The sequence below is a fragment of the Vigna angularis genome, chromosome 1, assembly GCF_016808095.1.
Source record: "Vigna angularis cultivar LongXiaoDou No.4 chromosome 1, ASM1680809v1, whole genome shotgun sequence".
NCBI lineage: Eukaryota > Viridiplantae > Streptophyta > Magnoliopsida > Fabales > Fabaceae > Vigna > Vigna angularis.
In genome coordinates, this window is record NC_068970.1 from 35,861,819 (window position 1) to 35,933,907 (window position 72,089).

The following is a 72,089-nucleotide window of genomic DNA, read 5'->3' on the forward strand; positions in this document are numbered from 1 at the left end:
TGCACCTCCCCTCACACCCTTCTTCACTCACAAGTCAGAACCCTTTCCTTTTCTCCCTTTTCCGATTTTTCCTAAAAATCTGTTTTTCGTTTTTTTAGTGTGTTGTTTTTTTTTTCCTGAAATTAATTCATACCCAGATTGATAATTGCTTTGGAATTTGTTTCAAAGAACCATTTGTCTGGTGGGTAGCTTCTGGCTTGTTAAAATTTCCTTTTCTGTATGTTGTGGTAGAAATGAAGAAATCGATCTGAGATATCTACTAAGGATATCGTTTTTGCAATTTTGTAAATAAAGTTTCTTGGGTGTTTAGAAACCCTTGATTTTCCTTTCTCTTGTTTTGTTTTGGGATTTTTAAAGACTTTAATGATCGTATTCCGACTTCGTCGTTCACTTTGCGAGCGAAATGGTTTTTTCTTTTAACTCATTGATGCATGCCCTTAGGACTGTCTTATGAGTTCAGATAAACTCATGGTATTAGGTTGTTCAATTTTGATTTCATTTTGAAAATTCTGGATTTTACTAATAAAGCATCAGTAGCTTTGTAATTGGTAACTTCTGAGAATGTAAGTTTAGCTTTAGCGTTCTCCTTGTTTGCATTTTCTGAACCCTTGATGTTTTCCTTTTACCGAAATTTTATTAAATATTGTGTTTTTCTATCTTGTTCACTCACTCACTCTCCCTTTCTTTCTCTCAATTTGTTTTTTACCTCTGTATATGAACATGTCAATGGCTGATTGCTATTGTCTGAATTGTGTTTGATTGAGATATAGGTGAAGATGTCGACACCGGCGAGGAAGAGACTGATGAGGGATTTTAAACGATTGCAGCAAGATCCTCCTGCTGGCATCAGTGGGGCGCCCCAAGACAATAATATTATGCTTTGGAATGCTGTTATCTTTGGGTGTGTAGTAGATTACTAATCCTGATTTTTTTTTCTTGACTGTGTTTCTCTTTACTTTGTGGTTTTGGATGATTTAATGTATAGTAAATATCTAATTGTGCTCTTCTGTTACTTTTATTTTCAGACCAGATGACACCCCTTGGGATGGAGGTACAGTCATCTTCTACCATATATATATATATATATATATATATATATATATATATATATATATATATATATATATATATATATATATATATATATATATATATATATATATATATAACTGAGATTCTGTATCTTATTTGAATGTTTCCACATGTTATAATAATTGTGTCTGAGTTTCTAGTCTGTCTTTTAACTGTTTGGAGATAGCATCTGTCCTGCTAAGATTAGTTATGACCAACATTAAATGCAGAGGATCAACCGGCTTTCATTAAAAAAATATACAGTCGTGTATGATCAGCAAAACATATGCATATGCATTAAAAAGTAGTTGATAGAGATTAAAGTTGAAGTATCGAACTGCACATCCAATTCTATTATGTATATGTATATGTTTTGTTGCTTCAATACTATTTAATCAAATTGTTTATTCTTCTTGACTTTAATGTTTTTTTTAGAAATGAAAGTTGAAGTATTGAACTGCACATCCAGTTGTCTATGGTGTATATGTATGTTTTGTTGCTGCAATGTTATTTAATCAAGAAAGTTTGTTCTTCTTGATTTTAAAGAGTGTCTGCTTTGTGTGCAATTTGGTTTCAGAAACTAGAAAGTAGAATAATTCAAATTACAATTGAAAGTGCCTGATATGATTTTACTCTTTTATTTGACTCATACAAACACAATTTCAACTTGTTCACATGTCACACAAGGCTTAGCTTTTGATCTATTTTAGGTGTATAAAGATAATGGTTTAAATTGCCATGTGTAATGGTAACTTAGTTGTGCCTAGGTACAGAGTCTTCTTATTTCTGGATGTTTGTATGACTGACATCCTTGTCTTTCAGGTACGTTTAAGTTGACACTTCAGTTTACAGAGGATTATCCTAATAAGCCACCAACTGTGCGCTTTGTTTCTAGAATGTTTCATCCAAACAGTGAGTAGAAAACTACCCTGCAATTTCATTTTAGTGTTAGAAACTTATAATGACTTATGAAATATTTGTACAATGAATGCAGTAGTGTTATTGTTAAACTAAAAGCTTCAGACAGAAGTGGGAAGTATTTTTTTTTTTTAAATCAACATCATTCACGTGCTTTTGGAAGTGATTGTTGAAACAGCTTCTGTGGTGATTTTATCTACCTGGAAGCTGTTTCAAAAAATATGCCTAAAATATAAGGTATCAATTATTTTATACTTCAGTTCAGGTTTGACACTTTCTTTCTTTGAAGGACAGTGAATGTATTTTCCCCCTTTAATATAGTTTGTTGTTTCGGTTATGGCATCCTGTGTTGTCCCTATTGCTGATTGAAAAGAAAACATAAATTTTTCTTTAGAGGCTGAAGCTGTTTTCTCATATATCTGTCTCTTTCATGCACAAACTGGTTTTGGTATAGAAATGATCAAAATATAAATCTTGAAAATTCTTACGTATGTATTAATTTGTCTGGATATTCTGAATTCCCTCTGTAAGGATTTTATATCGTGCAATGTTATCAAATGGAAGTTATGGCAGTGCCATAAAGGTATGATATGGAGGTTTTGCCCCCTCATCGTCATCTGCCATCTGCTATTTTGAACCTGCTACCTGATGACCTAAATCTTGAAATCAAGCAGTTTTTTTTTTTGTCTTGTTCCTTGTATTTTTTCTTTCTTCCTTTTTTCTCTCCTCTTTTCACATGTTCTTTTTCATCTAGTTTCTGCTCTGTTTTATAGTTCTCTGTTTTTGTTTTTCAAAATTTCAGAATCAATTATTTGTTTATTGTTCTTGTGTTTGCTTAGAGAACATTGTTCCCGAGTTTTTCCACTTATAAGATAATGTCAAGTGTCCAAAACCTAAGCAATGCATCCTAAAACTACTAAATGAAATAGTAGTGTTTTTATAAGTTATGTTTAAGACATTATCTGATGATAATCATGAGAATTTTATAAATGTTACGAAATTAGTTTTTGATTATGCTATTTTTAATATATTGTCATTTTTTGTAGTTTTTGTTGTGTGGATATTTATATAAGAATTTGTCTGTCATGAATTTCCACCATATGCTGCTGCGCCATCTGCCATATTTGTATGGTAATTTTTTTTCTTACTGTCATAGCCCATTATCTGTTATTGCCAACATTGATGTTGTATAATAACTCCATATACATATTTTTGCCAGTGATCTAAACATTGAATTGTATCTTGTTAACAATTTAACATGTTGATCTTACGGATCAAATTTATGATTAATTTCAACGATTGCAGAAATGTGATAAGTGGTGAATATTTCATTTGTTTTTAAAACATTTTCTATTTTAAGTTAAATTGGATCAGAACACCAATTTTATCTTTGCACGATAATAACTTCCAATATACTTCTAAGCCCATCTTAATTGGCAATTTTAGTTTATGCGGATGGAAGTATATGCTTGGACATTTTGCAAAATCAGTGGAGTCCTATCTATGATGTAGCTGCAATTCTTACCTCAATCCAGGTAATCGCGATTCACTTAATATTTCAGACTTGCGTTGAGTTGAGACCATACATGCCAAAACTGATTTGATTGCACCTTTTCTGTGATTTATTTAAAATACATTTGATATTAGTGTGTAGGAGGAGAAGCGTTGTGTTCTGCCTCTGTAGCCAATATGAAACTTTTTGAAACCTCAAACATGTATCAATCATGAAGCATTGTGTGTGCTAATGCTTGCCCATTATTTGGATAATGACAGTGTTAAATGAGCTAGAGTCACTACATTGGCTCCCAAATGAGCTAGGGTTCTCATTTTTTTTCTTGACAAATGTGGGTATTTTAAATATTTGTACTTGGACAGGAAAGTATTTTGAGGTAATACTCACAATGATTTGAAACTTGCCCATTATTTGGAAGTAATGCACTGTGTTACTGAAATACAGTGTCACATGAGCTAGAGTGAGTCATTATATTGGCTCCCAAATGTAGTGTTAACTGAGCAAGGGTCCTCACATTTTTCTTGACAAATATTGGGGTATTTGAATGTAGTAGGCACCATCATTTGAAAAAAAATTAACATCATGTGTCTTTAAGAAAGCAAATGGTTTTTTGAAGAGCCAAGGATCTAGATAGGAAGATAAAGGATAGAAAGAAGTGTGGTATTATTGGGTAGAATTAAAAAAAGAATTTGGTGGGTGTAAAAAAGTTTGGCAAAAGAATCTCTGAATCTACTCTTTAAAATTAATGGAGATATAACAAACTATCAATATCATTAAATTTTATGCTCCACAAATAGGGATCAGAAGTGCCTGTGTAAGAAAAGTTTTGGGTAAGGTTGCTTCAAGGCTCCTCCACAAATAGGGATCAGAAGTGCTTGCGTAAGAAATGGTACTCATAGGAAGAGATCTAAATGGACATGTTGGGTTGTAGATATTAACTTTAGAATCAAAGCCCTTTCGCTTGAATTGGTGCAAGAAACTGCAATTTTAACAAGGAAAGACGAAAATGCTTTGGAGGTAAAATGAGAGATCCCGGTATCACAAGTTTCGAAATTTAAGCATTTGGAATGAATGAATTGATGGGAAAACTAATAAAGATGTTGAACATAGGATACAATTTGAGTGGTTAAAATAAAGGAAGGCTTTCGGGGTTATTTGTGATCATAAAATATGTAATGAGTTCAAAGGAAAGTGTTATTGTGCTGTTATACAACCAACTATACATCGTTGTAAATGTTGGATTTAAAGGAACCAAACCAAAAATAAGTGCAGGTAGCAAAAATGAGAATGTTAAAATGGCTGTCCCCAAAAGAAAAGGCATGATACAGATGCATATGAGGAGATATGTGTGTGGCATCTATGAAAAAATGATTAAAACTTTTTAAGTTTAAGGTGGTTTAGACATCTGCAAATAAGGCAGTAGAGGCACTAGTGAGGAGAGTAGAAGGCCTAGTTTCTAGCCATGTGAAAAGGGATAGAGGTAGACATTGGAGGGAAATACCAAAGGAACCTGCATTTGCAAGATCTATCGCAATAGTACTCCATGTACTTGAACAACATCTTCTTATCAGTATAGCCACGTGAATTTCATTTCTTATTTGGTATTGGGAAAATCCTAAGTCACACATTGATTGGAGATATGACCAAATAGGATGTATAAAGTGGGATGGGGGCAAAGCCAATTTTGTGGAGTTTTAAGACTTAAATCCAAATGCTAAGAGGTATGGGAAAAATAAAAATTATATACATTAGCCAGCATTGTCGTTGTTAATGTCAGCCATTTCAATGATCCCCATATTTATAATCTTTTTTAGTAAGGGGTATATAGCAATCACCACTTGCATAGTAGGTTCAAAACTCTTGTAGGTGAGGGGGGCATACCAGTGGTGAATATACTTGCAAATAAACTACCAATTAAAAACAATTACTAATTATCAAAGGTAAGCCCCACTTTATTGATACTTTTTGGTCCTACAATGTTAAATAATTGAGATAAAGTAAAAAACAAAACAAACTAATTAAGAACATTAAAGAATTTGTATGTATCTTGATGGGAGAGAAATTTTAGTTTCTAAAACTCCTCTTACCGGGTGAAATTCATGTAGATCCCCACTAAATGTGCCAGGTCGAATTCCCTAATCGGTGGGATTCATATATAAATTTCATATAGTGGGAGAAAGAAGTTAAAAGAGTGTTACTTTCGAACCCAGATACATTGTGTTAGATTATTTGTGTATTGCTCTCGATTCTTGGTATTTTCCACTAAAGGGGTTTTGTTGTTGCAGTCATTGCTATGTGATCCGAATGCTAGTTCTCCTGCGAATTCTGAAGCTGCCCGGATGTTCAGTGAGAACAAGCGTGAATACAACAGAAGAGTCCGTGAGATTGTTGAGCAGAGTTGGACTGCCGATTAAATCATCATATATAAAGATAGGGCCTATGTGGCAATCAAAAGGTTGTCAAAAAGGATATGGTTGAATAACCAAGACTTAAAGGATCATTATGATTTTCCAGTCGTTGACTATGTGTTTGCTCAAACTATGAGTTAATATTCCACCTTATTTACTCCATTCTGTGGTTCATTTATGTCTTTGGTGACAACTTTATCATTATAGAATAGGATGGCGGATCTACCATGCGATTTCCATACCAATAAGCATAATGGTCTTTACCCTTTGAACACCCAAGGAACCATCTGTACGTCCCGTTAAAAGTATGGTGGAAAGTCGATTATTTGAGGACCACTATTTTGTAGGGATGAATTTCTTTAAGTTATTCTATTTGTTAGAAAAATACTTGGTAATGAATCGTTTTATAAGGCAAATAATTTGCATGACGTATATGAGCAACATTCATAACATATGACCTCTATTTAGATGGATTAATACTGTGAAGATTCCTTTTTGATCGAGTTATGTGTCTTCATAACTAAAAAGTTTAGAGGAAATATGAAAGTTCGATGAAAGTTTAAAATTGACCACTTAAGCTGATTAAGTGTAGAAGGCATAAAATAAGGAATTATTACAAGGCAGTGTAAATAAAAGTGGTTAAAAGGATTAATGGCGCAATTTTCTGAAAAATTAGTAATGGTTTTGTGTGATATATCATTAAGTAGTGACATTTAAGTGATTTTAATCGGAGTATCTATTGTTTTTCAACAAGTGGTAAGTTGTTTTTGAATTTGTTACTATTAAGACAGAAAAGGTCAATTATTGGGGTGTATATGTAAGGATCTGGTTTCTATCACAGTTGTACTCGCGATGTAAATGCTATCGAAGTCAAAGGAGCAAGGAAACGATATTTTGATATGGACATAGTTCAGATTTGTAAGAAATTCAGTAACAATACAAATAAGGAAAAATGCAGGCCAAACTGTGTTTTTGGGCCTTAGTTCACATATGTACATTACCATTTATTCCTTATGATAATGAACTTATGAAATGTAAGCAAACATTTTTATTAACAAGAGGTTTACAACTTTGTGCTGAGGTTTCCACTGCTGGTCCATGACTCTTGAACTTGCATTGAGTATTGTAAATTCCAAAGAACATCCTCTATTGAAGGACGCTGGCTAGAGACCTTGGAGAGACAGTTGATGGTAATATGAATTGCAGTCTTCATTGATTCATAAGCATAAGTTCCTCGCAGTGAAGGATCAATTACACTTTTAAGTACTGATGTTGCTTCTGATGAACCATTCTCCAGCTGAGCGTAATATAGACCCAATTAAAAATAAGAAAAATAATAGTATACTTGATTTGGTTACCATAAACTTTTGGTATTCGGTGGGGTTTGGAACAAACTTTGTGGGTTGTGAGCATTCTATTTGTCGTTAGGATTACATCAATTTCAACGACAAAGTTACCTTATTAACTATATTGTATAGTTACACCTACACATCTATTATTAGTACATCATTTTCTCGAGGATATTATTGAAAAAAGTAATCAGTAGATTCTTCATATTACAGTGACATAATTTGAGGCAAAAAAACATTCCAAAAGTGACAAATAAAACGATAGGCAAAAAGTTTTAATGGATACCTCATCCTTCATCTCCTCTATTTCACTAGGGGAAGCAATTTCTTTGCCAGTGATAACTTCAAGAAGAATAACGCCCAGCTGATAGATGTCTTCCTTTTCTGCATTATTTGTGCTGCATATGGGTTTAACAACAACTTATAATTGGCATATAACAGTGGAATAGAAGAGAAGATTTTTCTTTTTAAAATGAGAAATACCTGCCCATATGATTGGTGGCAATGTGTTCATTATGTGCACTCTGAAAATTGATCGATGCAAGTTAGATTTATAGATTCAATTCTATTGTACAAATATTAATGAGAAAGTGATCAAATTATTTAGTCTGTCCAAACCTTGGATGGCAATGGAATACTGTATCTACTAACTTTTGCATTGAGACTATCATCCAACAGAATGTTCTCAATCTTTAAATTGTTGCCATATATGCCAGGAGCAACTCCTGTGTGTAAGAACTGGACTCCTCTTGCAATGCCTATGCTCATTGCCATTCTTTGTGGCCATTTCAGCATTTCCCTCTTTCTCCCATCTGTTGAATGAGGACTCAAGTTATGCTACACTTTTTAGGAATTCCTCTATTTTCATTAGCATTTCATTCTATTGAATGTTTACCTGCAAGTTGATCCCTTAACGACACATTTGAGATGTGCTCAAATACGATGAAGACTGTGCTTGTTGTTTGGGGATGTTCCTGTTCAGTAATGATACAGTGTCCTAGAACACTCACCATGTGCCTGTGCCTCAAATTGGGTAATACCTCTATTTGCTGCATGATGCTGTGGGGGAGACCTTTCTGCCTTATTTTAACACAATTAACTAGGACCACTGAACCATCTCTAAGCCAACCTTTATATAGCTGTATGAATATGATAGTAAATGCTTGTCACTAACCCTTGTACTTGTGGGTTCCATCTCATTATAAAACGCAAGTTACGAATCCATAAACATTATAGAAAAATATTTTACCTGTCCTTGTGATCCCTCTTCTATTAAATTTGATGGGTCAAAGTTATTTGTTGCATCTTCAATTTCCTCTGATGTGAAAATACGGTATGGTGGAAGTCCAAGTGCAGCTTGCTTCATGGCCTGAGGAATATGTCCTACTCCCGCAGGAGAAACCAGATTAATGCACACTTAAAAGAAGGAAATGAACTTTAAAGAAGATTTGAGATTTTTATCATATCATATAGAATCAATTAACAGTGATAGAAAAGAATATAATAGTGGCCTTACTTGTACCGTTTGGTCCAGGAGATGCACTGGCAGAATATTTATTAGCAACAGATTTGTCCATTTTATGATGTGATCTTTCTCCATTGGTCTTTCTAAAGATGAACACAATGAGAAAAACCAGAAGTCCAGCAATTACTACAGCTCCTCCAATTATTCCAATCACTACGCCTAGTTTGGCACCCGAATTTGAATCATTCCGCGGCTTTTTAGCTGGAGGCTTAACAGCTAAAGCTCCCTCTCTCTTGCAAAAAGAAGATGGATGCTGATTATTTAAGCTTTTGGTTGAGAAACAATTTCCAGAATATAGTACTGTGGCCTTTGAAGACATTGAACCAAGGCACGCAGGCAATTTTCCAACCAGAAGGTTGTGTGAGATATCCACAAATGTTAGTGAAGAACTACATGCCTTATTCACTGAGAGGTTACCACTTAGATGGTTTGCAGCCAAGTTTAGGGAATGAAGGGAAGGCATAGACATAAGAAAGGACGGGATGTTTCCAAAAACATCATTGGAAGATACATCAAATACCTGAAGTTTGTCGAAGTGTTCAATCTCTGGAGGAATACGAGATCTCAGTGAATTATTTCTCAAGATTATAGTGACAAGATTCTTTCCCACTAAAGGGAATTCAGGACCCAGTTTGTTACCTCCCAAGTTGAGCTCTTCAAGAGAAGTTAATCTCTGGAGATCAGGGACACTTCCATTGAAGAGATTATTAACCAAAACGAGACTCCTTAGATTCATCATTGAGGATATGGATGGTGGAATTTCCCCATAAATGAAATTTGAGCTAATGTTTAGCACTTCCAGGGACCAAAACCTGTTGATTTTGGATGGTAAAGGACCCCACAAACCCAAGGACACTAAGGACAACACCTTCAAATTTGAAAGCTTTGTCATGACAGTGAAGAAAGAATCGATGGAGAATTTTCCTGAAAGTGTTTGAAGGGAAGTCCAGGAACCTGCCTGGGGATTGTGTGAAGATGGGGAGGTCTTGTTTCCAATGATAGTTAGTTCTGTCAAATGACCATTTGAGCAAACTATCTTGAGGGAAGAAGAGGGAGGGAGGAAGCACAAGTTGGTCCATCTTGTCCACCCTTGAAGAGCTTGAGGATATTCAAGAAGCTTCTGAACTTGGAATAGAATTCTATTCTCACTTGTTGATAGCTGTGCAACCGAGGAAGGAGTAAGCAGAACAAGAACGATTGCAAGAAAAAAGTAAGTGAAACAAACCCTCAGGTTCTTCATGTTATGAGGCTAAAGTATTTGTACTAAGATAGAGTCTTGTTAGTCACACACAGCATACTCAACTGCAGAGTTCAGAGTTGAAAATATTGGATTAACATACAACAGTGGAATTGCTCAAAAGATGGTATTGGCATGAATTTCCATGAGTAGAGAGCTACACAAAGCAGAACAATCCATGGTCTTTCATGGCTTTGTGTCTTTAGTTTTTTCTCACTTTCCAGCTGTGCAGAATCTAATAATTTGCAAAGAAAGACTTTTAAGCAGAAAAGCTATTTGTCATGGGATAATGATTGCAGGAAAAAAGATTTTTTGATGGGAATTATGGGAATAAAGAATTTCAGTAATGTGGAGCAGGTGGTAGGACAATGGGGGAGGACTGAAGTTTGTGAAATGGATCTGAGTTGAGATCTGAAAAGAAAGAGATTTCAAAAATTGTGAGTGAAGCCACCAAGAAAGTACCACTAGTTTAGTTTAGTAAAGGAGCTTTTATGAGAGATGTCACATGGAAGTGTGCAAAGACATTAAAACGGAATTCTGATTAGAGGGTGTTCAAAGCATTCTAGCATTAAATAGCCACTTGGTTTGCTAGCTGCTACATGCCCCAAGAAATCCAACCTCTCAACTCAAAGTCAACACAATGCTGCTCAAATCAATGCTGCAAAGTGCAGAAGCTTTAGTGCTGACCATTTTATTATGAACCTGCATGTACCTTAGCACTACTTTCCTCTAGTCAAGAATTATTCATGTAATAAACCACGCGCCATGGCACGTGATCGCACTGAAGGGTAGATAGGCTCTTTTATTTCATCCAATTAACTAAAAGCTTCTGCATTATCCAATTATGAACTGTAAAGTACAAGAAAATTGTTGGCTACTTTAACATAATTTAGTTAGATTTTCTGAATAGTATGCAAGTACACTATGTAATATGTCTAACCATTACGGGAACTCATCAATCATATAATATTACATGAGATTATCTGTAATTAAGTTTAATATTTACACGAACAATATTGTCTTCAAAAGTGTTTTTCAAAAACATGATTCTCTCAGTATAGAATACTCACATTCTCCCTTAGAAGTTATCTTGTTATTTCTTTTTTGTAATATCTGAAAATTTTATTTTACATCTATAGGTATATGTTTCCAGATCAGTTAAAGCAATATTAAGTCGTTTCATTTCGTTATAAGTGAGAACGTAAAAAGTTGATGTTGAATAATGGATGATGATTAAGCTCTTTTTATCCACAATAATTTAGCTTTCATTGTCCATAATAATGCCATAACTGCTCAATGGTTGGGTGAGGTGAGCTTTGGAATTTGGAGCTTTGTGGTGGTGGGGGTCTCCGTCGGTGAGATGTTTCCACTGAAGTGAGAGCGAAGTGAAGACAGAAGACCGAGGTTGCCACACATTCTCGGTAAAATGCGTGACAACAAGACATATACTTTAATATACATTCTGCACAAAATCTTTGTTAATTTTTACTCTCAAAACTTGTTCAGTGAATACAGTGATATTATCACAATTAATTAATCTACTAAATTAGAAGTAACCAGTTGCAAGAATTATTTTCACCTAATCTTTTTCTTGTTTATTATATATTATCATAGGTGTTTGGTGCACATAAAAAAGTGGTGGACAACCTGTCATGAAAAAGAAAATGGAAGTAAAGACAAGATCTGAAGAAGAGTTTTAGCATCGGTTTCTCTTGTATGCATGTTGCTGGTATTGAGCCAGGGATTAGAAAAGTAGTATGCAGCATTTGGATTGTCGTTTTTGTCACGATTTGATCATTATAATAATTCTGGTAAATCAAAAGTATAATCACTATTTTAGTTTGTGTGTGTATGGTGATGGAGAAGTCAATTTTACTCCTAATAATGAAGAGAAGAGTTTTGACTTTGAAGTATTGGGTTGATATTTTATTGAAACCGAGAATGGAAGAGTTTGCATGGAGATGGATGAATATTAATAGATAATGCATGTGTTCAGATTTTGAAAAATCTTGCAATTTATTTTACTAAGTTTGGTACTCATTACCAAAGAAGGTCTTGAAAAAGCGACGGAAGTGTTCAGATTGTAGTAATCTTGTGAAAATGCTTGATTGTCATTGATAAAGATGACGTGTTAGAGGAATCTTAGAAGGTGTCTATGTTGAAATTACGTCAATTAAAAAAAAAAATACAAAACGACAAAGCTATAAATATTTACAAATTTGTTACGAAATTGCATAATATCATAAATATTTAAAACTTAAAATATTTAAAAGTGGTGTCAATTGTCCTTTCATATCACTCGTATATATATATATACCTAATGCACCTCTTTTATGAAATATAAAATAAATTCAGAAAGACTATTCGTTATAGTGATCACTTAGATAGTTATAATAAAAAATACAACAAAAAAAAATACAATATATATTTGAAGGGAAAAATAACATATGAAAAAGATTTACCTTTGAAAATAAATTATTGAAAATAACCTAAGTATAAATTTTACATAAGGTAGAAATGACAAAATTATATACCATATAAAATGAAAGATTCATAAACTTCTTGCCTTAAATCATAAATATAAAGAAGACCAGATAAGTTAAATAATCATTTTACTTTTGTACAAATTAAATATAACAATATAATCAAATCTATAAAACAATTTTACATGAAATAAACTCAAATTCAAAAGTGAACCTTATTATAAAATTTCATTTTATTAAACTTCAAATAAGAAACTAAAGAGTTCATTGATGAATTCAATATAAAAAAAAACTACAATCATAAATATAAAAGACCAAATAAGTTAAATAATCAACTTACTTTTGTACAAATTAAATATAACCATATAATCAAATCTATGAAGCAATTTTACATTAAATAAAACTCAAATTCAAACAGGAACCTCATTATAAAATTTAGCACAGATTCAAACTCTTTTACTATTGAGGATTGTTATTGAGACTACACTGTTATGGATCTTACTCTAAGCTATGTACTTCACTTATAAATTTAGGATTTAGGGTTGCAAAATTAGAGTTGAAAGTTGTGTGTGACATGGAACCATAGCACACATAAGAATTTGATTTTTAATCTAAATATCTTATTGTAGTTTTCTTTTATATTGAATTCATCAATGAACTCTTTAGTTTATTGTTTGAAGTTTAATAAAATGATTAATGATTTTGAATTGTAAGACAAGTTAGAATATTTATTTCTTGTTTATTAGATTTATTATATATACTTTAAGTCTCATTTTCAAAATTTTATGAAATTTCGGTATATATATATATATACGCATCTCATTTTATTTTTGTGTTCATACTTGATTATATGATGAATTTAATTTGTTTGTTTTCATGTTGTATATTTAAATATAAATGCTAAAAGGTTACTGAAGTTTTTGTGAAAAATGATGAATGAAACTTTTTTTTAATGTGTATAGATATAATTTTTCCTTTTTGCGGAAAAGAAAAGGTGACCATTTTTTTTAAACAATTCATGATATAAGATAAGATGCCTTTCAATAGAGTATTTGAAAAATAATTTATAGTTGGATAAATTCAAGTAGCGGGTCTGAAAAGTACCAAGAGGAAGTTGAACACTTTTGGAATTTACATAAAAAAAAATCCATGTAATAACAATGACAGATTTCATTGCCATTGCATTAATGGTGTGAATAACCAATAGGTACAATATAATAAGTGTACTTAAAGAGGTATCTTATAAATACTGCTATGTTCACGAATTACTTTTATCTAGTCTTTGTCTATTAATTCTCTCTTATCTTTCCAATATTCGTTTTCTACATAAAAAACTAATGTTATGTTTATAGAAGATTTTATAACATTCACATCAGTTCTCAAGATTGAAGAAGTCAAAATGATAGTTAATACAAAAAGTAGTAAAAACTTGATTATGGTTGTATTTATAAAAATATTTTAATAATTGTGCATCCTTACTTGAATGGGTTTCGATATGAAACTATTGGTATTACCATTTTATCTATGATGATATATAGTCAGTTTTGGTTAAGTTACGTTGTTCATCAATATCTTTGATAAGTGTAGTTAAATGTCGGTAGGCATTATCAGATTCTAATCGGTAACACTTAACCCATGACTTAAGGCGACATATATCAACAGATGACGCTTAGCCTTTGATTTGGGATACTTAGTATTCGACATCCGACACTTAGCGTCCAACATTCGATACTCAACATGTAATATATTGTATTTACTTTTTTTAATGGATTGATGAATAATTTTTTATTTTTGATAGACAACTATAACCTTTATAAAATAACCAATATCCGATAATCAAGATATTATTATTGACAAATTCGAAGAAATACAATATAATAACATTTACTTGAAACAAATTCTTAAAAAATATACCAAAAGTGAAATGTTTGATAATCCAAAGGTATGAGAAGGAAATATATGTATGAAAGATCAAATAGAGGAATTGTTGGGTTAAAAGGGTTTTCGCAAAAGCACATGCTCTCATATATGGAAGATTGTAGATTGATTAAAAGACACTTTTTTTTACCTTGGATGCACAAGTTTCACAAGGTTATCATTTGTTTTAAGTTGCGAATTTGAACCAGAAGAATAATGGAATGATTTTCATTAAATCATTAGAAGTTTTGAAAGAGAATAACGCATTGTAAAATCATATATATATATATATATATATATATATTGTATAAAAGAAAATGAAAACGCTTCTTTAACAACGTTTTTCTAACACAGTTTTGACAACGTCACGTGGCGGTTGTCCATTGGCTTAATTTGAAAAAAGAAATTTAATATTCAATTAATCAGGGGAGGGTATTATGGGAAGGGAAAAATACAAAATTTCTTTTTACACTTTCCCTATTCTTCTTTCATTCGCGGTTTGGCTCTTTCGTTCTCTCATCTCTCTCATCTTTCTGTTGAACCCTAAAGCCTTGGCCCACCTTCGTCTCCACTATTCGTCTTGGTCGGTCTCTCACCTCTGTTATACTCTTTGTTTTTAGCGCGACCCAGCACCTTGTTGTGTAACATTGAAGTCGTCTTGGACGTCCCTGTTCACCATTGGTATTGTGCCTTCTCGGTGTCGTGTTGTTTTGTGGTTTTCGTGTGTTGCGCGAACCCTAACCATCTTCTCGAGCATTGGCATTTTCGTGTTGGACGAACCCTAACCTTCGTGTCCACCATTTTTCCATTGTGCCTTTTTGTTGCAAGCCACCCAGGATTGAAGTTTTATCCAAGGTTGGTAGCATTATTGAGAGTGGATCTTGGACAACAAGAACATTAGAAGAATGGAAGCGCTAGCGGAATATGGATTGTTACAGGATTAGTTTCATTTGTAGAGATTTTTTTTGTATTTAGACGAAGATGGATTTTTTGCTTTATAACAAACAATGATATTTATGTACAAATTGTTATTGCAAATAAGGTGATAACTTTCATGATTACTTAATGTGTAATGTCATTTAATTTACGTTGTGTGTGTTTTGATGACAAAGTAACGCCCAATATTAATAAGTTTTTGACATTAATCCAATGATTTAAAATTGATTTTGGTGTTTAGGTGTGAGTAGAGTGTGAGAAGTCATGTTTTGGAACTCCATCATGAAGGAAAGAAACAATGTTTGTGAGATTACCAACTTAGGTGAAGTCCTGAAACTTGTGGAAGCCGAAAACACACTGGTAATCAATTACAACTGGCTCGTAAACGATTACACGTGGAAAATCTTGGTTTTGTACAGAAACTTGTACTACAGGAGCCAACTGTGGTAACCTGGGTGACCATGGTCAATATTTATAACTTTTTGACATAAATTCAATGTTTTTCACGTGATCTTGATGTTTAAGTGTGAGTAGAGGCTGAGAAGTGATGTTTGGGCACTCCATCATGGACGAAAGAAACAATGTCTCTGATATTACCAACTTAGGTAAGTTGTGCAGCAAAAAATACACAGGTAATCAATTACAACAGACTCGTAAATGATTACACGAGTAAATTATGGGTTGATAGTAATTTAAAAGTTCTTTGGGTCCATATTCCAACAAAACAAGAATCAACTCATTTGGAGTTCGGTGAAGAAAGTTATGAGAAAAACAACTAGCAAAGGTCAAAGGTGGTAGGAATGTGTAAAACGTTAACTTTAAGGAATTAATTGCACCTACTCAGATGTCCAAAAATCACAAATTAGTAGTCCTCGGAAAGATTTTTGAGTCTATTTTATAATAAAAAAAGAATCACATCATTTGGAGGTCTGTGGGAAAAGTTATGATTAAAATAGTCAGCAAAAGTCAAAGTTGACAACATATTATCTCACTCAAATTGCTTGAGTCTTTCCTCCACCATGCGTTGTCCAAACCTCAGCTTTCAGGCTCTTCTCACACTTAAACACTAAAAAGAAGTCTCATCCATTAAAAAAGAATGAAAAAATTACATAAAATGTCTTTGGTTACTTATGTGCCCACAATTGGCTCCTGCAGCACAACTTTTTGTACAAAATCAGATTTTTTTTTTCGTGTAATCGTTTACAGGGTCCTTGTAATCGATTACAATGGCCAAAATGGCCTGCACTGGATTACCAAGGCATAACTTGGGCAAAAATGGTCATAGACTTCACCTACCTTGGTTCAAAAACATATACGGGCTTTGACGTTTGCTGACTATTTTAATCATAACTTTTTTCACAGACCTCCAAATGATGTGATTCTTTTTTTATTAGGAAATAGACTCAAAAAGCTTTCCAATGACTACTAATTTGTAATTTTTTGACATTTGAGTAGGTACAGTTAATTCCTTAAAGTTACCATTTTATATATTCCTACCACCTCTAACCTTTGCTGGTTGTTTTGCTTTTAACTTTCTCCATCGAACTCCAAATGATTTGATTACTTTTTTATTAGAAATAGACTCAAAAAGCTTTCCAATTAATACTAATTTGTAATTTTCCCATCTAAAATAAGAAACATGAAACAATAACTTGAAAGTAAACTCCTTTAGGAAGCTTAGAAAAACGTTGTTTTTGGGAAATTAACTGCATCTACTACAATGGTCTAAAAATTATGGGTTGGTAGTCATTTTAAAGATATTTGAGTCTAGATTTCAACAAAACAAGAATCAAAGCATGTTAAGTTCGGTGAAGAAAGTTATGAGTAAAACAACTAGCAAAGGTCAAAGGTGGTAGGAATGTGTAAACCGTTAACTTTAAGGAATTAACTGCACCTACTCAGATGTCCAAAAATCACAAATTAGTAGTCCTTGGAAATATTTTTGAGTCTATTTTATAATAAAAAAAGAATCACATCATTTGGAGGTCTGTGGGAAAAGTTATGATTAAAATAGTCATCAAAGGTCAAAGTTGACAGCATGTTATCTCACTCAAATTGTCTTTGGCTACTTATGTGCCCACAACTGACTCCTGCAGTACAAGTTTCTGTACAAATCTCACTTTTTGTTCGTGTAATCGTTTACCAAGGAGTTGTAACTTATTACAAATGTTTTTCTTGGTGCAGAAGTTGCAGGATTTCACCTAACTTGTTCAACTCAACAAAATTGTTTCTTATGTCCAACATGGGGTGCTCAAACATGACTTCCCACACTAACAATTTGAATAGTGGTTTGAATATACTATATTTGGGGCGTCAGTCGACGTATACTATATTTCAAGGTAGTCTACGTATGGAACACAATAGTGATTTTAAATTCCTATGGAGCTCAAAAGTTGTTGTGAAGGTGCAAATAACATAGTTAAACAACACAATCAATTATAAGCACTCCGAGTTTTGATAATCTCAAAACATCCCATTTGTTATGGAATCCTTAATATTACTACCAAACCTATAATCTTCTTCACGAACTTGAGATGATGTTGTGTGGTCTTCCCTTTCATTCAATTCATTATCAACCTCATCAAGTAATGAGTCATCGTTATCTACGCCACGAAGGAAGTTGTGTAGGATATAACAAGCTAATATAATTACTATCGTATCAAACCCATAATGTGGTTCAGTGCAACAAGCTATGATAGGAAACCTTTTTTTCAACACACCAAATGTATTTTCAATGACATTTCTCAAGGATGAATGACCATGGTTAAAGAGTTCGCATAGATTCTGTGGTCCTCTGCATGTAAATTATTTAAGGTGAAATTTGACGCCACTATATGGAGTAATAACTATTTTTTTCAACATAAATCCAACATCGCCAAGATAATACTTTCCTATTGTATAGATAGTGGTATTTAGTCACTAATAATAACAAAAAATTAAGACCGCAATGAACACTAACCTTCGCGGATAACCAACAGATCATCTCGAACAAAAACATCCTTTAAAATTCTTGAATTAGATGATGTGTTTTCCCAATCAGCTAGAATGAATGTGAATTTCATACTGAACTCACACGCAACAAACACATATTGGCCAATCTTTTCTTCCTTGATATTTGGGAGCATTTGATTTTGGAACCCTTACTTAAACATGAGTTCCATCTATGGTCCCTAAACGATCCTAAACATAAAAATAAGAACTCATGAAAAAACTAAAAAACATTAGTGGACTTTGATAAAATTACATCTTAATAAGTGTTGAAATCATGAGCTTAAAGTACGGGTAAAATGGATTGTTGTTTAGGACAAATGGATGAAACTCATTTCTTGAGGACTGAATTAAAAATTCAGATTCTAGACTTAAAATAGCATCCAACACATTGCGAAAATTTTTTGCTAACGGTTGACCCAAATCGATGGAGTTAAAATGCCACACTTATATTCTTAACGTTATGGCCAATTATATGAAGAAATTGAGCTACTGGTTCCTGCATGTTAAAAAATGAGTACTTCGTTTCTCACACCAAGAAGGGGGGGGGGGGGGGTCAATTGGTGTTACGTAAAAAATGATTACTTTCAAAAACTTTTTTGCAAAATATGATGTCTTTAGACTTTTCCTGAATCACAAGTAAAATGGTATGTAATGCAGCAATTCACTTAATCGAATACAACAACAGGTTAATCGACTGTAATAAAGAGTGTAGGGATCCGAGAAATCAAACACTGATTTTTATACTGGTTCGGCCAACCTGCCTACATTCAGTGTCCTTCCAACCACAGGAAGCAAAAGCACTATAAAGATCTACGTTTTTACACCAAGGCTTGTACAACGACCTCAAGTTAAAATGTAAAACACCTCTCTAACCCACTAATCTAATATACGCAATACAACAAACAAGACAAGCAACAAGAACACCCTCTTCTACTGTCAAACCCTTTGAGACATTCTCAAAGTCAAGAACACAGTTCTTCTTCCTGTAATCACCACAGGGAATACCAGCCAATCTTCACGATTGCGGAGTTCCTGATCAAGCAAAATACACCTCGTTGTGCAGAGAGATCAAACGTTCAAACACAGTAAACCTTGTTGCTCAAGAAACCTTCAAGACTATAAATCACCATGGTAGATCTTTGGTTCTTGGAGCTTTTCTTTTCCCTGTAAGATATCACAACATTTTCTGAAAGATGAGAAAGTGTAAAATCGTTATTCTTTTTTAGGATTTCAAATCATACGTCTATATATAGTGTAAAGCAGTTCAGACGCTTTTTAATCGATTTGACTATTAATGTAGTCAAATACATTTGACAGTTGTAACAGAATGATAACAATCAAATGCATTAATTGAATTCACATTTAATATAATCGATTCATAACAAATGTGTGGTCAACATATTTAAAAATATGACCGTTGTGATAGTTATGTCAAGCATTTAATCAGTTTTCAAATCAATAACAAACTTAGTAGAATACAATTTTCATGCAATCGATTAAGTAGAAACACTTAGCACATTTTTGAAAACTTTTCTTCTCAAAATATCTCACAGCACACTTGAAAAGTATTTGTGCAAACATACGTGTTTTAATCGATTTCACCAATAATGTAATCGACTTAAAATTGTTGTTTTGCCACACTTTAAAGTTCAACCATACTGCTTGTGGTTTTTCATTTTCGAAAACATACATTATGCATCCATAGATAAAATCACATATTAAACACAATGGTATGTTATAATCAACACAATAATGTTCACATATATGCTTTTATAGATATAACAAAGTCACATAAGCATATGATATGTATAACACAATACACACATGTGTTATTATTAATTATTTGTTGTCATCATCAAAAACATATGTTATCACTAAGATTGTGGGTTCAGCTAAACCAGTGCTGCCACTATTAACAATTTCCCCCTTTTTTGATGATGCACAACCATGATTAATAAAACCATGTTGAACAACCACAATCATAGATTATCCACAATTACAAACAATTACACCAAATTCTCCCCCTTTGGGCATTATCAAAAAAGGTATAGAGAGTATATTGTAATTGAAACACATATAATCAATTATATAGAGATGCATTAAGATAACATAATTAATTTGATGCTCCCCCTATCAATGATATTCACATGGTCTTAATATTTTCTCCCCCTTAATGGAAACATGTGAACAACTTAGCAATATGCAATGCTCCCCCTGTTATTATGCATGTTTCAACTTCAAATCATAGATGCACAATGCAATAATATCATAGTATGTATCAGAACATATAAGAGCATATTCAAGCAATGTATCAGAGCAAGATTAGAACAGTAATGTCAGAACATAAGTGATACATTTTGAATCACCAAAACAGTTTAAAACACTTAATATCTCAAAACATATTCACAGTGGATAAACACAGAGATATAAGATACATAAACATTTAACAGATAGTTAGTCAAGGTTAGAAGATATCAGGTAATAGAAGTTTGGAATCTTCAAACCTAGTTACGAAGACCAATCGATTAGAGTTTTATCGTAATCGATTTCTTTACTGCAGAGTATTGTAGATTTTCCATTCTAGCTCAGTCAGCAAGCATTGTTCCTGCCTTAACCTTTTTAGGCTAAACTAGATCAAGCAACTTAGTAACAATGCAGTACAATAATCAATACAGTGTATGTATGAATATGCAATGATGTGAATATAACAATAAGACCTGTAGAGCTTTCCACATAATTCTTGATAATTTCTTCCATTTTCTTCTCCATACGCATGATAGATTTCTTCATCTTGCTAGCCCTCTTAGAAGTTTTCTCAAATCTATATACTACAAATCTCTCAAACTCATATTTGGGAAAGAAGGAAACCGATTCATTATCAGAATCAGACACTTCACTTTCGTCCTTGATTTGAGTTTGTTCGTCATTGAATACCCATCCTAAGGGTGTTTTCTTCAAACCAATACATGTTAGTATTGCCTTTCCAATTTCATTTGTTCTGTTACATATGAGCTTAGTCTCACCAGTAAGAACTACTTGGCTGAGTACCAAAATTTTACTAATGAACACATCATAGGGTAGGTTGATCCAGTCATTTACACCTGTATCAATAATATGTTTCTTGAATACTGCTACCTAGTTTGTTAGTATTCTAAATTGTATTGCAATCAATAAATACAGATCTTCGGATGATAATTTGTCATAGTGAAATCTTCCCGGTAACAATATCCAATCAAGGATGTATGCAATCATCTTTTCTTCCCTATCCAATCTTCTGTGCATAAATCCTTTTTCTTTCTTGTATCTTCCAGGATACCTCATGCAATTGTTATACACTTGTCTTTTTGTAGTCCATCTATTATGTAGAGAATTTGGTAAGTGTGACATGCGCCCTTCATCATTGAGTCCAGCAATCTGTAGCCATGTATCATTATTGATTATGATGTCCACACCTTTTACATGTGAATGGATATCACCGTTGACAACTTTGATATTGTTATAGAACACACCAACTAATTCCGGATAGTAGTCACCCTTCATCTAAACAAAAGTAGATAGACATTGATGAGCGAGTTTTTCTGGAAATAAAAATCCTTCACTTCTGAACAGAGATAACTCAAGTGATTTGTAAGGGACATATTTAAACTTCGTCCATCTCAGAAACTCTTGACGAGTCTCCACATCACTAATCCATCTGGCGAGATCAACAATTGTTGCAGCCATGACAACCTTTCCTTTATCTCTTGAAGGATGAGACGAAGAAGCCATTTGATTTTGGATTCCAGACAAGCTTTCTCAATACTAGGGTTTAGTGTTTTTATACTTACAAAACACATTCACAGTCTACAATTTTTCAAGCAAAACATATATAAAGGCGTGAAATGATACTTTATGAAATCAAGCCCATTTATATTTAAAACAAAACATACAAAGCCCATTATAGAGAAATAATAGATTTTATTAAAACCATAGTCGACTTGTGTTTGATAGAGTATTATCAAAAATAGAGAAACATATACACAGAACATAATCGACTCTATACATAACACAATCGATTGAAAGTCATGCAATCAGATTTTCATACAAACAAATCAGTCACATAGACACTCATCAATTATGCACTTAACAATCATTCATATCAACACTTATGATGCATGAGTGTATGAAAATAATTTGTTACAGTTACCATATGTAGATACTCAAGAACTTGTGATTTGTTCCATTTGTAGTTCATCCTTTAGCATTGTTTCTACTTTAGCAGCAACTTATTTACCTGCAAAACAATTGAATGATTTTGTAGCAGGTACCCATACAAACTTGGGTCATTTTTTATTAGTTGTAGGGGGTTGTTCCTTAGGAATCCACTTATATTTTCCTTTAGGAACCCCAACCTTTCTATAGTAGCAATTTTTGACATTATGGCCAATAGTATTACAGTAAAAACAAACATTTGTAACAGGTTTACTAAGATCAATAAACTTCTTAGAATTAATCTTTTTACTCTTTGCTTTATAGCCAATGCCTTGCCTATTAATTGCTCTACCAGATGATCTTAACACAACATCTAGATTTTCTTTTCCTTGATTAAATTTTGCTAGAGTGCTTGTTAAGTAATCTATCCTTTCTAAGTGTATTGGACAATTATCACATTTCTTTTCTACAATCTGTATTTCAGTTTTAACATTTGTTTTAGCAGATTGTAATGCAACTTCTAATTCATTTTCTAGTTTTTCACTATCCTTTACAAGGTTATCAATTCTATATTCATAATCCCGTCTTTCAAAGCTTAATTGATTTAGCTTGTACTGTACTTTTATAGCTTCTGCATGTATTTCCTAAAAAGCATCCAGTAGCATGTGATACTTCACTTTGATAGGATCATTCTCGAAATCACTATCACTGTCATCATCAGAGTGTGCAGAGCTTGCCATGAAACATAAATTTGACTTCTCTTCAACATTGCAATCATCATCACTTGAAGAATCACCATCACTGTTTTCCCAGGCTACATAAACTTTTCTTTGCTTGCTCTTGTTGTCTTGAGGGTAATTAGTGTTAATCTTGTGCCTATTCTTCAAGTCTGGACAGTCAGGCTTTATATGGCCATCCTTTCACATTCATAGCATTGCACAATGTTGCTTCTAGAGCTCTTTTTTCTTCCTCTTGAAAAACCTGCATTATCAGTTGCAAAATTTCTATTCTTCATGAATCTACTAAATTTTCTCACCATCATATTCATGATTTCCTTTTCTTATACTTCTGCATCTAATTCAGCTTCAGATTCAACCTTCTTGGAGGATTTCTTGCTTGTGGCTTTAAGGGCAATCGATTTCTTTTCCTCAATTTTTTCTTCCTCTCGCAACCTTCCGAGTTCTAACTTATGTTCCCTAAGCTTGCCAAAAAGGGTTGTCATATTCATGTTAGTTAAATCTTTAGATTCTGAAATAGTAGTTATCTTTGGCAGTCAGCTTCTGTTTAAACTCTTTAGGATTTTGATGTTAATCTCTTCTTTCTCAAATGGTTGACAATATGTGTAAACCTCTTTTGTACATCATAGATGGTCTCCCCGGTCTTCATCCTAAACAACTCATATTCATGTATCAAGGAATTCTTTCTAGCCCGCTTCACCTCATTTGTTCCTTCATGTGTAACTTCAAGGTCCTCCCACGTTTCTTTTGTTGTTTTGCATTGAAAGACCCTAAAAAATTCATCCATTGTTAAAGCAGAGACAATCACATTTCTAGCTTTCACATCATACTATGCTATCCGGTTCTCATCTTGAATCCACTCAAAAAAAAATTTCAAAACAATTTTTCCATTAATATAATGAGTGGGTTCAAATGGACCATTGAGTGTAGCATCCGAGACACCTTTGTCCACGGATTCAAGAAAAATTTGCATCCTAATTTTCAAAAATGCATAGTTTTCACCAACAAATAGAGGTGGTCTATTTGCTTATGCACCTTCAAAAAAAGTTTGAGAAATACAAGCCATTTTTCAGGATCAAATCGATTATACAAAAATCTTAATCGATTGGTTTTCCAAATGTCTTATGAAAACCAGCTCTGGTGCCAATTGTTAAAAAAGGAGTGCTTTGTTTCTCACACTAAGAGGGGGGATGGGTGAATTGGTGTTACGTAAAAAATGATTACTTTCAAAAACTATTTCACAAAATAGGATGTCTTTACACTTTTCTTGAATCGCAAGTAAAATGGTATGTAATGTAGCAGTTCACTTAATCGAATACAAAAACAGGTTAATCGACTGTAATAAAGAGTGTAGGGATCAGAGAAATCAAACACTGGTTTTTATACTAGTTTGGCCAACCTGCCTATATCTATTGTCCTTCCAACCACAGGAAGCAAATGCATTATACAGATCTAGGTTTTTACAGCGATCTCACATCAAAATGTAAAACACCTCTCTAACCCACTAATCTAATAAAGGCAATACAACAAACAAGACACGCAACAAGAACACCCTCTTCTACTGTCAAACCCTTTGAGGCACTCTTAAAGTCAAGGACACAGTTCTTCTTCCTGTAATCACCATAGTGAATACCAGTCAATCTTCACGATTGCAGAGTTCCTGATCAAGCAAAATACACCTCGTTGTGCAGAGAGATCAGACGTTTAAACAGAGTAAACCTTATTGCTCAAGAAACCATCAAGACTCTAAATCGCCATGGTAGATCTTTGGTTCTTGGAGCTTTTCTTTTCTCTATAAGATATCACAACATTTTTTGAAAGATATGAAAGTGTAAAATCATTATTCTTCTTTTAGAATTCAAATCATGCGTCTATGTATAGTGTAAAGCAATTCAGACACTTTTTAATCAATTTGACTATTAATGTAATCGAATACATTTGATAGTTGTAACAAAATGATAGCAGTCAAATGCATTAATTGAATGCACATTTAATATAATCGATTCATAATAAATGTTTGGTCAACATATTTAAAAATATGACCATTGTGACAGTTATGTCAAACATTTAATTAGTTTTCAAATCAATAATAAACTTAGTCGAATACAAGTTTCATGCAATCGATTAAGTAGAAACACTTAGCACATTTTTGAAAACTTTTCTTCTCAAAATATCTCACAGCACACTTGAAAAGTATTTATGCAAACATACGAGTTTTAATCGATTTCACCAATAATGTAATCGACTTAAAACTGTTGTTTTGTCACACTTTAAAGTTCAACCATAGTGCTTGTGATTTTTTATTTCTGAAAACATACGTTATGCATCCAAAGATAAAATTACATATTAAACACAATGGTATGCTATAATCAACACAATAATGTTCACATATATGCTTTTACAGATATAATAAAGTCAGCATAAGCATATGATATGTATAACACAGTACACACGTGTGTTATTATTAATTATGTGTTGTCATCATATAAAACATATGTTATCACTAAGATTGTGGGTTTAGCTAAACTAGTTCTCCCCCTATCAACAATCTCAACACTCCACTATCGACCAAATTGTGTCCTTAACTAGGCTAGTTCTTAGTCGTTGACAAAGATTAATAAAGGCCTCTAGACCCATTTGAATAATGTCGCGACACCGATAAGTATACACAGGTAGGATATTAGCTGGTCCATGCGACGGTCTTTGTATAGTACGAAATTGCTAATACTACTTGATGCACTCAAACACATATTCCATATATTCAGGGCATGTCCAAAAATGCATAACACTGTTAGTGCGGCCATTGCGGTGGTTATTTGTAATTTTCAATGTAGGTTTGCGACTATATTAAAGTCTACACCAACCACATCATCTACTATATCTTAACGCTCCAAATAAGAGAGATTTAGTTCTTCTTCCATCTATATTTACTTAAAGAAATATAAATACTATTACCAACATCACAATGTCATAAATAACTTCAATTGACATTTTAACAACTTCATAGGTCCAATTAACATAAACATTATAATTAAGTCATGTATAATACATTCAATATACACTTATTACCAAATTCATGCATTCATATAGTGATTAAAAAAGAAGCATAGTATAGGACATACCTCTTGAAAATTTCTTCAAAAATAAGCTGAATCATTCGTGGAATCAGACCATCTCAAAACACATTGCAATTTAGGATACAATTAGTACCTTATCTTGTACATATATACCTTCCATAGTTATAAGAAATTATGTTCAAATTCTTCATGGCTATTTTCAAATGTGAATTTTGGAAGAAAAGACTTACGATATCAAACCAACGTTGTTAACAATGTTATATGAAAGAATGCTTCAAGAAAAGACTCGAGATAACTTTGTTAAACATCAACTACCTTGAACGAACTGCTGAGATGAACCTCAAGCACATTGGTTCCCTTTCATAGTTGCACCACAAACTAGGAATTGTGCCCATGTAAACCAACTAAACAACCTCCTTAGCACACCTCTACCGCCTTCAGCTAACACTTATAAGACCAAAAACTTGTTAGCAAGGCTTCCATTTCAACATGAAACACCAACACACTCATTCACGATCACATGATGAAGGTCCACCACCTTCACAATGAGTTATCCTTCACAATAATTCCACCATCTTCACGTATAACCAAAGTCATATTCTCCTTCGTAACACCTCAACACAAAGAAAGGGTTAGAGGTGTTGCCATGACAACAACCTCCATGGACTCCCACTACTGCATGGACTCTCGGGCTGGTGCATGGTGTTAGGATACAAACAAAGTCCTGCATAGAATAAAACAAGAGATGAATATGGGTTTATATACACAAAAGATACCTCCCTTGGTAAGAAACCTTTTGGAGTGGTACCAAAAGCAAATGTGTGAGGGCTTAGCCCAAAGCGAACAATATCTTACCATTGTGTAGATCCATGTGTGTTGTCCCTCCCTATAATTGGTATCAAAGCAAATCCGTGAGGATTTAGCCCAAAGCGGACAATATCTTACCATTATGGAGATCTATGTGTGTTTTCCCTCCCTACAATTGGTATCAGATCAAATCTGTGAAGGCTTAGCCCAAAGCAGACAGTATCTTACCATTGTGGAGATCTATGTGTGTTGTCCCCCCTACAATTGATATCAGAGCCGATGGTTCAAGTCTGGTGACCGGGCTCAGACGAGTATGTCCTCCATGGTAAGGTGAAGCCTTGACAGGTGGCTGGTGGCAGATAATCAGATGAATCATGGGAGGTGGAGAGCAAGAAATGCTCAGTGGCATAACCATGGGTCTACAATGTACTCGGATAAGAAAAGACTTCCGCTGTAGGGGAGGCGGAGAACCATAATCCTTTATTTGAGGGGAGGATTGTTCAGATACAAACAAAGTCCCACATAGAATAAAATAAGAGATGGATATGGGTTTATATACACATAAGATATCTCTCTTGGTAAGAGGCCTTTTGGAGTGGTACTAAAGTAAATTCGTGAGGGCTTAGCTCAAAGCGGATAATATCTTACCATTATAGAGATCTATGTGTGTTGTCTCTCCCTACACATGGACCTCTCTGCATCCTTGTCCATCTTCCTCATGGATCAAAGCATGCATTAGGAAGCTTGAAAACGAATTCGTGGTCTGGAACTAAATCTGCTTCTTGGTGGAATCGAATACAACAACACCAAAATCGAATACAACATTGTGTTCCTTTGTTCTATGGAATGGAATCGAATACTTCACAACTCGAACCGAATGTGAAGAACCGAATACATAGTCTTCTTCAACCTCCTTCAAGCTCTCTTCTTCATCTACAACCTTTCTGTTCTTCATCATCAACCTCGCTACTCTTCATCTTCATCTTTAGTATGGCAGCATCAACCATCAACCTCGACGCATCAACCATAGATCAACCTCCATTCTTGGTCTTCATCTTTAACCAACTCCTTCAACTTGCAAAAGAATAAAAACCTTCACAAAAACAATTACTATCATGATTTGAGCTTTGTCTTCACTGCACTCAATACACAAGACTTCGGCATAAACACTCGCACAACACACCGCACCAATGAGATGAGCTCCTTCTGCCTCAAAATTAATACATGAATCACTCAAAGTTAATACACAATGGGTCTTCGCTGGTCAAACGTTTTCAAATTCAAAGCTCACACTGTATTGGCGGAAATCTTTCGTCTGTTGTCTTGGTTGACTTCACTGTGTATCAAAATATACAAAAGATAAAGCACTACACCATAATATATGCATGAAACTGTGTTGTTTATTTATTATTAATTAAGTTGGAATCGATTATCAAACATTTAGAATGGAATAAATTGCATTTGGACGTGGTATTTTACCATATATTAAAGGACAAAAATGACTTTTTTAAAAAAATCACTCTAAATCCGAACAAATTTGCGAATGATAGAATATGACCATATGTCACAAATTCTCATAAATTATCTACTCAAACAAACACTGATCATCACCCAAATTCTTCCTTCCCTTTCTTCTTCAAAAGTGTAATCATCATGACAGTCTTAATGATTTCATCAATTTTAAATTTGATTATTGGATTTTTGTTTATCTAATTTTCAGGTTGAATTTAAAGTTTAATAGATTTTTCACTTCCGGAAGTAATAACGTGAAGTCCAAATTCATTAAAGTAATATTTTAGTCGAGTATTATTAGTAATATTTAGTTTTTGTAAGGTACGGGAAAAAAGAGCACGTGAAATGATCCTAGTTTTCTTTTTTTTTTCCCGTCTCTCGCAAGGATAATACATAATTAAACTAGAATCGTTTGGATTATGGCTTCGTTCAATTACTTACAAATATGCTTATAGTAAAATTTTGGTTTTGATACATGTAATACGTAAATTTGAACAACAAACAAAAAAAAACCTTCATTTTTTATTTTTAGATAAGAATTAAACGGGAACAAAAACTGAGAAATTAATGTTATGTATTAAAAAGTACTAAAATTTATAGCAGTTAAAAATACTCAATCCAAAAAAGTGATCATAATATCGCATCATCATTGCAACATGACAAAAGACACCTCAGTTTTAAAATGACAAATTATTAGATGGATTTCAATTATTATAAGCAATATAATAAATACAATTTAAACAAAGAAAATGTACAAAAATTATATATTCTAATTTAACATCAGATATATATTAAAGCATAGTAAACATAAAATATCATTAGTATCTTCTTTGGGGAGATATATAATAATCAGGGACCAAAAAACATAGCATAAAATTTAGACTAAAAAAAGCAAAGATGTGATTTTGTTAGATTTGAAACATGAAACATGAAACCTCGAGGGAGGTATCTTGCAGTGTGCATTACAGAGTCTCTTCAATTCCATAGGACACTGTCACTTCTGTCGGCTCCTTAATGACTATTTATTTATTTATCTGTCTCTTAAATTAATTAGTAACGTTTTCTTTCTAAGTTTTCTTCTCTTCTCAGTTTCTTCAAATGCTATCTCCACCTGTTCCTTTCGTTGTTGTTGGCATCAAACGTTTGTGGTTTTCCTACTTTCACTGTTTCCTTATGGGAAAGCGTGCACCTTGAAGGTGACTCTTCTTTGGCATTGTGTACAGAACAACCATTCCTGCTTCTCTTTGACTCTTACTTATTGTCCTTATTATCAGAAAATAGGCACTGCAGTTTTTTTTTTCTCTTTTTAAATTACTCGTGGCTATTTTTGTGTGAGCACTGTTTAAATTCTGGTAATAATGGTAATAATAAAAGTAATGTGTTAGTTCTATGTGAGAAGGAATTACAGTGTGCTGCAGCTGATGTAATTGTTGATTTTATTTTTCCTTTAGTTCTGAGTTTTTGTTTATGGTTCATGGTCTTTACTTGGTCGAAGATATTGTTGGAAGAAACTATTAGAAAATAGAAATTGTCTTGCTCTAGATGTTTTACTGAAGCTTCCTAATTAAAGGGCTCTGTTCTGTTATATGTGATGCTTGCAGATTCTGATATTGGAAGTCTGTGCTTTCTGAAGTATTGATTTTGCCGTGATGGGAAGACAGAGTCCTGGAAAATGGATCAGAAACTTGCTTCTGGGGAAGAAATCGTCGTCAAAGTCTAAGTCTTCAAGAGAGAAAGATATTTATGTAAGTTTTCTTTCTGGCATTTGTGATTGGCCTCAATCTTTGTTTATGGATAATCTTCTCAATGTCTATATTATTATAAAAATAAAAGGGTATCTGAAGGACAGGAATCTTTAACTGGTGAAAATTTACCTGCAGCATTAAAATGTTCGTTTATTATTTAATCCAAATTATTGCTCATGTGTGAATGCCAAAAGTACAAAGTCTTTTCTGAAATATTTCTAATTTACTAGTCTGGTTTTTATTAGCTGTAACTGTAATGTAAGCACTTAGACTTTCTAACCTGCAAGTTGTAATTGTGAATTCTGTTGTTGTAAAGAAACCTTCAAGTACCAAGGATGTTCTGGCGGTGTCTTCGGAGACATCCATGTCTTCTTCCATATCTGGTGCAAATGCTATTAAAGGAAAACTATCAGAAAAGGAAGTAATTAGTGTATCATCAAATGATGGGATCATTCTTACAACTGAAGATGAGCATGCCAATGGACAATCTCATGATAATTTTTATTCTGAGGACCGTAATGAGAAAAGCAGGCTAATAAAAACAGCAATAATAACAATTCAGGCTGCAATTAGAGGATATCAGGTATTCACATCTTACATTTACACAATATCCTTTGAAAGTATGTTCACTATCAAATTTTTATATGGCATCTGTTTGTATGAGCTTCTGCATATTCTAGGAGAAAAATAGTGCAAACAAAAATTGAAATTATTTGGCCATGCATTTGCAATATGGTTTGATCCCTGGTTTATAAACTATCACTGGATGGTGCAAATTTCATAAACACCAACTCCTCTTATATGAATGGTTCATGAGTGATTCATATATCTTATTCAATTGAAGGCGCGAGGGACATATAAAACTGTAAAAGATATCATTCCACTGCAAGCTTATATTCGTGGCCAGTTGGTTCGAAGACAAGCTATTTCTGCTTTGTATTGTGTGAAGTCAATAGTAAGATTTCAAGCATTGGCCCGTGGTTACAAGGTTAGGCACTCTGATATTGGCCTTGCAGTCCAGAAACTTTTGAAGGTAAACATACTTGAACTAATGATTTCAGCACAATCATCTGTGGTTTATCTTTGATAGACATTTTAAAGGTTTTTCATTTAATCAATATTGAAAGATGTTATAATACAATGAGAAAGTTTTAGTGATTTATGCTTCACATTTCATAGCTTAGATTTCAAGATGAGTTTCATCAGCTACTTGCACTTTTACTTATATGCATCAATTAATTTCTTCTGCGATATCTTTCTGCTCAGGATACTAAATTCTCGAAATCTACTGGAGTAGTTACATCTACACAGGCAGTGAAGCTCTCAGATAAGACCTTTGCTCACAAGGTAGGAAGTTTTTATGTCTCATATGCAAAGTGTAACTTTGCTCTTGTTCGCACTTGAAATGATAAAGGTTATTCAGTTCACTACAAACTAGAATCAAGATGTCATTATCAACTAATTCTTTTACTGTCCATAAAAGAATGTTACCCTAATAAGTTTAAGGTTGGTGTTCTTGGTGCTTGCGTTCTTTCTTGTTTAGTTTGCTGATATAGTATGCGTCAGTTATGTTTCGTCTTTCTTTTCTCTCATGTTAAAGTGTCCTATATGATTTTCATCTACTACCACATTTGGGTTATATGAATCCGGTCATCATGTTTCGCACAGTACATTTTGCATTCATTATTTGCTTCACACAAGTCTTTCTTCTTCCTCTTATCATATTGGATATTCTCAGATGCCTTTTACATGCTCTTTGAAGCATGAAAATAATATGCGCAAAAAATTTCTTGGTATTTGTAAGTATACATATCAGTAGTTTATTGAAATGGAAACCTTCAGGTTCTGTCTTAACTTTTAAGTTTATATCCCAGCTTTTAATAGGTCAAATTACTAAAATCTTACAATCATTTACTGATATGATTTATTGAAACGAGTATATTGATTTTAATAATTTAAGAATTGGTGCCTGATTGATTGTTAGTTAGTTGTTAACTCTTAGTATTTCACAGGTTAATGGCTAAACCCTTTTACTGATATGAATTATGAATTGCATAACATTGAACATAAGGATGTTTGTCCTATTCTTGTCCCTTTCTCTTATTGTTTTAGATAATAACTTACGATATATGCCTTTCAGCTTCTGGCTTCATCACCCTATGCTGTTTCTCCACGTCTCAAATATAATACTGGTGAACCTAACTTGGTTTGGGAATGGCTTGGCCGTTGGACGAAATCACACTTTTGGGTACCTCTTCAAGAAGCGCAGAGATCTGATTCAGTGTCTGATAAGAAAAATGGAAGTTCTCAAACTGTAGAAACTAATAAGGGACAAGTTAAAAAAAATGCCAGGAAAGGAACTCCTCATGATTTAGTCTCAGATTCCAACAAACATAAACGGTATCCAAAAAAGGATTCAAACCCCGCATTGCATTCAGCTAAGGAACATCCACCAAAGGAACTTGAGAAAAGGAGTTCTAAAAAATCTCAAATTCAGAATGTTTCTGATAAGTCGGAGGCTTCTGATGAGAAGAGAAGACTCATGGTAAGAAAAGTTTCAGATCATACAAAAGTCAATGATGTTCCAGAGGAGGATGCTGGTGCTTCATCAGAGAAGATGAAATATTTGGCAGTGTCAAAGTCAGAAGAGTGTGATCTTGGGAAAAGTCTTATACAGCAAGCACAAGAGCATGATAATAATGAGCCATGTAATGGTACTAATTCTCCCTTGCAGCCTAGTTTGATGAATAGTAAAGATGGAGGAGTGATTGAGGAGTTGAATGATGTGAAGAGTAAGAATTTCCAGAGAAGAGCTTCCCTGCCTGCTAATTTTACAGATCTTGAAAATGTGTTGCATGATAACACTCCAAGACTTCCAAGTTACATGGCTCCCACTGAATCTACAAAAGCTAAGCTAAGAGGACAGTGCTCTCCACGGTCTGTTAGTGATCTGGCAGATGTAAGCAGAATAACTCGCCGGCTTTCGCTTTCATCTTCGCTTAGTGTCAAGCTAGGTTCATTCTCTCCACGATCAGATAGATTGGCTGCCTTGACCAACAAGATAAGGACTGACAGATCTCTATCATCTTCAAGGGATGGAACTCGTAAGAATTTAGGATTTCACCTATTCATGAGATCATTTTTGGTTTTACTTTCTTTTACCATTTCAATTGATAGTGAATTTGTAACAAAAGATTTTGGAAATACAGTTACAATGACTTGCACAGACACACATTTATCTACAGAAAACATTCTCAATATCTATATACATGCTTCAAGTTGGTTTTGTTATGCAAGCTCATTTTTCAAGTCCTTTTCAGGATTTGGACAACTTGTTTTAAAATTATTACTTATAGTTCTTGATTACACCCATATATACAAGACTTCACCAAGTGAAAATAGTTATAAATTTAAGAATGAGAGTTTTAAATCTGAGTCATACAATCATAAGTTATTTGTACTTACATGATCTTGTCTTGATCATTTCAATATAATCTTATGATATACATCTATAGTTCTCATTTTTCATATTAAGTGTCATCATGTCATACACTTTCCTTTCTCTATATAGTATATACTTGAAATAGATGAAAATTAGTAGTTGTTTTCATTTTTCTCTTTATCCCTGAATGATGTGGAGTGCTTACAATTGTAGTGAACTCTGCTTGAAGCCTTACTTTTTGACATTCTTCTGTGTTATGTGTATATTATCAATTTCAGATAAGTTGAATCAACCTCAGTGGAGAAGGTGACGCTACATTATCCTTCAGATCAAAGATGCTGCAAGGAGGTCCAACAGATAGTGAAATATATGCTGACTTTTCCCTTCTTTACTCATAATTCTTATCTATGATCATAAATATTGATGGATATGTCTTGTAATAAGAGTCTTTGTATCAATTTATTTTATGTATGATACTATGAATATGTTGGTGGGGCTGTATTTGTCATATTGTACTCCTCAAAAAAGGGTTTCAAGGAGATGATTTCAAATTCTGAGAACACTTTCGGATCAAGCGTACGTGTTATAGATGAAGTAGCAGTATTGATGTGTATAATGCTATAGCAGCAGAGATAAGATCTAAATATGGTGAACCGATAAAATGCAGCGCCGATTGATCCTATGCCTCAATAATTGTTAAGGGGACAGTTGCATTTCTCAACTTTTCAGCTACGTTTGGTCTACTCCTATTAATATAATTTTCTATTACTCAACTCTTCAACGCCGTGATTATTAAGTGAAAGGAAGTGTTGAATAACAAATAAATAGAAGATAAATTTTTGGTGTCCAACTCCTGTTTCTTATGTTTTGTATTTGATTATTTTACACAATATTGTCGTAAGTTTTTGTAATAAATAAATTTTCTAAAAATATTAAAATTGAAAATATTATCCCTAAACAAAATATAACAAAGCATAATAGAAATATAACATTGTTATTCCTTAAATTAAGATAAATAAGAGAAATTGTCATTACTATTTTAACACTTCCCTTGATTATTTTCTCTTCATATATAGTAAAACATTTCTCGGCATATTGAGTTGTTTTTTTGAACTCTTCAAACTTTGAACTATTTAGACTTTTAGTAGATACATGTATAACCTGACCTTGAGTGTTGGCATATTTCATATCGATTTTACCTTGTAGCACTTTTCTTTGATAAAAATGATAATGCACCTAACATGCTTTGTTCTAGTATGAAAGATGAGATTCTCTTCCAAACAAATTGTGGATTGATTATAACATTATAATTTGACTACATAATCAATTGGATGAGGTTGATATTGTAGTAACTTCATTAATACCTGTTTCTGAGCTGTCACAGTTGTTGATTTTTATTCTGTTTCAGTATTAGAGAAACTGTTTCACTAAATCTCATTTGTTTTGAAAATATTTTACAAGGACAAAAGTGGAGCTTGGAGTATATAAAGAAAGAGTGAAAATTTGTTCAACGAATTATGTGTTATGCTGAAATGAAGCAAAGAGGGGGCAATTCCTTTATTAAATCAAGGTTTAATTGCTTCCTTTGTCCCCAGTTTGGTTGAATTGTGTCAAATTCATCCTCATTTTTAAAAAAGTTTCATTGTCGTCCTCACGTGGTATAAAAGTGTCAATTGAATCCAAACATAGAAAAAATTTGTGTCAAAGTAGTCATTTTTCCTATATCTCTGTGTCTTCCTTTCATATGTCACTTCTCTGGAGCTATGAAAAGCCTTAAATTGGATAAGGTAAAATGAATATCTGTACTTGATTGTATGAAAGGAAGACACAGAGATATAGGAAAAATGACTACTTTGACACAAATTTTTTCTATGTTTGGATTCAATTGACACTTTTACACCACGTGAGGACCACAATGAAACTTTTACACCACGTGAGAACGACAATGAAACTTTTTTAAAAATGAGGATGAATTTGACACAATTCAACCAAACTGGGGACAAAGGAAGCAATTAAACCTTAAATCAAATATGACTATTATATAAATATATAGAAAAATTAAATATGGAATAAATACAAAATTTAAATCACATCACACAAGTCATTGTAGATCGCCAACCTTATTTATCATAGTATGCAATAGTTGTTTGTTTGAATATATATATATATATATATATATATATATATATATATATATATATATATATATATATATATTTAAATTGTCTTAATACTTAATGTATTAAGAGAACATTACTAATAAGCTTCATTTTTTAAAAATTAAGCTCTTCAATTTTCAAACCTTCATACGAGAGAAAAAAAATATTTATGAGCTAAAATGATCAAAGATATTTTAGTATTAATGCTGGGGAAAATTAATAGTCTTACAAAAAGTAATAAAAAAATTCAAAATATTGTATCATATATTTAGAGACAGGAAGAAAATTTGAAAAAAAAAATAACGAAAGTATTCGCCTGATATTTTTGAAACATATATTCTTGATGAATTCGTTAATCGAGGGGATAGAAGAAAAGTTTCATTATTTAGATTTTGTTATCAATGAAAAAAAATATTATTTTTCGAATTTGTCTTCCATAAATCACCTTAATCTTAATAACCTTTTTCATTTTTATCATGGAGAAAAAATATTAGAATAAGTGCAATATTTTAGTGAGAGAGTGAGACTATATATATATATTATTTCTCACGGGAAAATTTTTTTACATATCAAACATAAGATTTGGAATTAAATAAGAGTGTTTAATATATGAACTTAAGTTGAATTATTTTCTTTTTACAGTGAAGAGTCAAAATGATAAAAAAAATAGAAAAAAAAATGATCGGCAGAGTAATAGAGTCCATTTTGTGGTCTAGGTACAGAATTCACAATTGGGCTAATTAAAATTTATCGAAATAATAGCTGGAACTGGTCAACGACAAAATTACAAACACTTGGCATATATTCAATAAAAACACGTGACGTAGGTTTCCTAAGCAATGAGCAAAAGGGCCAAAAATGGAACTAGTGTTTCCCAGAGTTCCCCTGACCACTTCAATATGGATTTTCATCACTTCTTTTACTCAGAATCTCTATGAATTCCTTCCTATTGAAGTGTTTGGAGGAACTCCCGGAATCACTGGTGAACACTGAAAAAGCTAAGTTTATGATTATGTTATTGTTTACTATTATATTTTTAATAGCTAAGTTCTTTCTTCATTTGAGATTCTCAGAATTATTATGGTTAGTTTTAGGGCGTGTTCAACATAAGACTACTTGCTTTTGCTGTGTTTTGGCAAATAGTCATACCTTATATTTCTTCCTTTCAGCTGGTTTCTGATGAAAAAGAAGCTTAGCACAAATTAGGGCTTTCTTAACCATGTGATGTTCTAATTTTTTTTTTTAATGAAAATTGAGATGAATTTTGAGATGGATGTAGAAAAAAATTGAGATGGATGTTCTAAATTTTTGCTATGTAATATTCATGTATTATTTTTTTAATATTTTGTCCTTATTTACACAATAATAATACATCTTTTTAAGATAATATTTTAAGAGATGGTTGAAGAATTGATTAGAGATCGAGCGACTTGTAAGTGATCAATGGAGTTGTTTATCATTATATTGAAATTTATGTCAATATGAATGAGACTTATTAATTGATTCAAAATCTTTGGCACATAGACTCTGTTAAAACAACATTTACATTTGTTCGGATAAAATTAAAAATAATTGTCGAGTAACTTGAAACATTTAACAACTAACAATCTTGAAAACATTAAGGTGAAATTTAAAGACGAAGATAAAATTTTACTACTTTTTAATGTTTTATCTAAGATGTTTGAATGTTTTTTAAAACAGATTGATGTTTAGAAAGAACATACCATTATACTAGAGAAGGTTGAAACTTCAATTTGGAAATGAACTTTCAAAAGCTTGAATAGTCTAAGGTATACAATAATGTGCTAAGTTTGAATGAAATGAAATCTAAGAACAAGAAAGGGATGTAAAATGGAATAACTTAAAATATTCCTTACACAATAGGGTGAAGAAGCCTACATGTAATAATTACTACAAGAAAGGTCACTACCAAAAGAATTTCTTAAAAATAGAGAAAAATAAGAGGGGAAGAAATTCTCATTTTGAAATGCAATCTACAAATGTTGTTGCATTTGATAGTTATGAATTCACTAGAGTATTGGTGGCATTGATTTTAGATAGACATAGAAACTAGTTTATGTACTCAAGTTGCACTAATGCCACATGTCTAAGGAATAAGCTTTTTGAGACCTTATAACTAAAAGAAGGAGGTGTGGTTCTTCTTGGGAAAAATAAAGCTTATAAGGTGCAAGACATAGGGTCAATTAGATTGAAAATATTTAAGAATCGATATATGTTCTTGAGGTATGTTCTAAAGTTCAAGACATATATGTTGTCGATAGTATCTTTGCTCTCATGGTTTTAACCACCAACATTGAACATGATACTATAAAGATTTTAAAGGAAATGTTTATAGTTGTTAAAAAGGTGAAACTAAACTATTTATATATCTTAGAAGGTTTCTTAGTTATAATACATGTGTTTGCAACTAGTCAGATGATGTGTAAGACAACATTGAACATGATACTATAAAGATTTTAAAGGAAATGTTTATAGTTGTTAAAAAGGTGAAACTAAACTATTTATATATCTTAAAAGGTTTCTTAGTTATAATACATGTGTTTGCAACTAGTCAGATGATGTGTAAGACAACATGAAGTTATGAAACATAAGATTGAGACATGTGAATGAAAAAATTTTAGTGGAGCATAGTAAGAAGAATATGTTAGGAGGTGGATAATATAGAAGAAATGGATTTTGTGATCAATGCATACTAGAAAAGTCTAATAGATGGAAGTTTGAAACTAGTAAAGCATGTCTATAGTAGACCATTTGAGTATGCTCATACAAACTTTTAGGGTCCAACACAAGCTCAAACTCATGGTGGAGGGTCTTATTATTATAAATGATTACTCAAGGATGGTGTGGACTTATATATTGAAAAGTAAGATTGATATTTTTCAAATATTTAAAGAGTGACATCAAGATTAGAAATAAACAAGTAACCAAACTTAAAGTACTAAGAATTGAAAATGGATTATGGTTTGTATAAGATCAACTTAACGAGTTTTGTAGTAAATAAGGTATAAAAAAGTATAAGATGGTTACAAGTATGCATAAAAAAATGGTCTTGCTAAAAGATGGATAAAATCATTTTGGAGCTTGTAAGGTGTATGTTATTGGGAGCTTGTTTTCCTAAGTTCTTCCAAGACGAAATCACTTGTAAGAATGAATTTTAAGACTCCATTGAGGTGTAGAGTTGAATGTTATATTATGCTAATTTGAGGATGTATGGCATGTTGGTATTTTCACATGCACAATAGAGACAACTTAGAAGCACAAACTAAAAGTGTATTTTTATTGGATATGTTGAAGGAGAGAAGGAGTGTAAAACCTAGGGAAGTTAAATACTTCATAAGTATATTTGGTGAGAGTCTAGTGGCCATGATGTCATCTAGAGAAAGACAAGAAGAAAGCTCAAGTCAAAGTGAAGTCTTTGACTATTGAATTAGATTGTTTATAAAAGATAGATGATGAGGCACCTAACAATAAGAATTAACCTTCTATTTATCACTCGAGAAGGTAAGAATGTGCACATTTTACTCCAACTAGCCTTACACATAATAATGAGAAAAGGAAGATCAATCCACCAACGTAATGGTTTTGAGTTTTTTGATCTTATTTGATATGATTTTACTAGAATAGGAGATATAGAAGGTTCAAAATGTGGAAATTTCAAAGAGGCAATAAAAAGTGTAGAAGGTCAACAATGGTAGTATCTTATGGAAGATGATATTGAATCCTTAAAAGGAATAACACATGGATGCTTGTGGATCTACCTAAAATCAGAAGATGGTTGGATGCAAATGTGTATTCAAGAAAACAAAAAGAAGGAATACCACATGTGGAGAAAAAAACATTCAAAGTGAGACTAGTGATAAAAATTTTCACACAAGTAAAAAGAATAAATTATAACAAATTGTTTTCACTTGTGGTAAAACAATATTCAATAAGGATATTGATGTAAAATCTTAATATAGCACTAGAACAAATTGGAAATTTAAACAACTTTTTTGCATCAAAACTTGGAAGAGATGATTTATATGAAATAATTTAAGGATTTTGTTGAAAATAAAGGAAAATTGTGTCTTTTGCAAAAATCATTATATGGTTTGAAACTGAATCCACAATAGTGGTACAAAATGTTTGATGATTTCCTAAGAAAAATGGGGTTTCAAAATCATACTTATGATAAATGGACCTACATCGTGAAAAGAGAAGAAATAAGTATGTTATTCTTGCCCTTATATATTGATAGTATCCTTATAATTATCCCATGTGAAGATAGTATAAATTAACTTAAAAAATATTAAGCTCAAAGTTTGAGATGATAGATCTTGACGCAAATACTTGAGATGGACATATAAGGCTTCAAATAATTGGGGTGTTTCATCTATCTCTAGAAGGTTACTTAACAAAAGTTGTTGAGAGGTTTAGCATGATAAATCTAAATTTACAGAACACCTTTGGGTTATCATAAAGCTCCCAATTATCCAAACTATTAATTTCAAAGAAGAATGAAAGGAGATGAAAACAAATCCATGTACGAGATGGTGTATAACTTGAAAAATCTTATAGTGTGGCTAGAAATTCCATGGTAGATCCTAGATGTGCTCATTAAGAAGCTTTGGAGTGAGTGTTAAGATATTTGAATAGAACAATACTATCAATATGGGTGTATAACCAGATTATCCATAGCAAAGAAGTTATTGAAGAGCTTATGTAAGAAATGTGGACATTAGAAAGTCTATTTCATGGTATATTTTTATGTTGTTTGGAGTTGCAGTTTGTTGGCTTGCGATCAGTGATGACTTTATCTTTTAGGCATAATACATTGTACACATAGAAGGGGTTAAGAAACACTAGTAGAAAATGGTGATATTAGAACATGATATAAGATCAATTGTAGCAAAAGATTTAATTTGAAACGTGATGACAATTTTATAAATATTGGAAAGTATTATAAATTGGTTATAGAGGGAAGCAATCTCATAGTACATATTAGATCGATTATAGAGTAAACTGATGTAATATGCCTTTTTCCAATATCAAGTGCGGAAACCCTTTTCACTTTTCGTGCTTTTTCTTCTCTCTCACGCCTTTTATGGCAAAAGCGAACAACTTCTTTGTAGCAACTCCTCCACCTAGTCGTCACAAATTCTTTTTTTAGTCTTAGGTATAAAGTGATATTTGGGGTATTCTTGTAAATGATGGTTGGAAAACTAAATCCAAAATTTCAAAAGGGTTGTTCTCTCTTTCACCCAATTCCAATTTCTCAATTTTCTTTTTTTTTTTTGTCATCAACTTCCACGACCTTGATTTTGATTCGATAGATTTATGAAGGTAAAGTTCTATTTCCCAATTTCTTTTTCCCAATTTTCTTGAATGTGGTCGATTCCACACATGTTTGATTTTTCATATAAGTGGCTTTCTCTTTAATTAGGGTTTTTGTTCAGTTGTTAGAATGTTAGGATGGATTATTGGCTATAGGGTTACATATTGTGTGTGGAAAACGTAAGTGACGATGATGCACGACTTGGTATTTCTTCTGAGTTGAATTTTGATTGGATAAAGTATTTGTTTTATTTATTTACTTTTTTTCTTCTATTATGATATATTGGATTTTGGAGACCTTTTAATAACTACCTATGTGGGTGTGATTCTTGGTTTTAAGGTAATAGATCAGTTTTAAAACAATCGATCTAATTAGATCGATTGTGCAATCTATCTAATATGTCTTTAATATATTACATTAGCACATATTAAATTGATTCTAGAACCAATCTAATATAGATATGTTGTACTAGTGGAAGATTTATGCTTGAAAAAGATAATAGAAGAGTTAGGGTTTAAGCAAAATTGTTTGACTATTCATTGTAATAGTCAAAGTACTATACATCTAATTGAAATATATTATGAAAGAACTAAAAAGATTTATATGGATTGCATTTTGTTAGAAGTCTTGTTTGGTGGGAGGGTTAGAATAAGATAACTTCAAAAGACAATTTTGTAGATGTGTTTACAAAGTCTCTACCAAGATTGAGATTTCAATATTACTTAAAGCAAATTAAATTTTCCTTTAAAGATGAAAGTTGGTGTTTCAAAAGTTTTTCATGATTTGGAATCGATGTAAATATTTATGATGTTTTGAATTTGAAATTATGATAGTAAGATCACATCAAATTATCTATTAAATAGCATTTGATATTGTAAAGTTAACTTTAATTGAACAATTTTTGTACAAGTTTGTCTTATCTAACTTAATAGTTTTATGATATTCCTAGTTATATATATATATATATATATATATATATATATATACGGAGAAACAAGTAAAGTTGTTGGTATGTTGTTAACTTTCTTTCTCAAAATATAACTTATATAATATCATCTCTTTCTTTTTAAATCTTAGTTTTTCTTGTAATAGTAAGAACTTAACATTATTTTCACTTTATATGATTTGATAGGTGAATTTGGAAAGGAGAGGGAAAGAGAGTGTGGATTCAACTTTTTCAAATAATAAAATACTAACCACTAAAATTGTTGATAAAAAGTTATATATCAATATCATGTGTGTATTAACTGTGATCAATATTAGTCATTATAAAATTGTTGATAAAAAGTGTTTGAACAATTTTCTTTTTTTGGTCATCAACTTCCACGACCTCGATTTTGATTTGATAGTTTTATGAAGGTAAAGTTCCACTTCCAAATTTCTTTTCCTAATTTTCTTGAATGTGGTCCATTCCATACATGTTTGAGTTTTTACTTACGCAATTTATTGTCCTTTAATTAGGGTTTTTGTTCAGTTGTTAGAATGTTAGGGTAGATTATTGGCTATAGGGTTATAGATTGTATGCGAAAAATGTGACTAACGATGATGCACGACTTGATATTTCTTCTGAGTTGAATTTTGATTGGATAAAGTATTTGTTTTATTTTATGTACTTTTTTTCTTCTATTGTCATATATTGGATTTGGGAGACCTTTTGCTTAATAACTACCTATGTGGGTTTGATTATTGGTTTTAAGGTATTAGATCAGTTTTAAAATAATTGATCTAATTCATTTCGGTTATGCAATTGATCTAATTAAATCGGTTGTGCAATCGATCTAATATGTCTTCAATATATTACATTAGCGCATATTAGATTGATTCCAGAATCAATCTAATATACATATGTTGTACTAGTGAAAGCTTTATGCTTGAAAAAGATAATAGGAGAGTCAAGGTTTAAGAAAAATTGTTTGACTATTCATTGTAATAGTCAAAGTACTATACATCCAATTGATCATCAAATATATCATGAAAGAACTAAAAAGATTTATATGGATTGCACTTTTGTTAAAGGTTGTCTGGTGGAGGGTTATAATAAGATAATTGTTGGGTCTATCAAGGAGGGGGTTCACTGGGGAGACACAAACACCAATGACATCTGAGACCAACCATATAAGGGATTGACATCACTCTCTACCCAAAACCTTAAGACAATGGGTTAATGGGTCTTTCATCTTTATATAGTGCTCTACTTTCTCATTTTTATCCACTGTGGGACTTAAACTCACACTTGGATTCCCAAAAATCTCTCCCTCAAGGGTGAGTCCCTTCCACATAGGTATACTCCCCCTCCAGCGGAAGCATTCCCAACCAACCACAACCACAAGTAGCTCTTTCCAACCGTCGTTCATCTTAACGGGACTTGGTTACCTGAATGCCCTTTGCCAAGAAGACTTTCGGTATTGGGACCATTATACTCGTCTAAGCCGGTCACCCTGGTCACCAAAACAAACCATCGACTCTGATACCATTGTTGGGTCTATTGAGGATGAGGTTCATCGGGGAGACAAACACCAATGACATCTGAGCCCAACCATATAAGGGATTAACACCACTCTCTACCTAAAACCGTAAGACAATAGGTTAATGGGTCTTTCATCTTTATATAGTACTCTACTTTCTCATTTCTATCTAATGTGAGACTTAGACTTACATTTGGATTCCCAACAATAACTTCAAAAGACAATATTGGAGATGTGTTTACAAAGTCTCTACCAAGATTGAGATTCCAATATTACTTAGAGCAAATTAAATTTTCGTTTGAGGATGAAAGTTGGTGTTTCAAAAGTTTTTCCATGATTTGGAATCAATGTAAATATTTACGATGTTTTGGATTTGAAACTATGATAGTAAGATCACATCAAATTATCTATTAAAAAGCATTTGATATTGTAAAATTAACTTTAATTGAACAATTTTTGTACAAGATTTTTGTCTTATCTAACTTAACAGTTTGATGATATTCCTAGTTATATATATATATATATATATATATATATATATTATATATATATATATATATTATATATATATATATTATATATATATTATATATATATATATATTATTATTATTATATTATATGGAGAAACAAGTAAAGTTGTTGGTACGTTCTTAACTTTCTTTCGCAAAATAGAACTTATATATCATCTCTTTCTTTTTAAGTCTTAGTTTTTCTGAACTTAACATTATTTTCACTTTACATGGTTTGATAGGTGAATTTGGAAAGGAGAGTGGAAAAGATTGTGGATTCAACTCTTTTCCAATAATAAAATACTAACAACTATTGTTGATAAAAAATTATATATCAATATCATGTGTGCATTAACAGTGATCAATATATATTAGTCATTATAATTTTTTTCATTAGTGCTTGAGATTAATTTCCATATGTTGATGCTGTTTATGAAGTTTTTCTAAAAGTCATTAATTTACTATGCATGTGATAAATGAGACTGGTTATGTTTGTTGCTCATTGCATTGATGTTCCCTTACTAAAATACATGTTATACATTGTCATTAGACTTATTTATATTGTCATTGAACTTATTTGTGATATAATGGTATAGAGTTGAATATCCTTAAAAGGTCATATATGCCTGGACTAAATCACTATAAATGAGAAAGGGTGGTTAACCACTCTTTTCTATACTTAATTAATATGAAAATTTAATACTAATATAAGTAAGTGGTTACCCATTAATTATAAGAACTAAGCTATCAATATACAATACTCGAGCAAAAGTTGTATTATAAGGCTAATACTTATGTTGCTGTAATTAATAATTGATGAATGGGTTTGGCAAGCTCATTTAAAGGTATGAATGTGAGTTTTTGGTATTATATATCAAGGGATGTTTATTTTCCTAATGTTTGTGTTTATCCTTGTTATGGTTTGTTTACTTTATTTTATGACTATGGTTTTTATTATTTTGTCATGCTATGAGTTCACCCATAATCATTTTACTTGTTAAATATTTTATACATGTCGTGAGAAGAAAACATAGTGAAATGATGCAACTAACTCACATGGGAAATGTTGTAGACAAAGTTCTAATAATTGTTAACTGAATTTCTATGTAAGCATTCTAAATATGTTTAACTATAAATAGAAATTTTCGGAGAAACCCTCAACTTAGAGCAAAAATAATATCTTCATCTTTCCTTTTTTGCAATTTGTCATATGTTACATGGACCCGAATAGATCGATAAACACGATGAAATTGATCCTAACTTAAAAAGATAATTAAATTACTAAGCCAAATAGAAATAAATTTAGCTTGTCCACATTGTTTTTATTTTTATTTTTTGATTTTTTAAAATCTGTTTTCCTTTTAAAATAAATTATTTTCAAAGAAAATAATGAGTAGCAAAATTTCTCAAAATTAACCTAACTTAACTTTATTTGATTGGTTTGGACAAAACATATTTCCCACACTCTCTATGCGGCCGTGGCCGCCCCTACACATATTTGATTATTAGATCATTCTGGTGTTGTAAAATCTTTTTCATTGTTTTTTTGCCAATTAGAAAAAGTAATATGAAATAAATTCGTTAGGTTTATAATTAAAAGTTGTAATATTATAATTTTAAGTAATTAAAAGTTTATTTTTAATACTACATTACATATAAATTAAAAAAAAATAGGATGAGGTTGAACTTACCAAAATATTATGACCACCATAAAAAGAAGTTCAGTAAAAAAAATTAAGACATGTTAACAATTTTTTTTAATAATTTTTTAATAATAAATTATGTATTATTATTTCGTTAGTTCGTATATTTAAAACGAATTACCACATACGATTGTAAAAAAATTATCAAAAAAAATTGTTAAAAAAATATTTTCTAAAAAAATAACGTGCCAAAACATATATGAATGACTGTAAGAAAATATAATTCTAAACTCTTATAATATTATTTCATTATTAAATATTTTATTAATAATTTAATTATAAAAACATATATCGTATTATCAAAATAGTTTATTTCGATTTTAACTGATAGTATAATAATTTCATATTATCAATCAAAAAATAGAATTAATATGATTTTTAAAATGATAATTATTATAAATAAGAAACTTATCATTTGAAATTATTTCTAGTCAGATAATAGCGAAAAAATTGTTTAAACCCTTAATACATATCCTATTTCCTATTATCTTGACCAAGATGAAAAGTAATGTGGAAAATGTGTATTTGTTTTTATAATTTTTTGTCAAACGTAACAAAGTCTCCATATTTTGATACTAAAAGCATTGATGCTTAAACTTAAATTATAAAAACATATATCGTATTATCAAAATAGTTTATTTCTATTTTAACTGATAGTATAATAATTTCATATTATCAATCAAAAAATAGAATTAATATGATTTTTAAAATGATAATTATTATAAATAAGAAACTTATCATTTGAAATTATTTCTAGTCAGATAATAGCGAAAAAATTGTTTAAACCCTTAATACATATCCTATTTCCTATTATCTTGACCAAGATGAAAAGTAATGTGGAAAATGTGTATTTGTTTTTATAATTTTTTGTCAAACGTAACAAAGTCTCCATATTTTGATACTAAAAGCATTGATGCTTAAACTTAAATAAAATATAAATTTAATCTCTCTAAATTTCTAAAAAGAAATAATAAATTAGAAAAAGCTAAATTTTCATACTTTTTAAAGCCCCAAATCCATCGTTACCAAGATCTTGACCATGCTTACCAATATAAAAAATAAAAACAACAATTTTCTATATGAATGAATTATGCCATCTCATATATATATATATATATAAATAAATAAATAAATAACTAGTGCTTCATCCTTATCACGTTGGTTTGACGGCAAAATTGGAAAGTGGTTATGGTTCATTTACAACTAGTGCATGAAGGATTTCAGATGTATGTTATTTTGGGTTTTTAACATCTGATCTTTGTCCGACGTCTATATAGGTGACGTTAATGAGACGTCAGACCCTTTAGGTCAGACGTCTTTATAGACGTTGGACCTATATAGGTAAGATGTCTCTATAGATGTCAGACCTATATAGGTCAGACGTCTCTGAGGTTGCTTCTGACTCATGGTGATTCGAGTTTACAACTTTATATTTTAGTTGAAGAGAATGTATTGTACATTTTTTTTATTGGATGGTTTTAAAAACATAGTGGAAGGAATTGAAGGAGTGCAAAACGCAAGAAATTGTCGCCGAAGAACGCCGCCCAAGGACACGAGAATAACTGCACCAAAACCCAACGAAAACGCATTTTAATCGGTTCAAATTAAATATAATGCATCAAAGAGTGATGTAATCGGAGTAAAATTAATTTAAACGGTGCAAAAGTGAGAAAACGAACCTGAAAAGCGTAACCCGTAGAGAGAAAACGCGACAAAGATGATGAACAATGAGTGCGCGTAAATGCTGTCTCGCGTTCGCGGTGTTTAAAAGCCGACATTTAAACGCTGGTTCCCCTAGTAACAGACGTCTAAAGTGCTTTAGAAGTCGGAGTGGCGGGGACGTCTAAATGGAGTCAAAAAGTGACTTCTTAAATTTCTGGGTTGTGTATTTAGAGTCGGTTCCCCCAATAACAGACGTTTATTTAGACGTCGGTTTCCCAATAACAGACGTCTAAAGTGCTTTAGAAGTCAGAGTGGCGGGATCAGACGTCTAAATGGAGTCAAAAAGTGACTTTTTAAAATTCTGGGTTGTGTATTTAGACGTCAGTTTCCCCAATAACAGACGTCTAAAGTGCTTTAGAAGTCGGTTCCCCCATAACAGACGTCTAAATAGAAAAAAAAATTATTTTTTTTTAACTTTTTCGTATAGTTTTGGTGTCTATTCGGAGGAGCCAACATATATGAGTATTTAGACGTGGGCCCCTCCATAACCGACGTCTAAATAGTTGTTTTATTTACGAAAAATGTCACAATCATTTTTTACTTTGGATATTCGAGAGTCAGACGTATATAAAGGGTGGCGTTAAAGGTTTTTTTGCACTAAATATTTATATTAGTTCGAGTCTGAAAGGAACAGGACAAGGAGCAAAGAACATTTACTATTGATGATTTGCATACTCTTTACGCCAAGAGAAACTGAACATGAAAAATTAAGGAGACAAATAATGCAGAGCAAAGTTAATGACTAGATAGTTTTCCTTTTTCTAGTTTTCTCCTACAGTTCTAAACTCTACACAAATATATTAGCAAGTCCTTCTACATATTAGTGTTTGATCATTGCACTCTTTAAGGGAATGCATATGCATTTCTGAAATATCTAAGAACCATTAAAAAAATACTAATTTATGATGATTTACAGTCCAGATAGAATCTTATCCCTTCACACGTACATCGATGTTGCCAATAGGCACAAAGTGACAAATTTGCAAATCCTACGGATTATTCATTTCTCAAATTATACCAAGGTATATAGATGCCGGCAAGAAGGGTATAATTCCCATCAAACTGTTTTAGATTTGAATCGTACAGCAAGATATGCATTTAGCTTCATTGGTTGCAAAATTATCAGTATTTGAATGAAGACAAACATGCACTTGGTTAACTCCGTACCAACTCGTATAAATAGGGCTTCGTCATAGTTGTTCTTTCCTTTTCGCCAACGTTGCTATTTTCTCTAGTATAGAGAAAGAGCAGAAAATTATGAAGAATCAAAACAGGAAAAAACGAAGGGAAGTTGAGTGTAACAAAGATGATTATATCAGCAAACTTCCCAATAGCATTTTGTGCAACATTTTGTCATCTCTCAAAGTGAGGGAAGGTGTGAGGACCAGTACTCTCTCATCCAAATGGGAGCACATTTACGCTAATCCAACAAACCTGATTTTGGATGGAGACAATATACTAAAGAGAGATCACTTGGCTAGCAATGTTTGGCGGTATCAAACCGAGGAGCAAAGGTCCAAATTCAACACGGACAGAACCTTAGCCTTCGTCAGTAATGTCAACGAGTACTTGTCAAATGTCGAACAGGTTCAAAAGATTCACATGTTAAGTGTTTGCTTCCCATTTGGCAACAACAGCTATGGATCAAGTGATCTTGATGAGTGGATTCGTTTTGCCATGAAGAAAAAAGTGGAAGAGATTGATCTTTTCTTGTTGGAAGAAGAGAATCACCTCATTGCTCCAAATGATGCCTCCCTCCATGTCTTTCCTTGTGATATTGTTGGCAACAAAGAGGGTGCAAGTGAAGGTGCAAGTGGCTTCAAGTCATCTCTCAAGTGTCTGCGCTTGGCGCATTGTGTTCTTGCCCCCCACATGTCATATAACCATGGTTTCAGCACACTCACAACAATGGACCTCTTCCTAGTGGATCTGAAATCTGAGGTGCATCTCCGGTTTTTGTTGTCTAGCTTAAGGAACCTCGAATGGTTGGGGTTGTTTGAGTGTTACAACATAGAAAACCTGGTAATAGAGAATCCTTTTTGCCAGAAATTGAAGTACCTGAACGTGAGTCTTTGCCAACAATTGAAGAAACTTGTGCTCCACAACACCAGTTTGGAGACCTTGGAATACAAGGGAAGAGAAGTTGAACTCGTGTTTGATGCGCCCAGACTTACAACTTTCTACAGTCCTGTGAGTGACACTTCTGCTTGTCATAAGAAGCTTTGGCCAATCCTCAAACTTCCCACTGTTCTACCCCAGATGGAAACTTTGATCCTGCAGTGCAGTTGTTTCATGGTATGTGGTTTTCAGCAGATCAATTTATCTTGTATATGTTCTTGTACATTTCTGCACTTGTTTGGATTTTTCCTTCTTTCCTTTCCATCTATGATACTTTAACAGACTTTTATCATTACATTATTCTTAAACTCCATTTTCTATGTTAATATTTATTTTTTGACATAAAAAGTTGATGGGGAATAGTGCAATTAACCAAACTATTTTGGACTGCATATATGAAGACGGAAGGACCAGGGAGATAACGAGGGGGAAACCTGGGAATATACTTTTTTACATATTTTTATTTATTAAAAACTATCAAACTTTATGGCTATTATCTTTTACTTATAATTAAGGACCTTTTTCACGATTTTATGATTTTTAATCATTTTTTTCTAATAAGAAAAAATGTATTTAATAAATGAGTTGATGCTCTTAGAAAATAAATAAAAAAGAAACAATAAAAAGGAGAAAAATAAAAATTAGATAGAAGAAAAAAATTGTATAATTATTAGAGTGAGAAAGTGTAAAATTAAAGAGAGTATTAAATTTTGACACAAACAATTACAAATACTCCATCGGCATTTTTATTACTGTTAATTTTTTTTTTGTAACACTCTATCTTTTATTTGTGTTGTTTTTATTGTAGGAGTCATGAAATTCAATACTAAGTAAGATGTTGAGTCATAAAAATAAAAAATTATTTTTCTATATTTTGAAAGTATATTCTTTGACAAACAATCAAATATAATATTAATGAGAGTTTATATTTTGAGTAGTTACGTTGTAATAAAATAGGTAAAAATGTCTTGGAAAGTTTTTTAAAATTCAGACAGATTGTAGCATCATTTCTGGGATGGAAGTAGTGTTAATTGTCTGAAATGTTTGACATGTGTGTTCCAGGGTAAGGTTATTGAAAACAGATTGTCTGCATTAACATTTCCATGGCTGAGGCATCTTGAAGTTATTAAAGCGACTGCAGTTCGACAGGATCTGGGGTGGGTAGCCATAATTCTTAAGACATGCCCTGTACTCCGAAGACTAGAGTTACACGTAAGTTTATCACTGATTTCTTAAAATTAAGAACAAAGTCTATTTCTTAAAATACTTATATCTATTCATCAAAGATACCAAACTACATGGTTCCTGTATGGTTATAATCTAGCTATACTATACCATGCATTGATGATATTAATACAATGCAAATTACGATAAGCAATTTGAAAATAAGTTGTTAAGAAAAACGGGATAAAAGTGACTAAAGAAGCAAACATGTATAGATAGAAAAATATAATGAAAACAAATATAGATTGTATGAAATAAAAAGGGGGAGAAATATAAGCAGAATTTAACAGTTTTTCTGATACGATATAATTTAATGCAGTTAAGGACTTATTATTGCTGTATTGAAGATGAGGTAAGCGAAAGTGATTGGCCTGAGAAATTCTCACATGAACATCTGAAGGAAGTGGTAATAACTGGTGTTAGAGGACACTCCAGTGAAATTGAAATTGCAATTTATCTTCTGAGGATTGCACCTGTGCTGGAGAAGATGACCATAGACCCAAGTGCAAAAGTTTACCTTGGCAAGGGTAAATGGGGTCACGAAGATATTTTGGAGGATTGGAGCAACAAGGGGAGGGAGAAGGTTCACAAACATCTAAATCAGGAAGCTAATTCTTCAACAGTGGAATTGCTTATAAAGTAAACAAAAAGGGATGCAAGAATCTTGTCATGTGCAAAAGCCTCACCAGACTTGGAAGAATAATATAGCTAATAAGGAACATAGATGATGATAATAATAATAACAACAATAATGTAAACTTGTAATCTATAGTTAAATAGTATGCACTATCCAATATCAGTGGTAAGGTGCAAAGTGACAATGCTGGAGCTGGAGTTCAGCAGAACAGATGAGAGTTTTCCCAAACACTTCAATGAAATGAAATAGTGTTCCTTGTTGGTTTTCAGTGTACACAAAAATAGCCTTGTTGGCAGTAATAAAATGAATTTGATTGATGGTTGGTGTTTTGTATTAGTTGCACCCAAAAGTTCCCCCAAACACTTCACTTAGGTGATAAGGACTATTCAATATAAAGAGTGAGACTGAATAGAAGTAGCCCCAAGTGTGAAGTGCTCAGAGGAACTCCAAGAGACAACCAACATTCTATACCTTTGTCATGTTTGAATGCTATGCAAAGAACACAGAGGATTGTATTTATAATGCAGAGATATGATCTGTGGAAACAGCTAAAAAGTGTAGTAGTGAACCTGGTCAGGATTTTTGCTAAGATCCTGATTGCTCTGATTCACAAAATGGGGGAGTTGCTGCTAAAGTGAATTAAGTTGTAAGCTTCAAAAGTAACATAAGAAAATCAGTTTTCAATCGCTTTCAGAGGTTTTCACAACTCACATCAGACTCACGAGGAGCTCTAGCTAGGAAAAAGAAAACTACTGTAATGTAACATATATTCTTCCTTTATATGGACATATTCCAGATTATACTTGGCAGAACAGTTGATCAGAAGCCTGATCTTTTTCAATGTCCGAATTCATGACAATGTGATAAGTTGGTGTAAAACGGAATTTTACAAACACTGCATTTATGTATGCCAAGACATTAACCTTTCAACAAATATGTTGTATCCACATTTTATAACATTTCAAGAAAATATTATATTATGGACAAAATTTTACCGCTAAAAAAATTTTATCAACAAAATAATATTTATTAATAAATTGTTTTGATAGAAAAATATTTGTCAATAAAATAAATTTTATTCATAGATTTTACCGATAAGTTTTATAATTTTAATTTCTTATACAAATATTTGTCGGTAATAAATTTATTGGTAATTCCTAATCAATAGTGACAAATAATTTTGTCACTAAATTTTATTGACAAAATTATCATTAAAATTTTTACTTTATATTTGATTATGTCATAGTAAAACTCATTAATATTGATATTTTTTTTAATTTGTCAATTATGTTGTAATTATATTTTGAACTTATGTTAGTAATTGTGTTTTTTTTAAATCCTTTAGTAATTTCATCAATGAAATGAACGTTAATTTTATCACTAGAATTCACCAACCATCATCTCAGAAATTTGGAAACCCATAACATCTAAGGATATCTCCAAATCCTATGTAGAGCTTAGTATCACCAAAACAGATGTCTCGTGTCTAATACAGGAAAAACTTTGACCAGTCCTCAACGTCAAAAAAGCACTTTCGACCGACACTCCTTATTGTAACCTTAAAAAGTATTGTCTTAAACCCTTTATATGAGGCAACAAATATCATGTAAAGCCATTTATTTGACTCAGTTATTATAGAACTTATCCCTTTTTTTCTCGTTTAGGCAAGTGTAAAAATAAGGAAGAAACTAAAAAAGAGTGGGGTCAGGTCAATACATAACACCCAAAAGGCTTGAATAACAACCCAATTAATCGAGTGAAGTTGGGTAGGCGCAAGATTCAGTGCTCGCAATACCCCCATTTAGAGAGGCGTACATGTCCAGTTTGAAGCCTTCCTTACCATGACACACTTGTTCATTCCCTTTGTAAACCCGTAGATTGACGACGTGATCCTCTATGTCGTCACTAAGCACATATACCCACTCTATCTAATCACTCAGTTATACACTCTAGCGGAAGCAAGTCGCATATTCGCGAACTTCATGAGGAGCTCAATCATAGCCTAGAATAAGCAAAAGATTTAGCGCACCCTCCTCATTAGAGGCATCAACCACAACCTCTATGAACTATACAACCTTGGGTAGGTTCCTTCTCAGGATCTTTGCCCTTATTTTCATCTAAAAAATGTACACTTGTGGCTTTACTGTTGATTGAAGTCACACTCCGCTCGGTTGATCTCTAGCTATCAAATAGAGACCCAAACGACGATAACGAAGTATCATCAACATACCCTTGACCTACCCACCTAGAAGATTCCTCAAATGGTAAACATTATTAAAATTACCTTGTGTAAGTTGATCAACAAAAGCGAGACAACAAAGGATAAATGGTGAAAGTGATGTGTAAACCACTAGTCTTTATAGAAGAGGATAATCTAACTGTCACATTTTCTGAACCGTTAGATATGCTTACATCCAATGGTTGAAAAGACACAATGCTTCACATCCTTCGTCAGGACTAAGAGCATGGTTCATGAAGTATCACAACCTTTCCCCCACAATGGTCACTTTTTTTAAAATCAAGAACCATGAAACTAAACAAGAGAAGATCAAATGTGAGCGGCCAAAATAAACCCCTACGCCTATAACTTTCATTGACGCCCATGCTTTGGGGACTTGTGTACAGTATGGACCGATCGATCAAATGTTGATCAACCGGTCGATCAAACATCCCTCATCATGTTAGTTTTACTCCAGATTTCCCATATCGATCGAGCACGATCAAGCGCCATTACGTTGAATTGAATAGAGGGACACTTGGCATAACTAATCAACATTATAATCACTTAACACAAAATAGGTCAATAATCATGTTTTAGTAGGTTTGGTTGCTATAGGTTGACCTTAAACAAAAGTCCATTAGGAAAACTATAAATATAGGTCCAAGTAAGGAAGTTAATAATGTATTTATTACAACATTCATTGTCCTTCTATTCAGACTTGAATTGACTATAGTATCGGAGAGCATTTGCCAGGTGTCCCTGATCGGTTGAGACGAACAAGAACCTTAGCATTAGAGTTTGAATACATGAAACATTAAAAACTTGTATAAGACCGACCAATCCTACATACAAAAACAACAATATTTTTAATTGTCGTTGAAATTCTTAATTTTTTTTAATGTTATCGATAATTTGTCACTAAAATCATGATAAAAGACTTAAAAATAAAAGTGTTTTACATAAACCAAAACACGAAATAAGATATATAAAGAAAAGATTTATGTATAAGAGCCAGAAATTATTTAAACTAGAAACATATTACTATTATAAATAATACTTTGATAGATATGTTTGCTTTTCATATTCACATGACATAGTGAGTCTCACTTTTTTTAATATTTATTAAAAATAAAAGAATAATTTAAAAAAAATAATTGAAAAGTAAGTGTTAATTAAATATTTTTGCCATATGGACGTGTCAATGTATCATTGTCCTGTTACTACACTATGTTTCATTATTTTTAAGAAAAAAGTAAGGGTCAAACAGTTATGTACGTGACTTGGTTTTGTCTAGCCAAAAGCATTCAAAAAAAACATATCTAAGAAAAAGAATATGAAAGCTTTATAGATTGTGAGTATGCACAGATACGAAGACGAATTCTGTGACTTCAAAGTTGATTTCACACATTTTGATGTATCAGATTCCGTTTACCACTTAATAGCATGCATTCAGAAATCAATCACTTTAACTTTAATGAGAGAAGAGAACGTAGCCAAGAAAAAAAACGCAGAATAGCATGTGGCCACTCGATGGTTGTTCCCATGCAATATTCTTGTCAGATCCTCGGACTCTCTAAGGACCAATGTTTCGTCCAGGTTCACTTCCTTCCACCTTTCAAATTATGCCCATGAACATAACCACCATTTCTAGTTTAATGCAAAAGCCCACACATTCAACGTTATGAATATGGGATCTTTGTGAATTGCTTTCGTTGCTACTTTCTGACCTTGTTTTTCACACCTACTAATATATTACTCTGTTTTTATCATTACTTTAATAACTAAATGATTTTTAAGTTAGAATGATCTTGTAATTTGTTTTCACAGCATTAATCCTAGAATATTTTATACACTATCGCAGTTTTACTATGACATCGCTTTATATGCTTTGATTTTTAGAAAATCGAAACATATAAATATTTTGGTTTTTAGAAAACCAAAATATATAAAAATGCAATAATAATTTTGAAAATTTTCAAACTTGTAGATCTCGTTTTTCACGTCGTGTTTTTTTTTTCAAAGTTGATTATATATATGAAAAAAATATTATTCCCTTAAATTATATATTTTGTATGAAAACTCAATTTTTTTTTAAATTTATTTTAGAAAAATTGTAGATATTTTACGTTTAATAGCACATCATATATGAAATTCAGAGTATTCAAAATTGTATCAATTCGAAAAATTGATAACCAATTAAATTGAAAGCGTTTTACTTGATCTTGATATTTTTTCATAGTCAGGCAGCTCGTTTTTAATACTTTGAAATCAACTTCAATAGAACTCATGAAATTAATTACTTAAATATTATTATATTATTTATTATTTTACTTACATGTAAAAGAAAAAGTTCAGGTATCAAAATTAATGCCTCAATATAAGAAATATATGATTACTTCCTTTGGTGTCGTTTACCTACCTCTGACGTCATGATCCTCATTTTGACATCGTTGGTGCTCCTCCCAATATAAAGAAGCTTTTGAAGACAAAAGCATCAGCTCAATTTTTTAAAAATATTTTTGAAAATAGGTAGTAATGAAAAAGATAATATATATATATATATATATATATATATATATATATATAAGTTAACTAGACACGACACAATATTTTTAAGTGGCATGACTTTACTACATAATTTTTTTTTAAGTTTGAAATTATGTTAAAATGGTATAATTTTAGTATAATGCAAGTTAAAGCCATTTCAGAATAACACAATTTTAGTTTAGTGTTGGTAAAAATTATATAAGGATGAATAACTTCAGTTTAAAATGCTTTAAATTAAAGTCGTGTTGTTTAAACAGACTTCAACTTTAAAATATTTTAACTTAAAGTTATAATACAACTTTACAATAAAATTATGTTATTTTAACAATAACTTATTATTTTTCTTAATTTTTTTTCAAATTTGACTATTTTGATAATATTTTAAAACAGCCTGCACCAAAATAGTGTTTTATTATTTAGTTTTCTCTTACCAACTGAGCTGAGATAATATGTCGTGTCAGTTGATTTTGAACGTTTCAAATCTATTTTACCAACCCCTACTACTCGGTTCCATTTTAACTTATGTCATAGGCACTTTATGTCTTGATTTAAACGCAAACCGAGGCCTATAGTTAGTAGATATTTTTAAATTTTTCATTTACAATTTTATTTTGAATTTTTTTCGGAAGGTTTACGCATCAGTTGTTTTTATAACCGAGGTAATAGCATCTTCGATAGTTAAATTCTAGAAGCGTAAAATAGTAAGCACATTTTTGCTCTTTCTTTTTCTTCTTCCGCCAAAGAACGCGAACTACTGCTTTCCATCTCGTCTGAACAGTTTGTCGCTCCACTGGCGATGCCTTCACCACTGGTTGTCACTGTTGTCTCTCCCACTGGCCATCGTTGTTGCCTCCACCACCAGTTGTCGTCTCCTCTACTTCATCCTCATCGGCGTCACCGCCTTCATTCTCCTAGTCCTCTTCCTTGTCTTCCTCATATAGGTCATCCTCCACCCCACCAAGCCCCGCTTCACCCTCCAAGACACCACTATCCTCACCTTCAACCTCTCTTCCCCCATCCCCAACACCCTTTCTCTCACCATGCAGGTCACCCTATTTGCCCACAACCCCAACTCCCGCATCGGTGTCTACTAACATGCACTCCACATCCACACCTCCTACCGTAGCTAATAGATCTCCCTCCCCACCGCCGTCCCCGACACCTACCAAGGCCACCACGACTTCACCGTCTTGTCGTCCTTTTTCTGCATAGGCAAAAGTCCCTATTTTTTGAAAAAATAATAAAAAAAAAGACATCTACCATCTTGGTTTGAATCCAACTGAGATAAAAGATCCCCACATACTGCCTCGGTTCAGAACCGAGACAAAAAGGCTACCCCTTTTGCCTTGCTTGTATATATCTCGGTTCATGAACCACTACGTATAGACGAAAATAACCGGTGTTATTTTCCTTTACTGCAAGTGATCATAAATGAAATGAAGATACCTATATAACCATGCATTATAAATAAAACCTCTCAAGTAATAGTGATTATACACAAAATCATCAAAAATATTTATCAACGATAATTTTTTTAACGATTTTTCTAATCGTAGGAAATGTATTTATTAAGAGTTAAAACTATCAATAATGTAAATAAAAACTTCTAGTAAAATCACATATTTTTGTAGTGATCATACCATTCTTATTTCTAAATAGGTCATATATATCTTATAAATAAAGATAAATCATCTTACTATACAACCTTATTGTATTATGGATAACATTAATAATAAAATAATTAATTTATCTACTTATGTATTTCTTTCTCTAAAAATATAGGAACAAACTTAAATGGGAGTGTTTGTCCATATACTTTTTCCATTTAATTCTAAATCTCCAAGGAATAATATCTTCATTTTGAACAATTTCAACTATCAACTTGGAATCACATTCCACACATTCTAATATCCAATCTTTGCAACTCATATTCACATACGGTGCTGATGTTAGCACAAATTTTAGCCACTAATATACAATAAAAAGAAATTATTGTTCTATTATTATCGAAATTCTTGACACAAAAACCCTCTATATTGAAAGAACAAGGTTGTATTTACGTATGAAAGAGTGGCATCAAGAGTGGTGAAGAGATTTGGCAAACAATTCTCATAACACAATTTTTTGGGTTATGAGCAAGCGTAGAACTAGACAAAGCATTATATTTTGCGAGTTATTCTATTGGAAGATTTTCTTCTACTACATGATTTGGATGTCATGAACATTGAAAGTGTGTTATTGAATATTTTATATATAGTAATGGACACCAAAGGAAATATAAAGAATACACTGAAATCTAGAATGGGTGTGTACATTTCAAATGCAAGGGTTTAGAGGTGAAACCTAGTAGTAGGAATGACAATATTGTGAAGCCAAAGGTGTAATATACATTAAACAAAGAACAAAGATTGGTTGTTTATCAGTGGACCTTACTCTCTATTGGAAAAACTGACAATAAAAGAATAAAGGTCATGAACAAAGGATTTCCCGAGACACGTAGATCACTGTCCTTAAAGACTATTGCGCAAGCCCTACAAAATACAACAAGAACTTCTCAGAAATTTCTGAGGATCTTAGAACTAGCAAGAATCTCTAAAACAAGTAAAAAATAAACCCAAAATATTTTTAGAAATGGAAGAATATAAGAAAGAATGAAACTAAGATCAAATAGAACCGAGAGAAGAGTGGTTTGTGATGATGTATTTTGGAGTGAATGAAGTATTCTATTTATAAAGTATGAGACAACCCCTAGGATCAAAACTTGCGAAAGAATCCCACACAGAAAGTTGATCAAAACGGATTTAACAAATAAAGAGAACGTTGGAGCAAAAGTGTCTTGGCTTGCGGAAAAAGCAGTTTTGAATGACAACGTTACTGACCGAGCGATTTTTGACCACGTGCAAAACAACTTAAAAATACTTTCTCTGACAAGTTTTTGTAATTTAACTTTTAGGTTTACAACACTCTCATGTCTATAATTACTCAACTTTATTTCCACTAATGCTAAAGTCAATCTACACATTTATTCAAACTTCAATTCTTTAGTATAACGAGTCTATGTCTCTTTATTAAGAGTTAATTCCTTAAACACTCAATGAGTAAACTTGTTTTCACATAAGAGTTTAAGATAGTTAATAAATCAAGTTTCATTCCTAGATAAAGTTTCATTATGTTTTTTGTTTCACTTCTAAATTACAAAAGATATTTTTCAATATCCAATAAAAAAATAAAAAGCTATATGAAGATCAAACCACAACAAACATTAAGTTAAAAATAAAATACTGACATTGAATGGAAAGTCATATATAAATATAAATAATACCAATTACATGAGAGTTTAGATGGTTATATTTATAACTCAACAAAAAAAAATGGGTCATGAAGAGCTCAAAAAAAAGATGAACAAAAAGAAGATGGAAATCCAAGGATAGAGGTCTTCGTGGAACCCTAGCAACCCCTCACCTTTAAAATGTACATTTTTTTCTTTTCCAAAACCAAAGACCCCCTCTCAACTGAAGAACCAAGGAGAAATAAGTCAAAAATGATACATCAACAAAAGTACTTCCCAACGTTAGACACTCCATGTTGGGTGCGTGCACTCATAAGCAAATTTTTTTCTCCACCTTCATAGTGTTGGACTTGATTCAACTGTCCTACACAGGTGATCCTTTGAAATTTTCAATTTTGACCTTTTTTCTGTACTTCCTTGGATTCTAATCTTATTTCTTTTGATGGAAGAGCTTCATGTTTAACTATTAGACCAAAAATAATAAAAATTAATAGTATAATTAGATGAGAGTAATTAATATCCAACATAAATAGCCTCTTAGCAGTATTATTTGTTTTAACTATCGATTGCTTTGTAAAATTATAATAAATAATAATAAAATCATCAATCCTGAAATGTAAAATGATAATGCAACACCTTGGAGTTGAATTGAAAAGACCAAACACTTGAATGAAATGAAATACATTTCGTCGTTGGTTTGAAATGGTACGCAAATAGCCTTGGGAGGTATGAAATAATGTGTTGAATAGTTGGTAATGTTATAGTTGTATCCAAAAGTTCCCCCAAACACTTCACCACAAAGAGCCTTCTATCTATGTTAAGGGCAATAGAAGTAGCCCCAGCGTGAAGTGCTCAGAGGAACTCCAAGAGACAGCCAACACATAAAACTCAGCATGGCTTGGGAAAGCACATAGGATTCCTATTTATATAGGCCATAAATTGGAGAAATTTAACACAAAAGATTGAACCTGGTCCAGATGTCTGCTAAGAAACAATGATCCTAATTGCTGAATGAAAACTCTAAGTCATTGTCAAGTCAATTAAATAGATCTCAGTAATATCCTTGTTAAAAAAAGTGATTCTAACAAGAACAGTTACTCAGAATCTTTCACGTACTATATTCCATTTAACACTACGCATTCAGAAATGAACCGCTTTAGTCAGAGGACGCAGCGAAGACAACACCGCAGAATTGCATGTGGCCACTCGATTTCGGCTGTCCTTGCTAATATTCTCTTATCCTTCTCAATTCAACTCTCTCTGGACCAATGTTGCGTCCAGGTTCACTGTCATATTATTCCTATTTGCAGCTTCTACAAGGACCACAATTACCGATTATTAATACTTCATTATTAGGGTTAATCGCCATAACCATGCATGCACCAGCTGTCACCCACTCTTCCTTCCAACACTTCATTCAAATAATATATCCTCTCAAGGAAAATTAATGACCTATAAGAATTTCATAAAATTCTTAACAATTACAATATTATTTACCATCATGAAAAATATGAATGTTCATCTTTTAGCTTTTTAAAAACAAGACTCATAATGCGTTACGTTAAGTGTAGATTGAAAATATTATCAATCTCGAGCTGAGATCAAATCACATTCGGCTATTTTCTCCTCCTCAATTACTAAAACTGATCTTCATTACATTTCAAAAATTGATTTGGTTAAGTGTATGTCAAAGGACAAATTTCTTGTCTTTTATATTTCTGAATAAAAGAGTCTAAAATCATGTTTCATTCCGTAACTTCTGAATTGAAGATTATTGTATGTAGTCATATTTGAATGCACAACTTTAGTTAAGAAATATTGAAGACCTGACTATAGTTATACACACACACACACACACACACTATATTTCATAATTCTATTTCTAATTTTTTTTCTTCAAAATTTTTAATCAAACGTAACTGTAGACGAATTACATCTACCATAATAAATAATAAATAATAAATTGTTATAAAATTTATTTATTTATTTTGTTGGTAATAAAATAGTAATTGTAGAGTATATGTAAACTAACAAATTTAGTGAAGTAGGAGAAATAGTGAGAGGTGTGCAAAGGAAAGTAAGATATTAATTATTTTTTCCTTACCCTTAGCCTAAAGTGTCTATAATATGTTTGGACGAGACAAGCTAAAAGAGTAATCCAATTATTTAGTAAATTAAAATTTTTTTAAAATAAAATAAATTATTTGGACGAGAAAATGACAAAAAAATGGAATTTAAAAATTTTAAGAAAAATCCAAATAATTAAAATAATAGAATTTAAAATTAAAAAAAAAGAAAATTGAAATTTCACAATTAATAATCCTTCTTTGTACACATTATACACATATATATTAAAAAAATATTACTAAATATTATTTGAAAATTTAAATTTGACTAATATTTTTTGTAAATTTAATTTTATTTAAATAATAAATTCAATTACTTTGTCTAAAAAAAATTGAAATGTAAAATATTTTAATTATCCTCTCAAAACAAAAGATCTAAAAAAAGAATAAAAATTAGTTATAAATAATTCAAATATCATTTTTTTTTTAATTATTGAAAGCCTCCTCTAAACACAAGGCTTTCGATGGAGCTTTTGCCATTGGGAATGCCTCTAAGGTTAAAGAAAAATTTAACTCTATTTACCTTGACTACTTTAAGTTTAACCCCATGATTAAGGGTCTTGTCTAGTGTTTAATAATTTATTTTACTGAATTAGAAAATTTTATATACTCGATTCATAATTCATTTATGTCTGTTAATTTGAATAGATTATTGAAATGTGATTCACTTTCTTTAGATTGAATTTTTTTTTTCTAACCAAAGAACTTAATATTTTATACTAAAAAAGCAAACTTTTACTAAATTTAAAGTCTAAAAAATAGGATATTGAAAATAAATATAAAATTTTCAAAATTTAACATTTTATAATTTTAAATAGTTAAATTATTCTCATATTTATGAAATTTTAACTTATGTTAAAGTTCCTTATTCAAATAATACACTTTTTATACAGAATCTCCCGATTTATCCTCTAAAAGTTCTCTACGCACCATAAAAGTTTTAGATTTTAGTTGTAGAATAGAATTGAAAAAATATTCATCCAATATAAGAGAAATTATACTTACCTTTCTTGTGGTAATGATACACTACAAATAGGTCCGAATAATTTCTGACAGTTTATGTATAAAACCGTAAGAACCTTTTTTTTATTATTTTTTTAAACTTTCTGACGGTTAATAATACAAACCGTCCTTAAAATATAATTTTTTTTATTTTTAGAATACTTACGAACTCATATCCCCTCCCCTCGCTTTCGGTCATTAATTTTCAGGAATATTCCATCTAATCTAATTCTCTGAAATTATCTCTAAACCCTAACTTTCCTCCCTGCCTTTGTCAAATTGTCCCCTAAACCCTTCACCACATCACAATCTTCTCCTGTTTGGTTTTGTGTTCGTCTTTTCCTGCTCTGCTTCGTGTTTGTCTTCTCCTGCTTGGTTGAGCGTCGAATTGGAGGCGTCGAGGTATTTGTGGGTTGAGCAAGTTCGAGGTGCTCTGGCACGCTCCCGCACTGACCATCAAGGTAAGACTGTGTTTGATCTTGACTCTCTGGTTTTGGCTCTCTTGTTCTTTGTTCAATCTACCGATGTTCGATCTTTGTGTTGTAACTCAAAACATTTCATCTCTGGAGAAGTTGTCTCTTTTGGAGTGGTTTGCAAATGAATACAAACGGTTTGGTTGCACTCTTGAGTTTGTCACCAATAAATCTCAAGAAGGTTCACAATTTTGCAGAGGTTTTGGTGGGATAGGTGGAATCTCGCGTTACCAGCTTGATATGCGAACATTTGATGATTTCTCTGATGATGGAGGCGTATATGACTCTGAATAGCAATCAATGAAATACTTCCTACTACTGGTGCAGGAAAGGGGAGCCAAAATACCTGCACCAGTGTTGGAGCTGGTTGCACTCGCTCCTCCTCCTCCTCCATATTTGTCCGTGGTGTTGCTTGGAATGTTTGATTGTGAATCAAGGTTTAAATTTATCCTCTTACATGTAGTTTATTGCTATTATTTTTACTTAATGTGCGCATAATAATTTCTCTAAACATTGCTATTTTTTGTTTTCTAGCTCCCCAGCTCTCTACTGCTTGCCCCCAGAAAAGCTAGAACAAATATATGTTCCTCAAAGAAATGCTGCTTGGAATCAAAGAAGGTCAGTACTCATCAACGAACATACACAACCAAAAATCTTTTTTTCCTTTGGACATTTAATTTTAAACTGCTGAAAAGCAGAAGGTAGACGTTGAGCTGTTTCTCATGCTTTCAGATCCCTCACACTGGCTGCCATCTTTTTCATATTCTATGTTATGCTAATACACTTTTCTTGACCATAGATCCAATGAGTGAAGAAATTATCTTTTTGGCTTAAGAATTGACTGACTGTTTCTTCATTGTTGGACATAATTGATGCCAATAACATTGTTTCTTAGAGACTTTATGTTAAAGATACATATTCTAGTTGGATTATTCAACGAAGGATTTTTTTTTATTTAAATAATGGATATCTAAATTTTAACCTTATCTTTTCGGTTGCCTTTTGAATTTGGAAACGTATTTTGTGGCTCTAGTTAATTTTGTCTTACTCTCCGAATTTATATCTGAGCTTAGATTGCAATCTTTGGCTATATTTTTCTGTATTCTGGTGCATTCTTTTTTATGGTACAAGATTTCAAACAAATTGAAAAATTCTTTACATTGTAGTTTTCGTTGAACTTCTAGCTGTCCAAAGTTTATATTTAGAACCTTACTTTTTAAGTTATTCTGCCTTAAGGTGCATTTTTATTTTTACCTTTTTCAATTGAACATGATGGCACATACAGTTCTTTGTTTTTGTTGAATAATAAAATGTTTTTTTTATTAATGATAAGGTGGCTAGTGGATTTTTTTTATTTGTTTCATGTTCTGAGTTGAGTAATGGTTTTGTAGGTGAACCCAGATGCTTCGCTGTACGCAGTGTTTTGAAGGATGCTCAAAACCAAACCCTCATCTGAAGTCCAGGTTGCCCCCTTCTTCTTCCTCATTATTTGATTTCCACCAATTGTTAACAAGTTTGATCAGATAAAATACATTATCTGATCAAAGTTCCTTTTAATTTTGTAGATACATTGTTGTGTTTGATCCTTTGGATGGATCCTCAAACATTGACTGCGAAGTTTCTATTGGAACTGTATGAATTTTAACTTCAAATTGTCAAACAAAATTGCTGCATTTAAAAACTGAAAACATTACAATAACTGCCAGCATTTTCTGTTGCACATAGATCTTTGGAATTTACATGGTAAAGAATGAGGCTAAAGTAAGTCTTGAAGATGCAATGCAACCTGGAAACCAAATGCTAGCAGCAGGTTACTGCATGTATGGAAGCTCTTGCACGGTAAAACAGACAAAATCTGTGAAACACGACTTGTATATCTATTAAAAAAAAATATTTTCTTTTCACAATGAATTTCAAGGTTGTCCTGTTTTTCTTATACAAACATAATTGGAAGTTCCTTATTTTTCTAGTCACGAATATATGTGATTGGTATTGATGAAGCACAATTCTTCGATGACCTTTATGAATTCTGCCGTAAAGCTGCTGCTGGTGATGGAAAAACAGTAATAATTTCAGGATTGGATGGGAACTACATGAGGTAATACTATATAGATTTAAAATGCCCCTTCTGTTTGGTGGGGTTGAAATAAAGTCAAACTTTGAGATGATTTTGAAAGTGTTCATAATAAGTTTTATGTTGTTGGTCATATGTATTTTGATTTTATGAAGAATATTGCTGACATTGTTGCTATTATTGATTTAAATGATATTTTTCCTCATTCTAATATTCTTGGTTCAGCATTTGTCATTGATTCTATTAATATAACTGATGTTAGTAATGCTGATTCTTGTTCATATTTAGATGCATTTTTTTATAATGAAGTTGATTCTATACTTTTAAGAATAACAGCTCTTCAGTGTTAAAGATTTGAAATTATGTTACAGATTTGGATTTTAGTTCTAATACTGCTGATATTCATGTGGATGCAGATTATTTTTGTTACTTGTTCTAGCCATTTTTTACCCATTTTAGTTTTTCATTTCAGTCTATATAAAGGTTTGCTTCGGAACTTATATACATTGTTCCATTTAGATAGATTTCCAGTTACACGGTTACTTATAGTAAAATATTTCACAGTTTCAGTTTTTTTTAGAGTTCTCTACACAATGATTTTGTTTAAAAATTTATTTTTCATCTAGTGAATATTTAATTCAATAATAATTTATCTATCTATTATGTCTATCTATTTTCTCTGTCATTATATATAATTTCTCTGTTGACTATCAATTTTAGTTTAATTTAAAAGTAACTTTATATCATAATATAAATTATCAATTAGAAATATAAAATACAAAATATAATATATATTCTTAAAAACATCTTTTTATATATTTTAATTATAATATAGTTCATAAACTAAAACTATTTATTATAAATAGATAAAAATAAGTATGAATCATAAACTTTTGAACTTTTAGAGTTATCAATATTTCTTTTCTCTAGGGAATGCTAATGCCAGCAGCAGTAACCAGTAACAAAAGTAACAAAAATACTAGAGATAGAAGTAGTCAGACTGCATCAGCTCTACATAATTTTTGTAGTTGGTTTGCACTCAACTATGTGAGGTTCGTATTGTATCATAGGTTTAAAGAGGACTTGGTTACTTAATGAATATTTAATAAATACGTAATTGGTTTGTTCCTTTTAATATTAACATGTTAAGTATCATATTTTTCACTTTTTAAATAAATTTTGACTTAATATTTTTTATAGTCCCTATTTTTATCACGTGTATTCGATTTGGTTTTAGTTTTTTTTTTCTGTTTAATATTGTCTTAGAAAATGTAATTTATGTTCAATTTAGTTCTTTTTGCAAATGACGTTTAAATCATTAATGAGAGATAGTGCAGGCGTGCAAAATAGTAATCAGATGGAATTTAACTTGGAGACGTGGATTCCTTCAAACACAGGTGGATTTAAAAAGAAATGCCTTTTATTTAATGACGCGGTGGACCGCTACCTCGTCCTCGTCTCTGTCGGCGAACGTCACCTTCATGCGGTGGACCGTGAAGCTCAGGCAGATGACGTGGCTCAAGTGGCTTGAGTTCTTCCTCCCTTGCCTACGCTGGATTCACATCTATAAATGGCGCGAGTATTTCCAGGTCGATCTAATGGCCGGAATCACCGTCGGTGTCATGCTCGTTCCTCAGGTAGTCAATAAATGCTTGTTTTCTGTGTAATGAATTTTGAATTGCTAGCTCGTTGTGTAGGTTTGAGATAATCAATGTTTGTTTTTGTTAATTGTTGATGCAGTCGATGTCGTATGCAAAATTGGCTGGACTTGAACCGATATATGGACTCTTTAAGATTACTGAACTTCCGTGCTCTGGATGAATCTTTTGGATTGTTTATTTATAGTTAAGGACAATTCCGTGTTTAATTGTCTTGTGAATTTGCAGTGTTATATTTCTTTCTTTTTTTTCCTGATATGATTTGGATTAACTTTTGACTTTTCGGGTAAAGCAATTTCCCACATTGTATTGCTAGAAGTTTAACTTTTGACTTTTGACTTTGGTTTTTTGCCTATATTTGTGTATGCCGTATTTGGGTCTTCTCGCCAGCTTGCAGTAGGCCCAGTGGCATTGGTTTCCCTCTTGGTATCTAACGTGCTAAGTGGCATAGCTGACTCGTCCAGTGAATTATACACAGAGCTTGCAATATTACTGTCCCTTATGGTGGGGATAATGGAGTGTATAATGGGCCTATTGAGATATTCTTGCCATTGCTTATTTATCAATATAGATATACGTTCTTAACTTGGCTAGGAAACCTTGCATGAATTTTTCCTTCCTTGTTCTTTCTCTTTCACGCATCTAAAACTCTAACTAGATATATAAGTCTATTTTGTTTGGTGTGTTCATGCATCTAGACATATAAATGTGATTAAATGATTATTTGGTATGCCCGTAGACATGCTTGCTTTAACGCCATGGTAAGTTACTAGCTGACTGCTTTATAACAAGAGGAGAGATTGGATTCCGGTAGCAGTTATATGATTCTGCAGGTTAAGCACTAGGCATTGGGTCTGACTTTTTATGAAAGGGATTTAAATCATAACATATATATACTTGTATTTTGGGTATTTCAGGCTTGGATGGCTTATTCTTTTCATTAGCCATTCAGTGATTTCTGACTTTTGCTTCTTTTTAATTTTTAACCTTGACTACATGAATACATGTACTTATAGATAATGCTGATAAGAGAGAACTAAATCATGTAGGAAACCAACAAAATTAGGATTAAATTTGATAAATTAGGATTAAATTTTTATGTTTAATCTCAATTCATCAAATTAGAATGCCATTTTATGTCCATAACATGTCCTTCGTAATCAATATTCCATTTTGAACTTCAGCCTAACATCTAATCTATTAATACTTCATAATCACCATACGTTCTTCTGTTTACATTTTTTCCCCCAGTCATTATGTTGCTTTCGCTTATCAAGCCCCTTCTTTGACAGAGTTGTTGACCCAGATATCAAAACATTGAAAAAATGTGCATTCGAATGCTTTTAATCTCAGCTTTTGGGGTTCTGCAACCGAGGAGTTTGGCGGTGGAGGAATTTTTTGATGGGGTCAATGTTTGGGAAGAGATAGTGGGAGCAGATGTAGCGGGGAGTGTAGGGGAACCAGATGAGGCTACTTCCTGTGTCAAGAATGAAGGGGGAGGTTTGGAGTGGGGTTCCAAAGTTGAGATCTATGGAGTAGCCACCATAGCTTTTGGGGTAGACTTGGGTTGTGGCGACTGAGGGAGCATTTTGGTGGTGTTTGAGGTGGTGGGCTCGAGTTAGAGAAGCTGAAGCGGAAGAGACCAGAGGATTGGGGTTGGTTAATATAAGGTAGAGAAGGAGAGTGATGAGTTTCATTAAATATCAAAAATACACTTTCAGAAAACATAAAATCCACCTCACTTTGCCTATAGGGAATCCATGTGGGCAGTTAAATGCCATCTCAACACTATTGTGCACACTTGAACTGTCTGTCGTTAACGATTTAAACGGTGTTTGTAAAAAGGACCAAATTGAACAGATTTTACATTCTTTAGGACAACATTAAACAAAAAAAAACAGGGACTAAATCGAACGCACTTGACGAAAATAGGGACCATCAGGGGTATTAAGCCATAAAGTTTTTTGTTATAGGTATCTTCGTTGACATCACAAGTCAATGAAATGAAGACAATGATGACAATTTTGTTGCAAAATCATCAAGGCCCATTGCCTTCACAGTTTGCAGTATTTCAACGATCATATGTAATAATTCTTAAATTTATTTGTATGATTTTTTTATTAAATATATTATCAACTAACTATTATGGTATATTGTAGGTATATGATTAAGAGAGTGTGCCATGTAATGAAGAAGAAAATTAGATATTTTTATTGAATATCTTTGAGTCATATTTTTAGTATTGAACATTTGTATTGAATATATGTATTGAACATTTATATTGAACATATATAATGAATATCTTTCTTTTTAAATTTTATACATGAACAATTAGTTGTATGAATGATATTAGGTTGAACAATTTAGTTTATTTTATATAATATTAATCAATTTTAGTTCATATTAATTTATTGTTTCTTTTGTCAATAAAACCACTTTTACAATAATCCAATTTTATTACAATCAAAGATGAAAAAAAAATGAGTTGTATACATTTTTGGCGGTTTTAAAACCCCGGTTAACTAAACCATGCAAAATAGGGACGGTTTTGAGAGAATCCCAACTAGTTCTGGCGGTTTTTGAGTAATCCCGCTAATACCGATGATTTTCAAAAAAACCCCTAAAAATTCCGACGATTTTTGCAAATCCCTGTTAATACCGGCGGTTTTTCACAAAACCCCTGGAAATTTCGATGGTTTTCAGAAACCCGCTAATACCGACGATTTTGAAAAAAACCCCGAAAATTCCAGCGGTTTAGTAAAAAACCGCCGGTAATTACTTAGTGACACAGGTTTTTCCAACCGCGGAAAATGTATTTTTCGAGAGTTAAAACTGCCGGTAACCTCAAAAATAACCCTCAGAAAAATTGCAGATTTTTGTAGTGATAATAACACTAGCATCCACCTAATTTTAAAATTAAATACTAACCTTCTTTTAAATTTTTAATAAAATAAAAACCATAAATCCTAGAAAATTCTAATTTATTAGAATAATGAAAATGATTAATTAAAATTAAATTATAAATTTTAGAACGAATAAATTGACTAAATAAGTTATATAGTTTATTGGTTAGAGTACTTTTGATATGATAACATGAGTAAAAGAAAATTTCGATTTTTTTCTTTTTATATAAGATGAGCTAGTTCTAGAATTTGTTTTTTGTTTGAAGGGTAAAATTAAGGATTATTATAATCGTGGCTATGATTTTGGATAAAAACATTTCAATAATAGGATTTTGACAATTGCACTTTTGTTTATTATTATATATATACGTCATTGTGGCTTGTTTTGTTTTTATTTATTTTGGTTTTAGCAAGTGTCGGATTCTATTATTGTATATACGTCATTATGGCTCGTTTTATTTTTATTTATTTTGGTTGTAGTAAGTGTTGGATTTGATAGAGATTTATGCATTGGATGTGCATCATAGCTAGCTCGTGTTAATCTTGTTAATTCATGAGATGGATGTATACCATAACTCGTGTTAACATTGTTAATTCATAGAAAGATATAAAAGTTTTTTAACTATTAATATTTAATTTTCATATATGTTATTATAACATAATTAATACATATATACTCTATTTCAGGTTTTCGGAGGTGTTGAACCATTAAAAAAAAATACAAACTTAAAGAAGAAATTCGTATGGAATGAGTAAGATATTTTTTAGGCACAAAATTAGTTTTCATGGCCATTAAAAATATTTTATTTGGAGTATTTTGTGTTTTTAACTTTTAGCATAATAGTTTTGATATATATGCTTTAATATTTCATTATATCTTAAGACAAGTATTGATGTTTAAGTATCATTACAAAACATTAAGTATTTCAATTGTTTACAATTTGGAATGTGTTTGTCTTTTTTGCAGGTTATTATGGTTTAAAAAAATAATACATATTATATCAGTTATGATCTTAATTGATGTAATATGCACTACTTTTTTAATACAACAAATATTACATTCGTTCACACGAACAACCAATGTAAATATCTCTTTCTCCCTACTTGATAATTCTTTCTCTATTAAAGCGATTCCCTTTAAATTGGGGTTATATTATATGATATTATATCGGTTTTAACCACGATGTAATAGGTCATTCACTTATTACATCGCCTAATACAACATTGGTTAAAAAATCAATGTAACAGGCTAAAAAACTGATGCAATATCCATTTCTTGTACTAGTGATTCTTTTTTCCCTTTTAGTCTCAATTGATTTCCTATATTTTTGAACAATTAAACCACTTCGATGTAAGTTCTTTTTCGTAGAGCTAGCAAATACTAGTTTTTCAATCATAACTAGAGTATTTTCAAGTCTTAATGTGGATGTAAAGAATTAACGTATACATTATTAACTCTATGTACCAATTGCACTCACATGTTCAATGAACTTGATTGTTTTCTTACGTGGACTTCCAAAAGGGACATGCATAACAAGTCAATCTTTTTGTTTATTTTGAGTTTGTGGTGAATATGGAGATGAAATGTAACAAAAATAGATGAAGTGAGAAATAAAGATAATCGAATGCAAAAGATGGATAGAATGATAGGTGAAAATGTGATAGAATGGTGAAAAAATTAAAGTAACTTGTAGAAAAATAAATTACCAAAGAAGGTAAAAAGACTTGTAGCATAAATCAATGAAAGTGATGACCCAAATTGCAATAATCAACAAGTATATTGGTAGTTTGTTTTTGGGATTTTTGTATGAAATATTGGTAGAAATATATATTATATAGATTGAGTGGAGTGAAGCTATGATTGAATTTCATCTCATCTTCTTGTACTGAATCACATTGATCTTGCCTATTTAATATGCAAATCAATCAATGTTCTTAAAGTACTCCAAGGTAGATCTAGACCCATTCCTGCAACCTAGAACTTAAGAACTTCAAACCTAGTGTGATTCCTCCACTCTTGGTTGAATGAATTCTTACTTTAAGTTAAAGACTTTATATCCAAC

General features: G+C 32.0%; 4 protein-coding genes across 9 annotated transcripts in view; 3 read left to right on the plus strand and 1 right to left on the minus strand.

Moving 5' to 3' along the window:
* The window catches only part of LOC108342911 (ubiquitin-conjugating enzyme E2 2), a 6,264-nt gene extending 192 nt beyond the window's left edge, over window positions 1–6,072 (plus strand). Inside the window, exons 1-7 of one of the 3 annotated variants that reach the window (XM_017580825.2) lie at window positions 1–33; window positions 138–181; window positions 771–901; window positions 1,026–1,051; window positions 1,894–1,983; window positions 3,436–3,524; window positions 5,788–6,072. The exon at window positions 1–33 is cut by the window's left edge and continues 125 nt beyond it. In XM_017580825.2, the coding sequence (XP_017436314.1) occupies window positions 777–901; window positions 1,026–1,051; window positions 1,894–1,983; window positions 3,436–3,524; window positions 5,788–5,916 (459 nt within the window). In that variant the 5' untranslated portion in view covers window positions 1–33; window positions 138–181; window positions 771–776 and the 3' untranslated portion in view covers window positions 5,917–6,072. The remainder of the gene's footprint in view (window positions 34–137; window positions 182–770; window positions 902–1,025; window positions 1,052–1,893; window positions 1,984–3,435; window positions 3,525–5,787) is intronic. The other 2 variants (XM_017580817.2, XM_052871706.1) reach the window with 2 other exon arrangements.
* Window positions 6,073–6,787: 715 nt separating this feature from the next.
* Window positions 6,788–10,547, minus strand: LOC108342901 (probable LRR receptor-like serine/threonine-protein kinase At1g14390). The gene is made up of 7 exons (XM_017580805.2): window positions 8,776–10,547; window positions 8,509–8,642; window positions 8,155–8,398; window positions 7,878–8,071; window positions 7,743–7,783; window positions 7,546–7,657; window positions 6,788–7,207 (listed from the first exon to the last, which is right to left on the minus strand). The coding sequence occupies exons 1-7, from the start codon at window positions 10,022–10,024 to the stop codon at window positions 6,974–6,976; spliced, it is 2,208 nt and encodes a 735-aa protein (XP_017436294.1). The 5' UTR covers window positions 10,025–10,547; the 3' UTR covers window positions 6,788–6,973.
* A 19,041-nt stretch (window positions 10,548–29,588) lies between these two features.
* On the plus strand, window positions 29,589–34,433 carry LOC108333158 (protein IQ-DOMAIN 28). 4 transcript variants are annotated; one of them, XM_017568513.2, is made up of 7 exons: window positions 29,589–29,868; window positions 30,274–30,417; window positions 30,734–31,000; window positions 31,262–31,450; window positions 31,684–31,764; window positions 32,558–33,521; window positions 34,138–34,433. In XM_017568513.2, exons 2-7 carry the CDS (start codon window positions 30,322–30,324, stop codon window positions 34,167–34,169), a joined length of 1,629 nt encoding a protein of 542 aa, XP_017424002.1. In that variant the 5' UTR covers window positions 29,589–29,868; window positions 30,274–30,321; the 3' UTR covers window positions 34,170–34,433. The 4 variants fall into 4 exon arrangements, with proteins under 4 accessions (XP_017424002.1, XP_017424026.1, XP_017424011.1 ...); XM_017568537.2 differs by lacking the exon at window positions 29,589–29,868 and adding an exon at window positions 29,946–30,033; XM_017568522.2 differs by lacking the exon at window positions 29,589–29,868 and adding an exon at window positions 29,995–30,095.
* A 12,897-nt stretch (window positions 34,434–47,330) lies between these two features.
* Window positions 47,331–51,739, plus strand: LOC108339793 (F-box/FBD/LRR-repeat protein At1g13570). The gene is made up of 3 exons (XM_017577003.2): window positions 47,331–50,049; window positions 50,935–51,084; window positions 51,416–51,739. The coding sequence occupies exons 1-3, from the start codon at window positions 49,012–49,014 to the stop codon at window positions 51,737–51,739; spliced, it is 1,512 nt and encodes a 503-aa protein (XP_017432492.1). The 5' UTR covers window positions 47,331–49,011.
* Window positions 51,740–72,089: the final 20,350 nt, after the last annotated feature.

Excerpts from the sequence above, each read along its gene's own strand:
- LOC108342901 (XM_017580805.2), bottom strand. The coding sequence starts at position 10,024 with ATGAAGAACCTGAGGGTTTGTTTCACTTACTTTTTTCTTGCAATCGTT. Across the intron at positions 7,784-7,877 it reads GTATTCCATTGCCATCCAAG|AGTGCACATAATGAACACAT; the intron begins GTTTGGACAGAC and ends ATCAATTTTCAG. Across the intron at positions 7,208-7,545 it reads TAGAGGAGATGAAGGATGAG|CTGGAGAATGGTTCATCAGA; the intron begins GTATCCATTAAA and ends TATTACGCTCAG.
- LOC108333158 (XM_017568513.2), top strand. The coding sequence starts at position 30,322 with ATGGGAAGACAGAGTCCTGGAAAATGGATCAGAAACTTGCTTCTGGGG. Across the intron at positions 30,418-30,733 it reads CAAGAGAGAAAGATATTTAT|AAACCTTCAAGTACCAAGGA; the intron begins GTAAGTTTTCTT and ends GTTGTTGTAAAG. Across the intron at positions 31,001-31,261 it reads CTGCAATTAGAGGATATCAG|GCGCGAGGGACATATAAAAC; the intron begins GTATTCACATCT and ends ATTCAATTGAAG.
- LOC108339793 (XM_017577003.2), top strand. The coding sequence starts at position 49,012 with ATGAAGAATCAAAACAGGAAAAAACGAAGGGAAGTTGAGTGTAACAAA. Across the intron at positions 50,050-50,934 it reads TGCAGTGCAGTTGTTTCATG|GGTAAGGTTATTGAAAACAG; the intron begins GTATGTGGTTTT and ends TGTGTGTTCCAG. Across the intron at positions 51,085-51,415 it reads TCCGAAGACTAGAGTTACAC|TTAAGGACTTATTATTGCTG; the intron begins GTAAGTTTATCA and ends AATTTAATGCAG.